This window comes from Silurus meridionalis, chromosome 4 (assembly GCF_014805685.1).
Source record: "Silurus meridionalis isolate SWU-2019-XX chromosome 4, ASM1480568v1, whole genome shotgun sequence".
NCBI classification, from domain to species: domain Eukaryota; kingdom Metazoa; phylum Chordata; class Actinopteri; order Siluriformes; family Siluridae; genus Silurus; species Silurus meridionalis.
The window spans coordinates 17,966,855-18,027,802 of record NC_060887.1 but is presented as its reverse complement, the minus strand read 5'-3'; the positions used below and the strand labels follow the sequence as shown (position 1 = coordinate 18,027,802).

At 39.1% G+C, this 60,948-nt stretch overlaps 2 protein-coding genes across 6 annotated transcripts; both read right to left on the bottom strand.

Annotated features, from left to right (window-relative positions):
• Nucleotides 1-226: 226 nt before the first annotated feature.
• LOC124384308 (DENN domain-containing protein 4B-like) lies at nucleotides 227-31,799 on the bottom strand. Of its 3 annotated transcripts, none has more exons than XM_046847044.1 (29): nucleotides 31,262-31,798; nucleotides 14,805-15,109; nucleotides 14,371-14,623; nucleotides 14,042-14,111; nucleotides 13,617-13,786; nucleotides 13,187-13,428; nucleotides 12,821-12,887; nucleotides 12,245-12,303; nucleotides 11,984-12,128; nucleotides 11,653-11,828; nucleotides 11,348-11,448; nucleotides 11,043-11,258; nucleotides 10,660-10,805; nucleotides 10,332-10,465; nucleotides 10,115-10,229; nucleotides 9,597-9,803; nucleotides 9,122-9,250; nucleotides 8,828-8,972; nucleotides 8,606-8,740; nucleotides 6,914-7,133; nucleotides 6,450-6,726; nucleotides 6,212-6,316; nucleotides 5,753-5,928; nucleotides 5,114-5,276; nucleotides 4,789-5,028; nucleotides 4,603-4,702; nucleotides 3,671-3,836; nucleotides 3,338-3,396; nucleotides 227-3,246 (listed from the first exon to the last, which is right to left on the bottom strand). In XM_046847044.1, exons 2-29 carry the CDS (start codon nucleotides 15,098-15,100, stop codon nucleotides 3,101-3,103), a joined length of 4,458 nt encoding a protein of 1,485 aa, XP_046703000.1. In that variant the 5' UTR covers nucleotides 15,101-15,109; nucleotides 31,262-31,798; the 3' UTR covers nucleotides 227-3,100. The 3 variants fall into 3 exon arrangements, with proteins under 3 accessions (XP_046703000.1, XP_046703001.1, XP_046703002.1); XM_046847045.1 differs by having other exon boundaries at nucleotides 5,114-5,273; XM_046847046.1 differs by lacking the exon at nucleotides 8,606-8,740 and having other exon boundaries at nucleotides 31,262-31,799.
• A 4,497-nt stretch (nucleotides 31,800-36,296) lies between these two features.
• On the bottom strand, nucleotides 36,297-58,127 carry LOC124384437 (CREB-regulated transcription coactivator 2-like). 3 transcript variants are annotated; one of them, XM_046847280.1, is made up of 15 exons: nucleotides 56,928-58,127; nucleotides 47,472-47,573; nucleotides 46,660-46,773; nucleotides 45,701-45,762; nucleotides 44,624-44,692; nucleotides 43,924-44,024; nucleotides 43,789-43,815; nucleotides 43,596-43,675; nucleotides 43,461-43,510; nucleotides 43,118-43,350; nucleotides 42,137-42,597; nucleotides 41,141-41,635; nucleotides 40,114-40,200; nucleotides 37,887-38,091; nucleotides 36,297-37,040 (listed from the first exon to the last, which is right to left on the bottom strand). In XM_046847280.1, exons 1-15 carry the CDS (start codon nucleotides 57,099-57,101, stop codon nucleotides 36,838-36,840), a joined length of 2,463 nt encoding a protein of 820 aa, XP_046703236.1. In that variant the 5' UTR covers nucleotides 57,102-58,127; the 3' UTR covers nucleotides 36,297-36,837. The 3 variants fall into 3 exon arrangements, with proteins under 3 accessions (XP_046703236.1, XP_046703237.1, XP_046703238.1); XM_046847281.1 differs by having other exon boundaries at nucleotides 37,926-38,091; XM_046847282.1 differs by lacking the exon at nucleotides 44,624-44,692.
• Nucleotides 58,128-60,948: the final 2,821 nt, after the last annotated feature.

Here is a 60,948-nt window from a genome sequence, read left to right as displayed (position 1 = left end):
ATCCTGTGTGTTGGAGAAGTTAAAATATTCAGTGTCTGTACCCCAGAAAAGGTAAATGATATTTTATAGAAAAGAAACAAACCAAAATTTCAGATGGTCTCTTGCAAAAAATTTCCTTGAAATATTAAAATAAGCTTCAGTCTGCAGTTCATATTCACTGATGGTGAATTTTTCCCGATATTGCTTTAGCTGTGAAGATAAATCTAATCAGTGTTAAACATAAATGTTTACAGTCATTTCCGAGGGACTTTAATGTTGTCAGGTCACATTTTGGATGCTGTTACACCATGGCCAAACCAATCCACCATTTCCACAATCAAATCAAACGAAACACACCCACAAGGTGTTTTCTTTTTAAACATAGAAAAACAATTCACAACAGAACTCACATCTATATAAATTACTACAGCAAACACAAAACATCTTAAATATAGCTCTGCAAATATTTCTTTTTCACGTCATTTTTAAAAAATAAAAACTGTCCTAACTCTGATTTCCTCATGTTGCAGTCAGATGCATTAAAATACAGTGAAATCACTGCAGACCTTATTTTCTCCCTTTGGCATGCTGTCCCCTGCTGGTCATCATTATACAACACAGCACAACAAATGGGCAAGAAAGAGGACTTCATTCCTAACCAGGAACATACTGTTAACTTGTTTACACCCCCCCCCCCCCCTTTTTGTTTTTTTTACCTGTAGCTAATTTCAAACAGTAATGTCAGTGTTAGATTTCTGTCCTATGACTAACATTACATAACATATTGCTACTATCATGACCTTTTCATACTGAAATGATTATAGTTCTATTAATCACAGCTTTCCACCTTTGTAATGACTCGTTCACAAACTATATCGCTCATTATAAGGTGACTTGCCTCACACAGGAACATATATGTGCTTCACTGCTTGAAACGTACAAGACACATAAGAGTTGAATTATAAACGATACCACAGACAGCTTGAGGGACAAAAAACAAAAAAATACAGAACAGACACAAAACAAAAGCAAGTAATTAAAAGAGGAGGTAAAAGACACCGTGAAGGACATTTTAAAGGCCATTGTCACATTATAAGGCTGAACTTTGTAGCACAGATTGAGGAAGAAAAAAATATATTATCTACAGATGTTCCTATTAACCCTATTGCTAAATAGACAGAAGCCACAGTGATGGAGAATTCAGACAACCTTGGCACTCATGTACTACCAGGTACCTAAGCACTTTGTTCGTTTGAAACATTACATCGACCAGCTGCTTTTAGATCAGCAGTAGAGATGAATGTTTATATGTGGAAAGAAGCACTGGCACCATGACAGCCCTCCAAAAAGTGTGAAAGAAGCTATAATAAGGCCATCAGGGAGGAGGATTCGCGCTCATTCAAATCCAGTTCAAAAGTGTCACTGTTCAGAGTGATCATGGAGTCAGTTTAACACTTCTGCTGATATTAAATGATCTGTAGTTCAGTCTGTCTGTGTTGAATGGATTTAACAATAATGTTTGTATCTCTGGGTATTACTGAGTGGTTGTGCGAGTACGATAGATAGAATTGACAGTCCTACACAGTGCTGGGGAGCGAACTGGGTGTGTATGTGCCTCTTGGAGCATTTCACAAAAAGGCAGAAACAGCTGAAGAAGCACAAACACACAGACACACAAAAACAAACAGACACACACAAAGCTGTTCAGTTATCCAGTAAAAGTAAAGCTTTAAGCAAAAGCGTGTGGTGTAGCAGCACTCTGTAGCCAGGTGATTTAGAACTTTGTGGGTGAATTACCGTACCGGTGTAATCACTAGCGTATACCACCATTCTACTAACACCCCAAGGTCAGGCAAGATCCGGCTTCAGGAGGTGGAGACATCTCACTGTTTCAAGCTGGAGAACCGTGTTCTTAATTGGTGCATTTCTGCACGTGCTGCCCATCGTCTCATGGGTTAGGGTTTAACAGGAGGTAAGGGTCCATTTAAACAAGGGAAAAATGCAAATCTAAGGCTTTTTTTTTTTGCTCTAAACATCTGGATGACTGAAAGCTGCCCACACACATTAGCAAAACTCATACACACCACACACGTGTTTAAAACAAATAAATCAGACTGCAAACAAGTAAAAAATACCAAAATAGAACAAATAATAGAAGCAAATTCCATTTAGTCTTTTTTTTTTTTTTTTTTACGAGTCTGTAGCAGGGCACCGTCCATAACCTTTGTATACTCTGCTTCATTGCACTGTACCCAAGCATTCAGTCTTCAGTGCTTTTTTTTTTTTTTGGGTTGCCAGTTATAACCATCACCTCTGTGCTCCTATTTTTAGCTGAATGCCCTCGGCATCCCAGACTCAGTCCGTACCGGTTCCTCCTCTTTAGTGGCCGTCAGCCTTCATTTTTACCCCCAGTGTTGTAGAGGACCGCGAGTTCCTCTCTCACAGCCTAATCGCTAGAGGCACAGTTAAACACGAGTAGCGAGTAAGTCGGCAAGACCTAACATAGAGAGAGGCTATAAGAGAGAGCAACATAAATGGTTTTTAAACAGAGGCTGTCTGATACGATACAATTACAAACACAAACTCACATACACGTCACAGAGGCAGGATTACAGAATGTTTACACTTAAGGACTAATGGGATGACGGGCGTTGTCTGTGAAACTAATGGTACATACTGTGATGCTGGTATGACGATGATCTGCTCAATGCATAGATCAGAATGTCACTAAACCATGACTGCGGTGCCTCGTTTGTTACTTGGCGAAAGAGAAGACTCAGCTCAGCGGTGAATGTCTAGATTTCTGCTTTACTACAAATAGAAAGATCTGCTCAGGAAAAAAAAATAACTGAGGCAAATAAAAACAAGATAATCTATTCTTGAGAAAGAGAATAGCTATCTCCTCTCCCAGTGAGTTCTACAGGAAGTACCATGTGCATAAGCTGCAGTGCGTCAGGAGAAAAAGGGCTTCAGAACATTGATCCGCTGACTGTTTTATGGAGACGTGTGAAACTTGAGGCCAACTTAGGACTGACTTTGAAGGGATAATTGCAGGAGGCAGTCACTGAAAGAGAGAGGAGTGTCCCAGCTGTGGAGCAGCTGTGTGAGTGTGTTTCGACCCTCAGCAGTCCAGGGGCACTAGGAAACAGCGCCTGCAGTCCACAGCTTTGGCGCTGGGTGGCTGAGCTCTCTTCCTCCTCAGCTCCTCTCGACCCATGGAGCTGCTCAGCTTGGCACAGGCAGCCTTGTACCTTTTGTCAAAAGCAGCTGGAGTGCAGGGGGGACACAATAAATATGACACAAGTAGATATTATATCGCTGTTCTCATGTTCTTATGTAATGTTTTGTGTCTACTTACCAACATGGTCTTTGCCCATAGCAGCTAATGTAAGAAACAGAAATTCCCTGTACAAGCTCCTATTAAAGGCAAGATAGAAAAAGTGGGTTACATGTTTCAATTTGCCCCCAGCAACTTTCAAGTCTGTATCTGAAAGTTTTAACGATTTCATTCCCTTCAAGTAAATTATAAATATTTTATCTGGGCTATGGTGACTGTTCAGCATAGTGTGTTTGTTGACCAGCAATTTTCTCTGATGATTATTGAAAGATTACTGATATATAGGTTTTAGCTGTTTAATCACACAGCATACTCTTATCCCTATATTTGCTCACATCAAACTGTTTTCCTCACCTCTGTGTCCGAGGAGTGCCTGGCTGCTTGCCAATGGTGTCCAGGAAGAACGTGATGGCCTTGTGTACCTCATTCATACCGACACAGCGCAGGACTTCCTCCAGAAAGCTCAGTGAGAAGGGGTGGTTGTGTCTGCGCCAACCATAGTTACGCATAGGGACTCCACCTGACAAAACAGAGGCAGCAAAACAGTTTGACATTATCGCTTTACGGAGAGGGACAATCTTTTATCTTGCATGCCGACCGATTCTCAAAGAGTCCTTATTTTTTCAGCTCGAAATCCTGTTCACTTTTCTGTCTACTCAAGCACTCTTGAGCACAGACACAACGGCAAAATGCAATCTTCCTGAGTTCAAGTGCGGGATTATAAATCCTGCCCCATTTTATATTACCCAGTTTTGTGGCAGCATGCTATTTATGATGCCAAGTGTCAATACAAATGGGCTACTTTGCCCAAATACTTTGCTTTAAATGCAACATAATGAACTGCTTTCAGTTCAGTTTTAACAACAACAAAAAAGGAACTGGATTTTTGCTAATACATGAGGATATTGGCCAATACAAACACTATGTGTCCCAGAGTGAGCGAATGCAATCAAGGGCATGATGTAACATGTTGAAAAATGCAGCTGTGCCAGTCAGCCAGTTCCTTCTATCACTATAGACATAACAACTTCTATATCATTACCAAAATGTGTCCAAATGAGCTTGTGATGTAAAGATGAAAAAAACATAACAGCAGATGTAACAAGGCACACACATCAGCATACACAATTATACCTCCTAATAATGAATAAATGTGTTTTTAACCCTATCACTAACAACTTCATCTTGGAGCTAAAAAGATAAAATTGTGTTTAAAAATCTATTTAAAAATTGAAGGAGTTGAAGTTCGGTGTGTTTTTTCTTTGCATGAATGCAATTCTTCTTACTGTGCATTCTCCAGATCATATAGAGTGGAGGCCAGTAATCCGTATCAGGCGTCAGGATATCCCACAGTAACCTCACCCTTACTGAAGTGCTCTCGAGGCTCTGGAACACAAGACATCAACGTTACACAATTTGATCTACTTTGTACCTTTGTAATAGCCAGTGTTGAATATGTGTTTCACTGGTACCTGTGAAATCTGTGACGCTAGCGGAGAGGCCCGCACCAGTTGCAGCAGATTGCTGGGGAGACCAAGGCGAGTGAAGTACCACACCAGATTCCAGAAAAGGATGGAGTGGCTGTCCAGTAACTGCACCTGAGAGAGAACGCTCTCTCCTTCGTTCTCCAAAAGACTTTCCAGCTCCTTACGCAAGACCAGAGGGCTCAGGTATGCCACTGTTACCTGAGGCGTACCACCCAAAGATGAGCTCTGAAAACACATGGTATCAATTAACTGCAATTCACTAGCTGAAACTGACATTTTTTAAAAGCAGATGAAGTTACAGAATTCTTACTAGAGTATTACTGCTGTTCTCAGAGTATGTGCTGGTCTCTGAACTAGAGTCATGCTCGGTCACACCGTTATACAGATGTTGCAGAAAGCCATCTTGACCACTAGGGGGCCTCGCCGCACTTTCCACCTCATCCCCTATGTTCCAGTTACAGTGATACTGACTGCTTTCAAGTTTAAATGATCACATAGATGTATAGAAAGAAATAGATAAGAAAAGCTTTAGTGAACAATTATAATGAAACCGTAATCCTGCATACATCCTCATTTTCTTGAAATCTATTTTTCAGATTTATGGCAAATGTTGTGAAACAGTTAAAAAGTGATTAAATCAGCACAAAACATTTTTCAAAATGTGCTAGCAGTGTGGAGAACGTTCCCATTATTAAGCATTTCCATAAATCACTTGGTGGATGCACGACAGATTTTGTCCTCAATACAATTACGATGGCGTACAAATAAAACGAATAAAAAGTCAAAGATTAGTCTGATAACCATAATGCTTTTTTCATAATGACTGGGGGAAAAAATGCTGGTTTATTTTATGACGTTTCTGTTTCCATGGATACAGTCATCACATTCAGAATTCAGAAGTGACACAATTTCCAGAACAAAGCTGGCATGTTCAGGAAGTGTTTGTTACCTGCTGACAGTCCCGACGTCACAGATCTCTGCGTTAAGCAGTGGTACGAATGATGCCAAACAAAATGGGCAGCTGGAGTTCAGATTGGAGTCATCTGATGTCCAGCCTGCCATGATCTCTTCATCATAAACCAGTGAGTTACAGCTCCGGCACAGCGTACAGCTCGACATAGACACCTGGGCAAAAAGATAAGGTGAAAACCACCACGGTATTAAGAAGAATATTGATTATTAATCATTTATTTTGAATTTTGAATTGTATCAGTATAACATATCTTTATTTTAAATAATGTATTTTTAGTAAAGTGTTTTTGCATGAACATGCTGACAGTTACTTAACTGGTGGTTTTGTGCGTTCAGGATATGAGTCAGATGTTTCACAAGGAAACCAAGTATAAAATAAACGGAGAAAAATAGAGAAGTGCAAGAAACCTAGGGGTTTTCTCCTTTGTGAAATTACCTCAAGCCCTACCCCTTCCTGTGTAGGATCCCATGACTTCCTGAGTGAAAAACCAGAATTTGGAGGGTCTGACAGGTCAATGTCACTGCCTACAGACAATGAGCTCTGGGGGGGAAAAAAAAGCAAATGACAGTCAGTACTCCCACCTGCTTATGTTACAAAGTCTACCAGCCAGAATGCTTTATATACTTGTATTATACGGTTTATGGTGATTTGACTGATGTAGTCTAATTCTGACCTCAGAGGTGGCATTGTAGAGTCGCTCTTTGGCTTTCAGCAGTGTCTCGGCCACCTGTGATTTGCGAGACTGCCTCTGTTCAGATGATTTGCGTGACGGACCGTTAGTGGCAGGCCGTCGCTCGTCTACACTGGCTGCACGGCGTGATGAGTTTCTATTACGTGTGGGTGTGAGAAGCTGCTGCAGTTTGCCTGCCAGGCCACGACTCGGGGACAGCACGTTATTATAGTTCTCATCTACTGCCTTGCGATTCAGTGTTTCCCGCTGCTCTGTGGATCTGGTGGATGAAAAAAACAAAAAAACAATCTACACCATGGTCTACATTATAATGTAAAAGAATAAATCACAGAGAAATCACAGAGATCAAACGTTATTTGAACAAATGACACAATTAGGAATTATTCGGATGTAAAACTAATATTTTAATAGTGAATAATTAAGATTATCTCCTGATCTGCACATACCTGCCATCTCTCTCTGGCTCGCACCTGCAGTCCGTATCTGTCTCTGCCCACTCTTTGTAAAAGGTGGACAAGCAGACCTCACTGCGCCGCACTCTAACACGATCATCAGGAGGAACTGGGGAGGGTGTAGCCATATCCCGAGGACTGATGGGGGGTTTGCGGGAGGCCGGGTCATCAGTGCTTTTATTTTGTAGCATTGCTTTTCTAGCTAGCTTAGATTCTGTGGGGGAGGGAATATAATCACATTGGTTTAATTAGATCGCAGTCCAACAGCTTCGCTCAAATATACATTTTATTCATCCTCTTTTTGAAATGTTGCACACGTAAAAGGTTTTGCACGTCTTGTTTTAACGTAACACACACATAACGTTTATCAAAAGCATCAGAAATTCATTCTTAATTTACACAGTAAAATTATTTGTTAGGGGCATACTGCAACCCACAGCACAACACACAGCACAGCAAAATCCTATTTCAAACTGTTGCAGCCATGTTTGTCACATCTGTGGCAGGAAAAGCTAGTTTTATATATATGGTTGTAATGATTTTGACAGACTCTGAAATGGTATAAATTTGCAACCCTATTCCGAAAACGTTGGGATGTGGTGTAAAAATGTAAATAAAAACAGAATAGTACCGTAATTTCCGGACTATAAGGACCCATATATAAGCCGCACCCACTTAATTTGACAAAGATTTTTATTTTTAACATAAATAAGCCACACCTGTCTATACTAAAACTAATGAACTTTACACAGGCTTTAATGAAAGACAGTGTCTGTTACATGGTATAACGGGTGAAATATGTTGTGGCTCCTTTAAGAGCAGAGCGGCATTTTGGGAACAGCCTGCCGCAGCATTTTTCCAGTATTACTGCATGTGTGCAAGGCCGAGGAATATGTCCTTATTATTTTCTGATGCTTATTTCTAAGTTTCTTTGACTAACCCGTAACGTTGTTGCCAAGAAAAATAAAAAAGCACGAGTTTTGGAAACCTGTCTGTGCTTATATGATTTCTGTTGTAACTGGAGTTAGCGAGCTATCCCTTCACCCAGACTCAACGTGCTACAACGGCTTGTATCTAAACAGTAGCCTACAAAGAAAGTCATTGTTCGCCGTCTTCCTCCTTCCTTTCACAACTATTTCTCTCAGGAGTTTATCTTTTGGCATCGTCGTGCGTTTAAAAATCACCACCGGTGGAAGTTTTTTCTCCCGATGCCGTGCAGCTCAGAACACAGGTGAAGTGTGTTTTTTCATTTCCGCTCGGAAATTTCATTTGTCTAATGTTATGTCGCTCAGTTTTTTGGCTTGAAGTTTGTGAAACCGAGAAAAACCCAGGAAAAATCCATAAATTAGCCGCTTCGTTGTTTAAGCCGCGGGGTTCAAAACATGGGAAAAAAGTAGCGGCTTATAGTCCGAAAAATACGGTATATGGATTTCTGAGATTTGCAAATCATTGAAATATTGATTTTATTTAAATTTTTCACCATGTCCCAACTTTTTCTTTCGGAATTGGGGTTGTTTTGCCCATGTGCATGATCAGAATGTGCATCCAGGGTGCTCTTAATTGTTTCTATTCCATATCTTAAATTCAACTAAATTCATAGCAATCTGTATATTCTTGTGAAACAGAACAGAAAAATACCATTTTATATAGATTTTCATATTTTATACCATTTTGCCTGTCACTTACTATCAGGACGCATACTGCTTAGACTGTTGCTCTTAGTGATGGGACCAGTCAAGGATTCATGGCTTGAACTTTCACTCAAACCGCTCCAGCTGGTCTGGCGTATAAGAGTGGAGTGCGGGTGAAGAGTACAGTTACCTACAACGTAAAAATATAATTGGAAGCTCAGGCAAGACCCCTGCTACTCTACATTTAGTGGAGCTATGCTATTCAATGTAAACAAACCTTGATTTGGGCTGAAGAAGTCGCTCTTTTGTCTCTGTTTGATTGGTTGCCTGAAATGTGCCACAGCCAAAAGGACGTTGCGAAGCTTGGCCCATCGAAGGCGACCTCCCTGATTGGTGGATGGCCACTTGCTCTCCAGCACAGCCTGTAAACACAAGAAAGGAAAGAAAGATGAAGAACTGTGAGAGAATACGGGAGAGAGCAAAGTACCAACCTATTTAACGATCAATCCAATCATAAAGATTGAAGGTTGCAGGCATGTCAGTGGTATTTTTGCCTTTTTGAAAGACTTACCTTATTGTAGTAGCCATATGTGATGGTGTTAGGAATGATTCCTGCTTTCTTCATCTCCAGCAGGACCCGGACAGCAAGCACAGGCTGCCCGTACTGCCCACAAAGCTGCATTAAGATCCTGTAGCACACCTGCAACACACACAGAACATTGCACAAGGTCAGAAAAAATGAACACAACTTACCACACGCTATATTTCCACATTGAATTAGTTTTACAGACTACTATTATAATTCCTTTGAATACAACTGCAAAGTAAACTCTGTTTTGGGCTGTAAATATATTCCATTATCTGGAAAAAATATTAAATACCCAAATATGACATAAACACCTAAATATATCATCATTGATTAATTAGGTTCCTAAAAAATATTTTCTTGAAAAGGAAAGACTGTGTATTCCTGCTTGATTTCGGAGTCATGTAAAAGAACTTTGTCACACTTGTGTTATGTGTCAGTGGTTGGTATGAGGTCTCACCTCGTCAGGAAGCACTACCTTCCGTGTCTCCATGTGTTTGAGCACCTCGTAGGCAGTGTGCAGTGCCCGCACCTTGGTGCTCTCAGCCCGGACAAAGGTGGGCAGGTATATGAACCACAGACCATAACAGTGACCCAGCAGACACTTAGACCACATGTCTGGTACTGCAGAGTATTTCTGCGCACATTTCTGTGCCAGCTTGATCTCCTGTAGAACAGAACACAATACAGAAATAGATTGCACCATCATATTATTATACTCCACAGAAAAGATACTAAGGTGCAAAAAAATTGTGAACAATTGCCAAAATATAATAAGTGTAAATGAAACTGAACTTCAAGCATCAAAGGATCTTTTAATTATTAACATTGTACTAAATACATAAAAAAAAAATCACTAAGATTCTGAGTGGGTCCGTAATGCTTAATTAAGCATTAAGTATTAGCAGAAAGGAAGGATAATAAACCATTGTAAACATCTTTAGACATTATTTCCACATTTCATTTGGTAATGTGTACCTGTTTGGTTCGGCGAGGGGCGGGGCTGTTGGGGGCACTTCCCTTTGCCGTGATACGGAGCTGATCCAGAGGCCGGTCAAAGAACTCGGGATGCAACAAAGGAAACGTCTCGTAGCTATAATCAACGCATGGGCACAATTAAAGTAACAGAAATTACTATGACTATATTTTTAAAGCTAGAAATGAAGTGTGTGAGGAACAACGTGTCAGGTGTAACCTGTAGAGTGCAGGGCATTCAGAGCCGTCAGCTTCTTGTGGCTCCTCTGGCGGCATAATAAACACTGTGTGCTCTCCGCTGTGAGTCTCATCAAGATCTATCAGCCTCACCTCCTCAGGCTTCTCCACATCCACCTAAACAGGGAAGAGAATGTGAGAGAGGAGAGAAAAATGATGTGAGAGTGAGATTATATTTTTCCATGAAAAGAACAAAATATAAGACTTTGATAAAAATGTAGTTAGTGCAAGACTGCAGTAATGGTGTACTTTCTTTTACTTTCTTTTATTAAATAATAATAAAATAAAAATGTAAAAAGTATTCCACAGACCTTTTGAACACACTCGTCAAAGAATTCAAGGCATGCATGTCGGTCACTGACAAAGGAGCACTCCTCTATAAACTGTGTGAACATCTGAGTCTTGGTGAGGAGCGAATAAAACTTCTGCTGTGTCCGATCTCGAGACTTTAAAAAACCTGCATACAAATTTCCGATTATTGTGCCAGACTCTACTCTGGAGCTTCTCATCCTAGCCTGGAGAAACAATATTCCATAGTGAAGAATTTATCCCACATAAATTATTTACTGAATCAACATTCATTTAAAATCGAGGTATCAGACCCGATTCTATGGCACGACAAAACAACAGACCAGATCTTACATTATTAACAGATTATAAAGTTGCATTAGGGTTGAGTAGGTCAGAAGCGCACCTTGCAAATTGAAAAGGGAGCTGCAGTCAGTGGTTCTATCCGAGGGGGCCTGGGTAATGGGCAGGAGGTAGGAGCGGTAGCCTTTTAGAAGGCAGCTCATAAAGCGCAAAAAGGCCTCCTGGATCTCCAGCTCGAGCTGCTTTTGCCGTCCATAGATCAGATCGTAATCTGTCAGCAAGAACTCCAGAGTGGCCTCCTCTTGACCAGGGGTACAGACTACAGAGAAAGCAATCCATTTACACTCCTGTATATTTTATATTGACATGTATGACAGATTTATTTTTGTGTTGAATCTTTATACTTACTTTTCTCCAACGTTTTGTGCAGGTGGGTGAGTGAGTTGAGTAGGATTTTTGCATGTTTCCTGGGTAAAGATTTCCACGAAAAGGGTTTCTTGTCTTCTGATCTGAAAGATATGTCATTCGGTTTTTCTCTGTTGTCCACAGTAATAAACATGAACTGCTGATTTATTATTAATTTGTGCTTTCAGAATAATGATAGTAGTGTTCTTTCTGTTTCATTGTGCTACACTAAGAGCCATACATTTGCAGCATGAGCACACTGGACTGTTGTGTCTTTGGTTGCCAGGACAACAAGCAAAATGACTCACTGGAAAATAGTGTTGGTGTCAAGGTCCACACACACCACATCTGAAGGAGGGTCGTACAGGTCAAAATAGCTGGAGTGAACACCCACGATGAAGGGCATTGGGGCACATAGCACATCTGCACACCGTAGCGGGCATAATGGGATGTAAGGACAGGGCCAACGCAAAGGAAATGTCATCTAAAATAGGGATTACATTGCTAATTTTAAAAATCAAACACAAATGCACTGCAGAAACATATCCAAAATATAATCATTGAAATCTTATTTTAGCACATAATATTAAACCGAGCACACAGAGGTACAGAAAGTGTGAATAAAATGGCGGTCCTGACCGACACCAGGGCTTCACTGACGGAGGTCAACACATCTGGCCGGAGGGAATGTAGCAGCAGCTTGTGCTCAATGAGAACAGCCAACAGCAGGGTACATGCGTTCTCCGGCCCCAGATTCTGTAGAAGTTTTACAAAGCTGGCACCGCTGCAGGCACACGGCACATATTTAGGATTGTTAGACTGACTAACATTTCTCAAACATGAACGCAGATCAAAAATGAACATGTGCAAAATGAACTAAACCAAGAGGACCAGGTTTACCTCAGTGGTAAGGGTGAGGACACTGGCTGGCACAGTAGGAGGTTATCATATGGAGACAGCTTTAAAAACACAAAACCAAAAACAATATAATTATACACATGTAACATGACTGCATTGCATCACTGTTGACTTCATCTGCTGCTCCATCAACACAATGTCATCTTCACCCATGCTTCACCCAAATTATTCCCTGCTCATCAATTGTAGAATCAAGCATTTTATGTAAACTGAATGCAAATCCACAAATGATTCTGATTGCATTAGGATTTGTATTTGCTGGGATCAGAAAAATAATTGAGCTAAATCTCTACTGATTATACTGAGGCATCATAGAACCCTCCGTTACCCTGTAGCTCGTCTGTGCGGTCTTTAAGCAGTGATACCTTCAAACTCCTGTGGAGGTAGTGAGGTGGTTAGTGATATATGCACCACACTCAACTCCAGAAAAATAGGAAAAGCATTGACAGTCTAATTCACGTCTTATTTGTCATCATGTTGATGTATATTGGAGTTCTGAATGTGTACCGGTCGTAGTTCTACTGTAACCCCCCCGTTAATGCAGTGTTTTAGTCTCACCTGTACTAGAATGCGCGGTCGCTGCGGTGAAGGGAAGGGCACGTTGTGCATGAAACTGGAGATATGCCTGTAAAAAGAGACCAATGCCCACTTTAATCAGAGCTCGCCTGGGCATAAACCCCCCCAAAAAATTAAACCCAGATCAGAATTCCTGTATTCTTATTACCAACAATTAGATGACATGCACAAAATGGCTTGTAACTCTATACATTATAGACGCACTATTCGAAATGAAAAATGAAATGGAATCAGTCTGGGCAATAAACTGGACAAACACACTCCCAAAAAATTAGAAGCCAGTGGATTAGAAATCATATCATTTCTAAAGGAAAAAGATTATGCTTTTATGTATACTCTTACACTCACTTCTCAATGGGCAGTACATGAGGTCCAGAGATGGAATAGCGATAGATGAAAGTGAGAAACTTCTGGAAGACGGTGAAGAACGGCCAGTGCGAAAGCACACACACGCTCTTCTTCACCTGCACCATGCGGTTGGTGATGGGTCGACGGTCTACTACACTGACCAGCCCAAGCCGCACCTGCTGCCTTTCAGACAGAGCCTCCCGTGGGTACGCCTCATAGAACTGGATAGCAGCTCCATAAACCTGATAGAGAAAAGAGACAGTAAATCAGAACAATAGACAGAAGTAGAGATTAGATTTTAATTATTAGATTAGAAAAAACTGGTCCTAAGATATTAGCAGCATAAATTACAAAAATGTTTTGCACATCTAAACATTAATAGATAGGGGAAGAGGTGAGAGAACCTTCAGGCAGAGGTAGAGTAGCTAACCTTATCTCCAGACGCAGCGGTGAGAACAAAGGTGGAGAAGACAGGGAGTTGGTACTTAGTATTAAGTGGCCAGCTCTCTACAGTGACGCCCATGGGCAGACAGAAGACAGGGACTGAGTCCGGCAATGCAAACGACTCAAGATCCTGCTCGGGGTAACGACTGATCAGCCCTGAAAGTCACACACACATATGCATCATCACACAATGTAGTGTTTAAAGAGAACTAGCTACTGCTGTCACCAAAAAGAGGTCAACTGACCTAAGTGAGAAGTCCACTGAAACAACAATTCCAGGGAAAGGCTCTAGTATAGTCTTAATTTCTGCTATTTCACTTCTCTTTACCTGTACCTGACCTCAAACCCCAGAGCTTGCGAATGGTTTGGTTATAACCACTTGAAACAGAGACAAAAAAAAATCTCACTCACCTGCCTCATACACAAGGGCGTTGGCTTTTGCGACAGCCCGCTTATAGCACAGGTACAGAGCCGGGCCCCACTGAAGCACAAAAAAACAAACACATCACATACACACACACGTGCGCACAGAGCCAAAAAACCCTTTTTATTCAAAAACAGATATTCAAAAACAGGAAAGCCTAAACCACAGAAGTCAAAAATACAGAAAAAGAAGCTACACAAAGAATATGCTAAAATAAACAAATATATGAGCAATAAAAAGAGAAAAAAAAAAGAATATTTTTATAACAATATCTCAATCAAAAATACGCTGAATGTTGGACAGGGGAAAACTGTACCATTCCAGTGTTCAGGTTCTTGTCAACTTTGCAGAAGGTGTGTGGTGCCACTTCTCCCTTACTGGGCATGAGTATCGAGATATCAGTCACCCCCAGTGTGTTTAAGGCCTGCGAGTCAGGGGCACGCCGGTACATGAGGAACGTCTTATGGGTGGCAGGGCCTCCTGAGCTCAGACTGGCACAGCGGCTGTACGGGGTTGTCTCAATCACATACCAACCCTGCTTCACTGCCTCTTTCCCTTCAAACAGCACACTGGGACATGAGAGAAAATAAGAGAACTATTGATTAAGATTCAGAGCTTTTCAGAAATGATGCCAATCCACAATTTCCACAGGCACAATGTCTGTGTTATTTGATGGATCAAGAAGGATAAGTTTATAATACAGATTAAAAATGCTTCAGCAAAATATAAGTGTGTGTGTGTGTGTCCTACCCAAGCTCCACAATAGGAGGTTTGTCATGGCTGCGTCTGTAGCAGAGGAACATGTGTGGGTTGTTGATGAAGCTGGCGCTGAGCTCAGCTGGATGGCCCCCCAGTGTCTTCTCGATGCATGTGAAACCTTCAGGCACCTCTTCTCCAAGGCCACGGGCGATCACAGCCAGATCGCTGATGGGCTCTACACCACGGCCGCCTCTCTGCTGGCATTCATCGTCTGGTGGAGCCGATTCACCCGCCAGCCCCGCCACCACAAAATAATCCACCAACTGAGGACATTTCTCCTCAGTCATACCGCCTATCTATCCACCAGAGAAAGATAGAGAGAGAGAGAGAGAGAGAGAGAGAGAGAGAGAGTATTAATCCCTGTTAAAACATGCAATGTTATGTAAGAATTTAATGGAATTCAATAAATCAACAAATCTCCTAAATGAAGCTGAACACATTTGATATAGATGAAAGATTTCCAACAAAAGGAAACAAAACATAAAATCAGCATGAACAGGGGATACTTTAAAATAAAGGAGTCCTTGGAAAGCAAAAGATGTGATTAATCAGCAAAATATTAAATATAGTCAGTTATAAGCGGCACAATATAACGGCATAAAGAGTTGATGCAGGAGTTAAACCAACCCTACATTCACCGAAATGTTGAAATCCCACTAAATCCATTATTGTAGCTGTATTCTATTACAATTATTGTGTAATATAGTCAATTACTGTATGAACACTGCAACACAAGTCACATCAGTTGTTCAGGGTTCGAACAGGTTCAGTGTTATTTCAATATAATGCATCGGTTCCTAGACAGGTTAGGGTTTGTTCCTGGGTAGAGTTTGTTCTTTACACAGAAAGCACATATCCACAGTGAAGCATGGTGCTGGTAGCACCATGGTATAACAGAGACCGGAAAACTAGTGGGGGTGAGAACAAGATGGGTGGATCAGGAAATTCAGTCTCTTACATTACGCAAAAACTTGAGACTGGGCAAGAGATTTACCTTCCGACAGGACAATGATGTTAAGGTACTGCTAAAGCCCAGAATGCAGTTTAATTGAAAATCTGTGGCAAGAAATGCCATTCAACAAATACCACGTTCCAAGATGACAGACCTTGAGCAATTTAGAGCAAAAATATCAGACTTCAGTATCAACAAAACTGATAGAGACATCCTATAAGTCCCAGGAGCTCAGTATTTATGCATTCAGTGTGTTCTACTATTAGATATTAGACATACTGTGTTAGTCATACACTGACCAGACATAACATTATGATCACCTGTTTACTTTGTTGCCAAAACAGTCCTGACCTGTTGAGCATTAGCAGCATTAACTTCAGCAATTTGAGCTAAAGCAGCTCGTCTGTTGGATCGGACCACAAGGACCAGCCTTTGCTCTCACTGTGCATCAATAACCCTCAGCCACCCATGACCCTGTCACTGGTTCATCACTGTTCCTTCCTTGAAACACTTTTGATAGATACTGAGCACTGCAGACCAGGAACAGCCCACAAAAGCTGCAGTTTTGGAGATGCTCTGACCCAGTCGTCTAGACATCACAATTCGCCCCTGGTCAAACTCGCACAAATCCTTACGCTTGCCCATTTTTCCTGCTTCTAACACATCAATTTTGAAGACAAAATGTTCATTTGCTGCTTAATATTTCTGCTTTATATTATCTGCTATATATGTGCTGACTAACTAACAGGTGCCATGATGAATGGATAATCAGTGTTGTTCACTCACAGCTCGCAATGTTATAAAGTTATGTCTGGCCGGTGTATAATAAATATACAAAATAAGTCCAGCTCAATTCCAGGTTGTAACACTACAAAAGGAAGAAAAGTCTGAAAAGAAGTACATTTGCACACACAGTAGAAGAAATGTTTCTTTTCAAGGTGCTGTAGACAAAACACGTTTTTGGCCTTAGCACAGAATCTCAGAAGCAACTTGCTCCTCCTGGTCCTCTATGCATGCTACAGCAAAGCAGAGTAACAGATGCTCCATACATCTCATGCAGCCTGCAAACGGAGTTTAAAGTGCCCCAGCTGCTGTAAAAGTGCAATGTGCGTAACAGGCAGAATAAAAAGTGTTACAGTTATCAGTGTAACATTAAAAACTCCATTTTTGTAATATGTGTTGAGTTTGTCTACTCATGGATTCATTGTCAGCTTTTTTTTTTATCCTTGTTCCACTGTCTTTCTGACAGATGGCTGGCCCAAAGTTCACCCTGCACTCTTCCTCCACTCCATTCATATATCCTGTTATGTATCCACATAGCCCCTATTTGCCCTCCATTTTACATCATTTATACAAAAGCACTCAGCCATTACAACTTACCAGCACAAAGTTGAGGTCTGTGGATTTAAGCGTAACTCGTAGTATTTCAATAAAACTGTTCTGTTCACTGAGTACAGAGATACTAAGAGACAAAGGATCACTACAGTATACTTTTACAAAGCCGACCACAAGGCACAACATGCAAGGTTTAATTCGCACAGGAAGTGAATACGCTAACCTGCTTCCTAGAGACACACACTCTCTAAAAAAAATTATAATAACACACACATTCAAACTCGCACAGATATATGATATCCACACAGCACAAGAAATATTGATAGATTATAATCTAACAAGCCCAATTTAAAGATTATTATATGATAATTGAGCGGATGCGAAGTCCACGTGAGAGAAGTGGTAGAAAACCATGTGGCTGTGGAGACACACCTGTTGTGGCTAGATGATGACAGTGAGACTCGGCGTGAGTCACGCAAACATCCTCCTTCCTTGGTGTGAAAAGATCAGTTAAATTACAGACATGGTGTTTCATCCTAGGCCTGACACGCTACCAAGATATATGCGAAGAAAAAGCTGCCTGTTTCAGAAAAACAGTGTACCCAAGTGAGTACAGGTGTAATGTGGCTGCTACTTCCTGTTAAAGAGAACAGAACTAGTCCATCCACAGAATACACAGGAACTACACAAACACTACCTGTGAAAATGTAAGCATTGACTGGCACACATTACACATTTTTTGTTAGTACCGTTTATTAGAAACAATTTGACACTTCAGTGATTCACATTTGGGATCTGTTTCATGCTTTGTCCTGTCTGAAGTGACCATAATTGATGTTTTGGTCCTATGTTACAGTTGTTATGTAAACGCAGTGGGACTGTATGCTGAACACTGCAACCACAATACATTTTTTTTACATAAAACAGAATCTGACGTAGAGGACATGCCGCTCGAGATCTCTTCTGGATCACGGTCAGTTTGTGCCGTGCCACTGCACTTCAGTTGACGTTCTATGTTTATACTCACCTTAAACTAATGCCAAATGACGTCCCTTATCCCTCACCCCTGAACATTAGTCTTATTAAAGTCTCTTGAAATTCCAGTAGCTAGAATAAAATTCATATGCCACATTGCTATCGGCTCGACACCTGCTTCACTCTGGCCAACTTCCCCTCTCATTAGGGCAGAATGGTTGCCTGGCAACAAGCTGAGAACCAGAGCAGTCATACACTAGGCTGTGTGAATAAGCACACATGCGAGTGAGATGACATAATTAGAGAACTGCAGTGTGACGTTTCGACAAAAGAAGCGCGAAGCGATCGTGCAATGAAGACTAAAACAGAAAAGCAGTCGCAAAGGTTACAGTGAAAAAAACTGCTTCAGAAGCTCTCGCTATTTGTTTAAGTTGATCTTAGCAAAGTTTCGCTTTTTTAAGGTTCACACGTGCAAATGCTATTCCACAGATAAACGCCGGCAAATATGCGGGCAGTGTTCGCAGTCTAGTTATGTATCGTTCACATATTTGGAAGGCCAGGCTTCAATACAACTGACAGCATTATATCTAACAACTAACCATGTATACCAGGTTTATTAAAATCATCCACTTTTAAACAAGACAATTTAAGGCTTTAAGTCAGCTATTAGCAGCACCTAGTTATAGTAGCTTTAAGGATGCTATTAGCAGCACCTAGTTATAGTAGCTATAAGTCAGCTATTAGCAGCACCTAGTTATAGAAGCTTTAAGGATGCTATTAGCAGCACCTAGTTATAGTAGCTTTAAGGATGCTATTAGCAGCACCTAGTTATAGTAGCTTTAAGAATGCTATTAGCAGCACCTAGTTATAGTAGCTTTAAGGCAGCTATACGCAGCACCTAGTTATAGTAGCTTTAAGGCTGCTATTAGCAGGAACAAACCAATAAAAATGATAATATCGATAATGAAATTCGTTGTCAACGAACGCGATTATCGATTAGTTTGTATTGTTTTTAATGACAATTGCAGATGGCAAGTTGCTTAAAAATGTTAAGCAATGCCATGTTTATAAAAATCTATATAAAATGTAATACAACATTGATTTGACAATTTTTGGTGAAAAAATTTCTATGCAGTTGTGAAGATATAAGCATGTAGAATATATAATTTATTTGATTTTTTTTAATAATAATTAAATAATATATGCATAAATTAAATATAAAAACATTGAAAACAAGTATTTGAACATAGTAAAGCTGCAGTAAGTCCTGTTTGAAAACAGATAATAACTGTTGTCTTAGACAAACGCTATAAAAAGGAAATGGAATGAAACTCAGCAAGTTAACATACTTGATTTATAAAAAGGGGAAAATATGCATTAGTGTACAAATGCTTAAACCTTCACTAAAAACCACAACAGTGAATTAAAATGTAATCGTTTACTGAAAGTTCTTCTTTTTTGTTGCCTTTTATGACCTGGGACGCACACTTTTTCCAGCTGCTGGTTGACTCTGTACTCGCCACCATTTTGCAAGCAGCTGTGATATCTTGCCATCACACGAAACCACTAACTTGAGCAGCCCAACTAATCGATTACGGCATTTGTTGACAACGAATTTCATTATCGGTTATTATCAACTTTATCGATTAGTTGTTGCAGCCCTACATGGGAGCATTTAATATTAAACGCAACAAAGAAGACTGTAACCTGCAAAGCGGAGCTTGTGTGGCATGAAAGTACCACAGTGGTGCACAAGCACATGAAAAGAAAACACAGTGGTGTCACGGATGAAGGTGAAACATCAGCATGTTAAGCAGAAACTGTATAATCCTCATCATGGGAAAATGGTGTAGTTTAATGAAGTGCTATTGTGTGAAGTGTTTGTTTGTAACTTCGGGACGGTCACGTTGGATCTGTTCTGCCGTGACTCGCGATCATCGACATGGTGATGGATTCAATTAAAACGGTGCAACAGTTTTATTATCTGCTTTACTGCATTTCGAATGATTGTTTTGAATGTTTATATATTAAATTTATGCATATATCATTCAATCATTATATAAAATTAATTAAATATTTTAGATGCTTGTTTTAAACAGAAATTGTCAAAACAATGTTGCATTATATTTTATATTGCTAATTTTAATCCTGGTTGTCAACTTGCCATCTGCAATTATCATTAAAAACAATACAAATGTTGATTTTGAAGAAATTTCCCCACTGTGGGACGAATAAAGGTTTATCTTATCTTATTTACACAAATTGCTTCACCTTGCCTACTCAATGCTGTTTTTTTGTTTTAGTTTTTTTTTTTTTTACAGAAAAAATCCAGCATGAGTAAATTTGTTCAATGTAGAAATCCCCCATACGCTCCTCACCAAGCAGCCACTACAAGCTTTATAAAATGTCACAATGAAAGATAGTAAAACTTAATATGTAGCTTTTGCATTTTTTAAGTACACTTTTATACACAAATAACCTGAATTAGGGTTCTATATAGAAAAGTATCTGCGAGTAAAAGGGAAAGTTTATAGGACTGTGGTGAGACCTGTGATGTTTTATGGATTAGAGACAGTGGCATTAAGTAAAAGACAGGAGGTGGAGCTGGAGGTAGCAGAGCTGAAGATGTTGAGGTTTTTGTTGGGAGTGACGAGGATGGAGAGGAAATGAGTTTATTAGAGGGACAGCACATGTGGGACATTTTGGAGACAAGGTGAGGGAGGTGAGATTGAGATGGTTTGGACATGTGCAGAGGGGGGCATGGGGTATATAGCAGTAGGAAAATGCTGAGGATAATAAATAAGTCTAAAGATGCGCAAGCGGTGATGTGCTACTCCCTGAAGTGCATTATTTATGTATAATAACACGGCCTGTCGTGTGTTTTTCCACTTCTGCTTTTGTGGATCTCTAAACGCTACGTTACTTGGGTTTTTCTAAACATGGTTTAACATCATTCACTCATCAACTTCTCTCTGTCTCTCTAAAAAAAAAAATGCAATATCCTGAAGACTTTTCTGAGCTGGGAAACTGTATAACTAAGGCTACTTCCGTAAATGTTGACTACATGTTTCCTTTGCAAAATGTCACCACATCAGCAATTATATATTAAACAAACATTTTATAAATTTGTTTATTATACTGGGAATCCACCATACAAGACCCAACATATTAACTGTTTCTATAGAAACTGTGTTACAACAATCATGAACCTATGTTTTTGTTATAGTCAGATCATGCTTCCTGAGCCACGCTGTTCTGCAAAAATAACACAATGTCTAACCATCAGATTTAAGCGTTCAATCCTGCTGTGAAATAAGCACACAAAGAGAGTCGAGATAACAACACAGTGTACAATATCAATGCCTATTATGGTTACTGCATAGGGCCACAAAACCATCAAAGCTGCATAATGCATGCGTTTCTTCACCTTCCAAAGGCATAAAAAAAAAAAAAAAGATAAACGATAAAGTTCTTAACCCTGAAGCCGAAACGTCAACAATTCAGTTGAGTAAACCCGCCAAACAGAAGCTCTTGCTTTTTGAATGCTTTTTATTGATGCATCTTATCGCTGCAGGTATGTGTTGTCATAGACAGTATTTCTAGCTTTCTTTTTTATTGAATCAAACTATCGGTGTTTTATGCCTCAGACACACACCCGATATCTGACACACGTACACTGTAAATGGGCCAGTACAGGCAATCTTTCTTTAACCACAGACTAATGGCTTGAAAGTCTGAAATGTGTCACAAATATAGTTTTAACGGAAAAAAAAAAAAAGCAAAAACAAGATCAAAGACACTGACACACAGCCACACAGGAAACCTGTATGACATTTAAAGGTGAATGCATATGTGAACCCAAAATCATCCAAGTGTGCTGTAGAGTTTTAAAATGAATGTGTGTGTGTGTGTGTGTGTGTGTGTGTGTGTGTGTGTGTGTGTGTGCGCGTGCATGCATGCGTGAGCGTGCGTGTGCAAGATGAATTCCCCTGCCTGTTGCTGAAGGTGGAAGCGGCTGATAACAGCTAAAACACCTACCAGTCACAACAAACTCATAAAAACACACACAGACTGTAATACATTCTTATAAATGGTTCGGCATATTATTGAGCAAAGCACAACTAGACATTTAACTAAACAGGAAAACTGAATCAAAAGCTCTTCTTGAATAAATGATGTGAGATACTTTGGGTCGACCCAGAATGTGTGCTGACAGAGGAAGTGAAGAAGGGTGACAGAGAAGCCATTCAGAGAGTGCGTGCATGTTTAAACAGAACAGGAGGTGTCAGGAACTGTGTGTGTGTGTGTGTGTGTGTGTGTGTGTGTGTGTGTGTGTGTGTGTGTGTGTGTGTGTGTGTGTGTAAGAGAGGGGGTTGGGTAGGCCCAAGCTGACATAGTGACACCCACATTATTACTGCTGCATCACAAACAAATAGCAGTCTTTCCCTCACAGGCACATAACCACAATACTGTACTGTACTACAGACTGATCAGTCTTGGTGGACCTAGCCATCTCTTCAAGCCTTTGGTACCATAACACAAAGAGTGCTTCAGGGTGAGGCCTGACGAACATCACATCATTAGCAGCATCTTCTCCCCAGTGTCATCACTTAACAAGCAATACTGCAAACATAGCTTGATCTGCTGTAATTAATCACTGAGCTGCTCCTGCTCCTACACATACAGCAAACCAGGAGATTTGCATCATTGCCGGAATGCTGCAGGATGTAACAAGACATTTGCATGAAAAAAAAAAGATCTTGAAACTTTTATTCGGACGCAAGCAAAAGATCAGATAGGAAGCTCGTCGGACAAACAAAAGCAACATTATTCAACATGGCATGCCTTTCGGTTCATTCATTCTTAGTAAATACCCGGTCAGGGTCAGCATTTTAATCAGGCTTCTAATCTGTGAGCATATTTTAAGAAATAAAGCAAACAATGTAAACATAATAACGAGTCACACACATCTGGAAATGCCCTGTGACTAAATGAGGTTTCAGAGCCAGAATAATTAAGCAATTACAGAACAACACTTCCACTTTAATTTGTACTGATTGACTGCATTCATCTCTATTTAAAGCCACTTTCAGAATTAAACTGCTCAGCCATATTGATAATTTCAAGGAAGTAAACAATAACAAACGCGTTGTGATGATACTGCGCATGTCATAAAGCATTTTGTGGCGAATCTGTCAAAACAAATTGACACGTACTTTTTAAATGTAGCTAAAACAAAACAGGGAGGATATTTATAAAAGTAAAAAAAATAGACGGACGGAAATGCCGGACCCTTTAATCAATTTTTACTCAGAACATTGGGTTTACACGAGAAGCGGTAAAGAGTCGGGATGCCTACAATTACTTACTTAGCGGACAATGTGGAAAGTGTTCATCTTGTGTGTTGGTGAGGGTTGGAGTTGGAGGGTCCACTGTGGTTTAAAAACGTCCCGGTTGGTTCGTTGCTATGGTAACCGGGGAGGTTATTAGTGCGCGTTGCACTTGCATGTCCTTTATGTCTATGCTAATAAAAATCTATGCTAATAATTAATTACTTTGCTAAACTAAATTCTATTTAAATTGTAATAGATAATGTAAATAATGTACTACAGATTTAAACATTTAAATTAAAAAAGATCTGGAGATAATAGCGCGAGAACAGTGATTGAGAATCGAGGGAAAGACGAGTCTGTGCATGAGTTGAGAGAGAGAGAGATTAGATTATCTGTTTAATCCGCTGTGGTTAATTAATGAGTTTCACCTCCCGATGTTTAATAAACTAAGTGCTGCGATCTTCCCAAACCCCCTGTCCGAACTGCAGTGGTGAGAAACCGATGGGCGGAGCAAAGCCAAGAACCCACGAACGCACGCGCTCGGGGAAAGAACAGTGAAGTGTAGAACACCACGCAAAATTACACAACCAATTGTTGTGTTCCACCATAAGTTATTGCACGCATAATGATTTCAAACGTTTTGAAATGTTTGTGGTTAGATTAGTTGAAGTGCGGTGGAAAGTGTGTGTGAGAGGGTTTAAATGCTTCATCTGAGCCCTGTGTGTAATACAATGTTGGCTAAACGTGTCTTTTTTTTTTAATCTTTCATATTCAATTCTCATTCAGTACGTGTTGTTTGTTTTAGGTAAAAGTAGTCCAAGGACCAAAGACGTCATTTCCTTACAAGAATGAACGGCCGATGAAATGGTCTACAGGAGACATCAGAGAGTGCAGGACACTTTTCCCAGAATACACAACAGAAGATTAAGGACAGGCTGTTTTTTTTTTTTGTTTGTTTTTTAATCGATTATGCTTTGCTTGCTGAAAGACTTCAAGGTAGACCCTAATAAAAATGTCAATACACAAATTCCCCTAAATAGAAACGTGTTTTATAATTAATATACGTGTTCGGTAGTGTAGGTGGTGGCTTCAGTCTGATCCTCAATTCGAGTTCCTCTCTTTCCATGTCCATGTGCTTCCTGTGACTCTGGACTGGAATGAATTCTCACCTCACACTCGGTGTCACTGGGATAACAGCTGGATCCCTCACGACTGTGACCGAGATAAAGCGTTTACGGGAAATATGGACTCACTGTTCAAAAGTTATCAACAAAAAGCACTGTAGTACGTTCTGATCTGATCTACACTAAAGTCGCCCTCTACCTTAAAAATTACACCTGTTCATACATGCACATCACAATGTGCAACAATCCATGCGATCATACAAATCACAATAACCTTCAGTTGATGTTCACATCAAACCTCAGAATGGGGAGAAATGTGAGCTTTGTGATCATGGGATGGACGCACTAGATTTTAGTACTTTAGAAACTTCTGGGGGAAAAAAAAAAACACTGAGTGACCAAAGGTTCTGTGGGGTGAAGCCTATTGGTGATGAGAAACGTCAGAAGAAAATGGGCACATTGGTTTGAGCTGGCAGAGAGGATTTAATAATTTGTGTTATTGCTAAGAAAAATATCCCAGCATGCACAAAATATCAAACCTTAAGGTGGGTGAGCTACAACAGCAGAAGACCATATTAGGATACGCTGTTTTCATGAACATGAACTCCAGCTCTTGACTCACATATCACATCATTTTACCCAGTGTATGTCAAATTCAAGCACCAGGACGATCCCTACACAAGCCATGAACTTTGGCACGACTACTCTTACATACAATTTGATGTTGTTTATGTAGCACTATTGTTCTGGAGAACGTTGTCTCATTTTGCTGTCTACTGTGTCATCTATATATGGATGAAATGACAATAAAAAGCTCTTGACTCGACTTGACAAGTGGCGGAGCCTGTTTCTGATCTGGCAAAAGTGTTATGCAGCGGATTGAAGAGCAAACAGGAAGAAGCACACTAGAACCGTGTCCTCAAAGCCATGTTTTCAACACAGACTTGCGAATGCGCGTCAAATTCGGTGGTAAATATTTGGCACTATTGACTATCGATAGATTACAGGTCTCTATGTGGAACCAGAGTCTCTCTGAAGGATCAGAATTTCATTGGGTAATGTTTATTGTGCTCTTTAATTAAAGATGTGTAACCTTTCACATTTGCACTGATAAATACCCTGTAGGATTTTCCCTTTTATACTTCCCATAATGTGACATTCAACCTCTGCAAACATACATATAGCCAATAGCAAAAAAACTTTTCTACTAGCAGCAATACTCAGTCTTTCTGTACTGAGTTTCTGTAATTTATCTTGTTAAAAAATAAGATAAGATATACTTTTATTTGTCCCACAGTGGGGAAATTTCAATGTCAGTATAGCTGGATGAAATAGGGTTTTTTGTGCACTGTAATCCAATCTGGCAACGACTGCAAACGGATTTTCCTCTCAGTATAATCTCAGTATAATCTCAGTATAATCTCGGATTTTTTTTTTTTTGTTATGACTGAATTTATTACATTGTATTTAACATAGAAGTGATTTGTGTGAACTGCAAAGTGGGAAAAAAAAAAAAGCATTCCAAAGCTTTTTTTAATAAAATCAGCTGAATATTAGTATTAAATGGCACTCAATGTATTTTCTTCCTTCATCCTCGAATTAAGTACTGCTAAAGAACTTGTATCAATCAATCACAGCTGAAAGACACTGCTGTTCTGGAGAACCACAGCTGGCCTCGATTAGGAAGCAAAAGGGATGAGTGTAACAAAAAAGAAAGTGAGAGTGTGAAAGCAGAAAAAAAGAAAAAAAAACAAGAAGTGTGGGTTTATTTTAAGTCATCTACAGGATTGATTTTGTGCTGAACTAGTCCGATTTGCTACGGCGAGCTGTGTAACTGGAAGTGACATATTTTAGTGAATATCATCCACATTCACACAACCGTATCATGTTAAACTAAACACAACTTATGACCTGCCAAAGGCTAGTGCTGCTCACACACACCACTTCACTTGCAGAAAGAAAGAGACACTTTTCATTCTGCAAATCGTTGCCTCGGTATAATGGATGTTAGAGATGATAGTGTGGATAATATGTACAGAAGGAACTACGTTTGTCTGTCTGAGAAAGTTTGCAATTGCAGTGTTACTGTATGTGTACCTGAATGCGCGGATGCTGTAGCTCTAGCTATAGTTAGAATGACACAAGACAACCGACATCACACTTTACATTTTGTGCATGGTGTAATGAAGTGTGAGAATGCATATAGCACATTTATACCACGGTGCTGTTGACTCTTTCAGCTGTCACTGTTGCCCTAACAACAATGAACAGATAAAAAAAAAAGCAGCTGTTCAAGACATGAAGACATAACTTTTCAAATTGCACTCTACATCTGCCTCTTTCAAACCAACTACCTGCATGTCTTTCCTCACCACATCCATTAACCTCCTCCATGGCCTTCCTCTTTTTCTCCTTCCTGGTGGCTCGATCATCAGCATTCTCCTACCGATATACCCCATGTCCCTCCTCTGCACATGTCCAAACCATCTCAGTCTCGCCTCCCTCACCTTGTCTCCAAAACGTCCTACATGCGCTGTCCCACTGTACCAATCTGTCAAAATGTAAGTGATAACAGGAACCAACTAACTGAAAACTAATAGGAAACTAATTGGACACTACACGGCTATACGAAGTGCGATAACAGCTGTCGCTGGATAAATGCTGCGATGGGAAAATGAACAGCATGGAAAACATTTATCATTCTAACAATCTGTTGTCAATCATATTATATACAAATATTTTATTATTTATTTTATGCTGTAAAAAAATGTTTTACATTGAGGAAATGAAAACGTTTTCGAATTTCGAATGTTTGTTGGAGTGACCAATTACAGAGCTCTGACCTCAACCCTGTTGGACACCTTTGGAATAAATTGGAACGCTGACTGCACCCCAGGTCTCATCACCTACATCAGTACCTGACATTACGAATGCCCTTGTAGCTGAATGAGCACAAATCTCCACAGACACTCGCCAAAATCTAGTGGAACATTAGTGCAGAACAGAATTGATAAGAATATATATTAGAACGTTTTTTATTAAAAATATAAATAAATAAATATAAAAGAGGCTAAATTAAAACCTTCATTCTTCTTTACTCAGATATACAGTGGTCCCCACGGGGGGTTACGCGAGTTCCAAAAATCCACAAATGTTGGACGCACCCACAGCCCCAATGGTACTTTAATGAATTAATCTAGACATTATGTCACTTTAAAAAAACGGAAAGTGTGTACAGTATTTGACCAAATACATCGTTTAGAATGTTATTTCTAACGTTCCTGAACATTCGGTCCGGCTGCGGATTCCCACAAATTTTAAGATCAACCCCCAACTAGCTGTTAATTAGATTCCGAATGAGAACCCGCAAATTTCCTGAACCGCGAATTAACTGTATATATAAAAACTATTTTTTTTTTAGAATTATCAATCAGTAAACATTTGTTTGGATGCGTCTTAATGTCTTAAATCAAGCACCAAAATTCGCCATTATGCACACATCTGGCAATAAAAACCGTCTGTATGGAAACAGCAAAAGTTCCATTTGGTGTCCTGATGATTTACATTAAAACACCATAATTAATCGCGTTTAAATCGATTGGCAGCTCTAATATATATATATTTTGAGTAAATGAGAAAAGTTTCCATTCTGAAGTCCAGCTGGTGCCGCTCTGATGTGTTGGATAATAAAAAAGTGTCGTCGTGCCAAGACTCACAAAAGATCCCCTGAAGGAACCAATTTTTTTTTATTTCAAATAGACAATTTAACTCAGAGCAATGCAGAGGGCCGTACTGCTGCCTCACAGTTCCAGTGTCTATGGTTCGATTCTGAGTTTGGGTTACTATCTAATCAAAATCTCTGTGGGGTTCCAGTTTCCTCCAAAAAAACAAATAAACAAAAAAAAAAGCAGTCCCAGTGTGTGAATGTGAATGTGCGTGCGAGTGATGCTGTAAAATGGACTGGTGTCCCATTAAGGTTGTATTCTAGGCTCGTGTCCAGTGTTCCCGAAACAAGACACTATTTCCACTCCAAGTTACATTCTTTGCATCATAGTGTGTAGTTGCTTAATATATTAATGTTATTACCTGTACTATAACCATTACTGTTGAACTATTATTAGGATGATAACAAATGATTTATTGTATACAAACTATCGAATTGCAGACAAACATTTAAATATCTGTACATATCTTCAAAGAGTAAAACAGTTACTTACACTTGCTAAAGCTCAATACTATCACTATATGTTGCTATTTTTCCAGATTTGCTTATGATGGTAGAACATCAAACACGGATCAGGAACTTGCTTACATGCAACTGAATGTTCTCCAAAATGGTTTAGTCTTGTTAGAGTTCAATTATAGAACCCATGACATTATGGGTATACTGTACATACATGACACTGCACCTGAAGACTGCGGGTTTGTGTGTGGTGTTTATTTAAAGATGTCACCATTCATCTTTCACCTCCGTTTGTGTCAAGCGGCACAAGTTCCTCATCCAAAACTTTTTGGGTGAATGTGTTATTTCCTCTAGCACTCATTTTTAGATCCATCTAAGCACTTTCAAAAGTTCAGTTCCTCAAACGACATCAGCTGTGCAACAGATGACTTTTCCTGTGCAATGAGCATGCAGCTCAATCTGCAGCTGTATCTGTGCGAGATGGGTTGAAGAAGTGGCAGATACTGTTCGCTCCAGCTGTGGCGCTTGTGTTGGCTTTAGACTTGCATATGGAAGTTATTTATGGTAAATTAGGGGTCACAGTAACGTGGGATAATTTTACACAAACACCAGTGCACTAACGAAATCAGACACGGACACGTTACATCTGTCCAACTTGCGTAAAGCAGCTCAGAACATTTCATTTTTTGCATCAATTTTCCTCGTGATAAAACACCTAGGAAACTGGAGTGGAGTTGAGGGATTGTTTGTTGTATCTGTGAAACCTAATATGTCATTTTCGAACAATTTCCGAGTTACTTTCTAGCAACCAAACCCACAGAATACGGCATCAAGCTGTTTCAGCTCGGTTGGGTTGTTCCTGTCAAATTTATATTTTTGCTCACTACGCCTTCGTCCAACCCGGAGCTCAAAACTTTTGACATATTAGTTTACACTGGTGAGGGTGTAGATGTGCTGATTAACAACATATCACGTCGTGATGATAAACATCTTCACCATATCTAGATAGTTCCCTGGTGGTCTAGTAGTTAGGATGCGGCGCTCTCACCGCTGCTTCCCGGATTCGATCCCCAGTCAGGGAACCGACCCCAGCCACTCTTAGTGCTGATCCCAAGCCCGGATAAATGGGAGGGGTTGCGTTAGGAAGGGCATCCAGCGTAAAAACCTGTGCCAAATCAAACATGCGGATGATCTGCAGTGGCGACCCCTAACGGGAGAAGCCGAAAGAAAGTTGTATATTTTCGTATAGATATATTTACTACTAGTAATGGAGAATCTGAAGCCTGACCTAGAAACACTTTAGGCACGAATACACCCTGGATGGGACGCCAGTCCATCACAAGTGACCACCTGCAAGCACACATTTGTACACACTTGCACCTAAGGGCAATTTCACACAGGCAATCTGCTGACAGCAATTGTTTAGGGATGTTTGAAGAGGAACTCCAAAAAAAAAAAAGAAACCTACACAAAATCAAGGAGAACATGAGAAACTTTGTACAGAGACCACAACCCGAGCTGAGGATCAGCATCTACACTTTGATAGATTTTTACTTCGCTCTAGCAAACGTACAGAGATAAAATAAGCAATCGATTAAGCACAAAAATGTATTGGACGACACAATCGATGGACTTATAAAAGCAGGAACGCTGAATACTCGCTCGAATACTTCAAAATAAAAAGATATCGATGTGTGACACACGTTAAAGCCTGTCTATCGGATGAAAACGAGACCGCGTGGATTAACTACAAACACTCTCAACGCACTCGAAACCTATTCTACTGGAGCACTGTCTTCCTGTTAACCCACGCCACAGCCCACGTCCACGTGACTTACATGCGTGTATCTGAGAGTGTGTAGCTTACTGTAGTTTAGATGCAGATCCCAGAGCCAATACTCTACAGGTCTTTATACAGAAATCCGATCACACTATTCAGGATGTTGCCTGTAGTCTGGACTAAAGTTCAGCATTTCATAAAGCATCAGCAGCTGCTATGGTTTTGAAGCGTAGACACTGGGAGGAATTGAGCTTCAAGGACTGGAATGGAAACAGTTGCAAGACCAGAGCGAGAGGTAATTTCAGTAAAATTGGTATATGGTATTGTCCTGTAATATTGAATCCAAAAGGGATATGTCATAACACTCTTATAAACATTTCATAAGTCAATAATAGACTGAACATAGATGAAGGAGCGAGGTGTTGGAGAGAAGTGATGCTGAGTGCTGCAGAAACACTGAGTAAACCAAAACCTCGTCTGATCCAATCTAAGCGTGTTTTTCTTTCTTATTTATTCGTTTGATTGGGTTTGTTTATTTATTAATAGATATGTTGCTGCTCTCGTGTCCACACAGTGACAAATACGTGCTCACAGGTTCTTTCTGTCATTCTGCCCCCCAGCAGAGCAACATCTCCGTAACGCACTCAATATAATCACCAGCTCCAGCTCGGGGAAAAGGAAAAAAGGAAACCAAAAAGACACTGAAAAAAGAAGAAAAACCCGACACTCTGTTTTAATTCCGTGTTGAATAAATACATTTACTTACCACTTGACCTGTGCTGGGAGCAGACACAGCGCGGTGTTAAGTGACATCTCCGGAGAGAAGACGCTTAGGTCATATTAAAGCCTGGCTCGTCCATTCGGCCGCTCAGAACACCGATCAACAACACACACACACACACACACACACACACACACACACACACACACACACACACCACAACACAATACAGGCTGATCTCCGCTCAGCTGCGAGGACGAGCCGCTCACCGACACATTCACTTTCCTTCAGCCAACGAGCTTTTAGAGCTAGAAATAAATCCGCTGTGGTTTCTTTGTCGTTGATTTCCGCTTGAGCTCTGAGTCCGCACAGCTCCTACAGCCCTCTGCCATCAGCCATCAGCAACTTCATACACACACAATACAGAAATATATTAAAAGGCAAATACGACAGAGCGCTGCTGCTCTCTAGCCGTAGGAGGCGCCGCTGAAACGACACAGCGACACTTGCAGGCCAGGAGGAGAACTCCATCCACACACTGTACACACGAGAGGCCTGGACTTTTCCTATAAAGAGTAAAAAAACCGTTTCCTCTTAAGCAGTGAGCGGAAAAGAAATGTTACATAATAATTAAAGCAAACTTTATATTCACATTAAAGTACACAAGTTATATCTCGTTCATTATTTTAAAATATTTCAAAATAAACAAACAGAAAACATGACTCTAAAATAATATAATAACACTATGATAAAACATTAATACTAAATAAATACCAATACTAAAGTAAATAAACACTAATACTAAACTAATATTATGCTAAATTAATACATACGAATATAATAAACTAATACATACTAATATTATACTAAATTAATACATACTAATATTATTATAAACTACTACATACTGATATTATAATAAATTAATACATACTAATATAATAAACTAATACATACTAATATTATTATATACTACATACTAATATTATAATAAATTAATACATACTAATATAATAAACTAATACATACTAAGACCAACCTAAACTAATAAATACTATTAGACTAAACTATTAACTACTAAACTAAACTAATAAATAAACTAGTAAACTAATACAGCTTTATTTCTAAAGTTCCAGTTCAGTTAAACTTAATAGTTCAATGAGAAACAGTCCAGTTTATTGTACAAATAAAATTCAATGCCTAAAACTGTTCAGTGACAACTAAAAAAAGACATGACGCTGCCCTTGTTTTTTCAAATACCATTTTTTCCCTTTTTTTCTTGTTTTCATATGGCATCACAGGCAAAATCAAAGTTCATAACGGGATATCTTTTGCCCTAGAGCCCTAGTCTGGGCATGTCTTGTATATACTATCATGATTAGCATGGGCAGAAACACTAAACAATATTGTTTTTACATTTAATTTAATAATGCATACAAAAATGTAATAATTTTTGGTTAGAGGATAAGCAAGTTTAATGGTAATCTGACAGTTCTTTTTTTTAATTAAAATAAATAACCACTATTTGGTATAGTATGTGATTTCAAGCAGAAGCTGAGAGGAAAATGATCAGTGAAGAAAGTAGTGTATTCTGTGCATAAGGGTTCATCAGTGAATGATTTCAGAAAGCCCTTGTTTCACATTCAATTAAATTCTTTATTTTTTGTAAAATATCACGAGGATACAGTCTTAAAAATATTCCGTTAGAAGCACCTATATTTTTATTTATTATTTACAACAAATATGGATTCCCTGGTTATCAAAATAATGTAAAGCAAATGTAACGTTTGCAAAGGCATGACATAAAGCAAATGTTTCATACATATATATATATATATATATATATATATATATATATATATATATATATATATATATATATATATATATATATATATATATATATATATATATATATATATATATATATATATATATATATATATATATATATATATATATATATATATATATATACACACACATATACACACACACACACACATTCCACTTTAATATAAACAGAGACTGGAAACACGACGAAACAGAAAAAAAACGGAATAAAGAACATAACATTTTTAATTCTGTCAAAAAAAAAACAAAGAAAAAAAAAAAAAAAAACCCACCACAATCAGTTTGTGTTCAGCTCTGACCCGCTGTTCCACTGCGCTCCCTGCTGGCGGAGAACAGCACTGCGCCTTACTGAAGCGGGCAGTGCCTTTAATAGACCGAGGACAGAAAGTCCAAAGCGCATTTCTACAGTGCAATTAAAGTCATGAGCGTGCATAACCGCCTGGCATGCAGTTGTAACATATAAAAATAGGTTTGTTTTTCTCATCTTTTTTTTCTAAAATTCTTTGCACACATTCTATTAAAATATCTTCCACAGTCATGACTGAAAATTATTTCCATATATTGTGTAGAAATGATCAAAATACTCCGTTCGGACTCAGTAACAAAGCCTTGGTTTGCTAAATATCTGATAAATTTCTAATCACAGTCTTGGTGTCCTTTTTTTTTTTTTTTTTCTTAGAAAAAAGCCCTCAATTTTATTCATCCTACAGCTCTGTGAAAAAGTTGCGAGAGAAATATAACTGGTGGGTACCACAGCTGTAAACAATAGTCAACCGCTCTACTGTTATAGAATGTGGAAAATGCTGCAAACCGAATGATCGTCTACACAGAATGCGACCTGCACTGGTTTTAACATATATTTCATGCATCGTGAGCAGACCAAGATTGTCTAAATTTAGTTTTCAAGATGATCCCAGATGATGATGTGGCACAGAGGGGATACTGATCTATTGATCGTCACAAAAGCACAAGCAAGTAATGTCGCACTCACATTCGCCACTCATCACGTACACAAATGTCCATAATAAATGTTTCAAACCCCCTCCCTCCCACACACCCTGACATTCACACAAACAGCAGATCATTTGAGTGCATTAGAACAATTAATTGATTGATTTTTTTTTTTTACGTTTGCGATATGGCAGCTCCACAGGAATGGCTTGAAAACCTCAACTTTGTTTTCAAGTGCAGTCTTTGTATAAATCTAAATTAGTGCAGGAATAAGGCTACTTTATGTAAAGACACACTGCATATGTAAGAGGGCATTACGGACTTTTGTTTAAGACCGCAGGAACAAGAGGTGGTGTTGAATAGGGTCTACAAATATCCACTGTATTAAGCATGCATGTCTACTAGTTTTTACCTTTTTATAAATATATAAAAGTATAACTGCGTCTAGAGTCAAAGGAACCTTAACTTTTGTGGTTGGACAAAATTATTGATCACCGGAACCCTGCACACGTTAAAGTGCAATAGACATACATTAGGCCTTTAGTAGAACTACCTAGAAAGTGACCAACACATTCTGCATCCATCTGAGGGATCAGAACTCCCAATTATGACACCACCATCCCTTCATTTCACAGCGCTTAGCAACCAAATGGTACTCAGCAAATCATTTGAAAATCAGAAAAATGCATTTCTGTGCAAATACCAGAGAGCACAGCTTGAAAAGCTCTGTAATCTAGCACCTTTCTCCATTACAGAACGGACCTGACAGAATACACTTCGAATCATCCTAATGGGTCTTAATGAATATTTATGAAACTCAAACAGAAGCGGAACGTGAATTCAGCCTTTTCATCCTAAACTCAGCTTTCTTTCTTTCTTTCTTCTTTCTGATTCTTTTTTCCTTCCATCATATTCACTGAATTGTATTATGTATTATGTTATGTTCTTAGTCTTAAAAATAAACCTTTTACCAATTTAACAAGTGGATGCATTTAAAAATGTCTTGATAATTATGCACAATTTGAGAGGAATTAGAAATGTATAAATAGTGCTAGATAAAGAGTTTGTTTTTTGTTTATGAAGAGGTGCAGCAATTAATAGCATAAGCAGGTGAGATATCAGGCAAACCATTAAGGTACGAAGCAGCTGTTAGGCTCAAGCATTATAATAAAATAAAAAATAAAAAGTTTTGTTAAGTTATGGACTTGCGCGTATACTTAAACAACGGTTCTGAATTATCGTTACAGTAGAAAGAAAAGCTTTTCTGCAGTGGACATTCCTGCATTTGAGATATGCCTACGCTTCAATTTCACATGCAGTGCAGGGAAAGTAAACACTGCAACTGTACATTTTTTTTTTAAAGAATTATCAAAGGTAATTATTTAAACATGATAATAATAATGAAAAAAAAGACATAAAAAAACAATACAACACTGACATAAACGGCAAAAAAAACAAGTATCCTGTGGCTTAAAACGGTAAAAATCTGCTTAACGATGATGCTTTGGTGCATTCTATTCAGAAATAGGCTTCTCTTCCTTAATTTAAAAATTTATATTATTATAGGAATACATTTATATACACTTACATCTAGACTTGCTCTGTTAAAAAATAAAAATCATAGTACATACTATTTGTTACATAAAATACATGGTCCTTTGAATATGGCCTTGTTCAGGAGTGGGGTATGTGCAAAGGCAGGTAGAGGGAGCAGTTAGAGGTGCGTATCACAGTGACCGAAGTTTGGACTGCATTCTTGAGCTCCAAAGCACACGTACTCGTGCACAAACACACACACACACAAACACCTGTCGGCACAATCCGCCAGGGACAAGCAAACCACAAAAAGAACAGCCGCTTGAGCGCAAATGCTGAAGTTACATTAGCAGGGCTGCAGCTTTTAGTTCACATGAACCAAGCTCCAGTGTACCAGTTCAGCCTGACAAAAAAAGACATCAGAATACACACGCCGCCTTTAAACACGGCCACTATCACGTCACGTCACATCAGGTCCGAAAGACGCAGGCTCGCTTCAGCTGAAGCACAAAAAATATATAATCTACTTAGAGGCATACTTATTTTGGTCGGTTTGAAAATCAATTTGTGGAGAGAGTTTTTGATCTTTTTTCCCCCCTGACGCTTTGGTGGAAAAAGAGGCTGCTGATAAATCAGAGCCACTTTACTGCAGACTAAAGTCAATTGCAGACTGAAAGAAAAAATTGGTTCTATGACAGGGCTTTAAAAAATAGTAAATCAGTGTCACTATATCACTAGCTTGGAATGAATAAATACTCATTTAGTGGAGGGGCATTCCCTCAATGCAAAGTATACAATCGGTGACATACAGCGACACAGTAAAGTTGGTCATTTTGGCAGATGCTTGAGCTGGACACTTGGTTTGTTTTTTCGAAAGTCAACACTGAGGGGGACAATAAATAGAAAACATTTTTTAACGGTTTCGGCGAGTTGGCGTCGCATGCTTGACGTTACATAATCTGAAGTGCACATGTCAACATGCAAAGGATTTAGACAAGCTAATGCCTATATTAATGGTTAAATCTGAAGAGAACTCTCAGCAAGTGCATGGGGCTTAGAGCAAAAAGAGCTGAACTAACACTTTTAAAAAAAAAAATAATAATAAAATAAAAATGAAAAAACATAGTTGGTCCCTTTCAGGAATCTCTTCAGCAGATTTCAAGCCTAAGTGGAGAGTGAGGAGAAATCCCAATGGAATGCCTTATAGACTTCATTCTTCTTACTCGCAGATTGCATGGATGTCTCCCGACTCCTTAACGTTCCAACCACCCTTCTCTTGTTCATTTGAGTCGGTCAGAGCGAAAGGAGTCCTCCACGGCCGGGTCGGCCAGCATCAAGTCTCCATCGGTGAGCATGCTGAGGCCATCAAGAGCCAGGGGCTCCATCCTGAGAGCATCGTCTGAAGAGAATGGGTCCACCTCAAAGCCTGGCACTCCAGACAAAGCACTGGTGATCTCTTTAGACAAACCAGGAGGAGAGTCTCCTGTGAAACAAAAACCAGAAGATTACGGCAAACTTTTCTATTCATGGCTATTCAGTATTTAAGATTTATGAACATATACAATAAATGACAGGCTAAATTAACATGGCAACACCAGGAAATGCAGAATAAAATGTAAATGCTACCACGTCAGACATCCTATCCAACTGTGGTAGGGGTCAAAAAAAGAACCCCATACTGCTCAAAAAGTCAGTTGTCCCAATACTTTTGTATATGTAGTTCACTAATCTAGAATGTGCAGGTGTTAATCAACTTGCAAATATTACTGGACACTGATTGGAAAGTCCCACCCCTTTTCTTTCTTTCACACATACACTCCCGACTGATGTTCTAAATCTAACACTTTATTATTAATGCTAATAAGAATAATAATTTTTATTTTGCAAAGCAAACATTAGACACACGTTTATAAAAGAATAATAGTGAAAATCTGCTGCAAAATCACTTAATAACCCACCAAACAGCTCATTTTATTCAGTGTCACTGCTGACAAGCATCTGCTGTCTGGTAATATTACGCCCTTTCACATTCTTCTCTAACTTATAATTGGTGGAAATGCCCATTTTCCTGTCTTTTTTTATTTTGGTTAGTTTCCGAATGAGATCATATTTAATCACAATTTCTTTTTATGGTAAATCATGAGAATGCTGCTCATGAGAACTGAACAATGTTAATGCACTCCTGTGCCCCTACTTTACAAGGAATACATTGTGGTACATAATAAAAAGGTTTAAAATGTGGATTTAAGTTCACATATAATGTCTTTAGAATAGACTAAAACTGAGTTAAAACACACACACACACACACACACGCACGCACGCACGCACCAGTCAGTATGATGTTTGGGACAAGGTGGCGCCCAGTACCATAATTCTGGATCTGACTGGGGTTGAGGAACTGCTGATCTGAGGAGTCCATCAATTCTAGCACCCCTTGGTGGCTGGTGTAGGAGCCGTCCTGCCCTTTACTATGGGTGCCACAGTCCAGATTGTGGTTAAAGGACAAACCCTCTCCATGAGAATCAATGGTGTACTACAAAATAAAAACACAAGTAGATACCTGTAAGAACGATAAAGAACCCAAATAATAAAATCTAGCATCAAAATTTAACACCAAATCGCTAAGAATTCGTAAATAGTTCCAGACATGAGTGTAGCAGAAGACACCGACATGTAGTAGTATGAAAAATATAATAAATATAATAAGAATGAATATGAATCATTTTACATTTTTAAACAATGCAGGAATATACACACACTAACACTTTAAGAACACCTATACACCTGCACAACTCATGAAATTATCTAATCAGCCAATGATGTGGCAGCAGTGAAACCCATCAAACCATATAGATGTGGGCCAGCAGCTATGGGTAAGGCTCACATAAACCATCAGAATGTGGGGAAAAATGTGATCTCCATTTTTTTTAACCATGGGATATTTCTGTAACTGCTGATCATCTGGGATTTTCATACATCACAATCTCTAGAGTGTACACAAAATGGTGCAAAAAAAAAAACACCCAGTGGCAAGCAGTCCTGTGGACAGAAATCCTTTGAGGAGAGAGCTCAACAAAGAATATCCAGACTGGTTTCAGCTGACAGAGAAGGCAACAGGAAATCACATAAGCAGTCTGAACATTTCTTGCAACTACAAATGCATTTTAGACTGCACAACACCCTGAAACTTTAAGTGTACAGGCTACAACAGCATAAAAACCTGCCAAGTTCCACTTCTGTCAGCCAAGAACAGAAAGCTGAAGCTGGGGTGGGCACAGACTCAGAAACACTGAACAGCTGAAACATAGACTTAAGGAACTTTGATTTCTAAGGCAAAAAGTGTTACATTTGGTGCCAACAACATGAATCCATGGACCCAACCAGTCTTCTGCCAACAGTCCAGACTGGTGGAGGTGGTGTAATCGTGTGGGGAATGTTTTTCTTGCACATTTAAGCATTTAATAATAATCCATATTGCAATTGTTTATTTGAGTATTGTTGCTGACCATGTGCATCTCCTCATTGGCACAAGTGACGATCTTCCTATGGCTTCTTACAGGATGATAATCCACCATGACACAAAGCAAAAGTCATCTCAAACTGGTTTCCTGAACACAACAATGAGTTCAATGTTCCTCCCCGTAACCAGATCGTATATATAGAACACTTTTTCCAAATTTTCCCCCAAGATAAAGGGAGTGCTCAGTTAGAATACTCAGTCCTAAATTTAGAGAAGCAAAAAGCTACTTCCACTGCTTTTAAAGCACCCCATATGCTGATGAGAGCAATTTTCTGGTCCATAGTTCATCAGCGTCCCTTGTTTTTTTCTGTAATTAATTAATTACTTTAATTGATAACAACAAGCCTTTCTGCACTCACTCAGTCTTTTTTTTTTATCAGGAAAACCTGTATGCCTGCTCATTCAAGTAATTATCCAATCAGTAAATCAAGCCACTGCAGTGCAATGCAGAAAACGTTCATTAGTGCCAGATCTGCTGGTTTGACTATTCCAAAAACTGCTGATCTCCTGGGATTTTAACACACAATCTCTACAATTTACACAGCATGATGCAAAAAAAACCAGACAAAAAAAAACACCCACTGACTGTCATCTCTGTGGGTGAAAAGGTCTTGTTGATGAGAGAGGTCAGAAAAGAGGTCAGACCGAGTCGAGCTGACAGAAAAAGTCAGGAAACTCTACGTCAAATTAACTGCACGTCTGTGGAAAACCACCTTAAAATGCACAACACGAGAACTGTGATATGGGTGGTCCGTAACAACGCAAAGACGGCCACAAAACAGGTCTTTGCAGTTACAGTGGGCACAGGCTCACAATGTTGATGTTTGATGTGAACATTAACTGAAGCAATTGACCTGTACAGGTTTAAAAGTTATCCACTGCATAGCTGCCACATGATGCATAAACAAGCAGATCTAAAGGTTTCCAAATGGATGGTAAAATGAAGTCACTATTTTAAGGCAACACTACCTTTATAAATAGATAAATAATAAAATAATAAAAGTCAGTTGTTGCTGCAATATATTTGCCTCTTACCTGCTGAGAATGGTTCTGGTTTTGCCTACCCGTGAGATGTAGGCCCAAGTATGGATCATCCAGAAGGGAGTTCAGAAATAAGGTATCCTAAAACAAAACAAACAAAAAGAATGATCAGATATAGAAAAGTGCACACGTTACACAAACACATGCTGCACACTGGGCTGAGCGACACACACTCTGCTTGAGAAACTCTATGTTATAAAATTAGAAATGTAGGATTGCTGTCTGACACCTGCTGAGAGTGCCTGTATTACTCTGATCCTGATATTGGAGACCTTTAGAACAAAAGAAAACCAGGAAGCAGGGCCTAGGGCAGGCCTAGAAATAGATAAAGCTACAAAGTGCTACTCTTAAATTCATGTGCCCATTCAATAGACCATGTTTACTGTCTAAATTTCAGATAAAACCAGCATATCCAGGTCACAGTTTTAAATTCAATACGACTTAACTGCAGCACTATTAACACAAGACAGCTTGGAGGTGCAACCTTAGTTTAGGCCTCTCTGAATCTAACCACATCCTTTTTTCTGAATCTGTGGGTTGAAAACTGTAAACACAACTGTCTTCCTTCTCAGACAAACACAGACCAAGCAGGAATAGAGGTGTTTGACCTGAAAACGGAATATTTGCATCACTGCAATGATACAGAGCAGTAATTCACAATTCATTAAGAGAAGCAGATTACCTCATCCACAGTGACTGGATGAACACGATCAAGTAAAATGCTCTATAACTGGCATGGATACAGCACTGCGTGGTTATGTCCTGTTTACTGTTAACATAGTCAGTTCAGTTGAGTCACTTACACCAAGTGCTGCAACTTGACGCTAACATTACAACATAAGGAAAATCCCTATTGGCTATTAGACTGCAAACATATAAACTTCTAAGACTGCATTTTTAAAGAAACCTATGTGCCATAGAAAAGCAATACTTATTGCGTTTCTTTCAGAATATACCATAAATGTAAAACACAACAGAGCATGGTGCAGAGTCAGGAATCGCAGAATGAGAAGCTACTTGCATTGTAAAGACCAAGTTCACTGGCGAGAGACTGGCTGATCTGTTGAAGTTGAGGAAGATTCTGGTTCTGTTCTTGCTGTACAGGCTGTGTCTGCGTCTGCGTCTGTACATCAGGTTTCTGCGAGCTCTGCGAGTTCACTGGCCCTGGCGCGTCTCCTGTGCTGCGGTTTTGATTCGGCTGCGGCTGGAGATGGGAGCCCTGTTGTCGTTGGACGTGTTCAAATGGAAAGTTCTGCGTTTTACACAGGTTGTGCATGTTTTGCATGTGCAGCTGCATGGGTTGTGGGTGTTGTGTATGTGGGTGGGAGTGGCACAGGGGAGGCTGAGCAGTCTGCTGATGTTGCTGTAATTGTTGGTGCTGGACCGGTGGCTGGCCAGACTGTGGTGAGGAACAGCCTTTCTGAGCATCATTGCTCTGGCCTGGCTGAGACTGTGCGAAAGGATATGGTGGTAACCTCTGGTCCGTCGGAAGCTTGCTGGTATCTAGAGGAACGCCCTGGACAAAGTGAAGCAAGAGCTTTCAGAACTCGGACATATGGATTAATCGATAAACAATTTTAAGCGGAACAACGTGAGCAGATTGTTATGCCACAATGCCGCTGAATACTTTAATCTGATTGGTCAGATGGTGTTGAGCTATTTTTTGCATCAGCGCTGCTGCGACAGTAGTTCCATTATTATCATCATCATTTCCATTGTAACACTCGTGACTTAAACTAGGGCTAATAAACAGATAATAAAAGTGTATAATTTGAAATATAGTGAAGCTTTCATGAGAGTTTCAGAGCTTTGCAACTGCTCTGTGATTTCAGGAATTGAAATTAAACACTAACCACTTTGTTTAACTGTTTTCCAAACCTAGTAACTAGTCAGCATTTTCACTGGTCAGAGCCGCAACCAGGAATGTTGCTGTCTGCTGGTGTGTTAAGAGACATTCTACAAGTAGATGTTAGAACTGTGCGGGAATCTCTTTAGTGACTGTGGGAGTCGTTTTTACCTGTGTGATTGAAGTCAACGTGGTTGAGATGGTGGGTGAGAACTGTTTGGGGTGGTGCCTGCGGGAATCTGGGCCCAGGGGCAGGTTAAGCGGTGAAAGCTGGCCCCGCCTGCGGGGGGAGGAGCTTAACTGTTGCTGCACCTGGCTGGGTAACAACGTAGGATAGGAACTCAAACACTGGCCTGATCCCATGCCACTATTCACTGATGGGAGGGACTGAGCACTTAGAGAAGAGTTACTCAGTGAGGAATGAAGGGATTGATTGCTAAGGGACGACTGCAAAGAAGGGGAGGAGCTAAGGGATGACTGCAAGGAAGGATTGCTTAGTGATGACTGCAGTGAGGCAGAGCTAAGGGAGTTGGGGAAAGAATGGTTGTTTAAAGATGACTGGATGTTAGGGTTGCTAAGTGAAGACTGGAGAGTAGGGTTACTGAATGTGCCCTGCAGAGAGGCCATCAGACCTGCAAAAGTGAAAAATACAGCTTGAATGTCAAAATGGCCTCGGTGTTTCATTTAATTGCACGGCATACAAAAGTTCAACATGCAAGACTTTGACAAACGCTTTTTGCATTGCTTTTTGAATTACACAGCCCATAATAATCTGGCAAGAGGAAAATAATAGTCTACTAGATGTTAAAGGGAATCTCCAGCGCGCGTTTGTGCAAACCACACTGAAAGGGTGCAGCGAGGAGGCAGCATCCTGTGCGGTGATCAAAATCCACCCAGAGTTGATAAAACTAGCTGCTACTTCCGATTACATGTACACCAACTACCTCCTTCACTGTCAGATAAACACTCCGGTGGGCCGTGCGTTTCAACTCAATAAACCGTCACTAAACTGCTTTTTGGTTCATCAATCTAAACAAGCCTAATACAAATACATATAAATAAATTTATAAAATCTTCCCCATTGTAACATCAAAATAATCAGTGACCTAATTAAATAGTCGGCAACTTTTTTTTTGTCATGAGGACACTCACCTGGAGAGTTGAAGGCATTTGTGGTATTGATGCCGAGCTGAGTGAGGGTGGATGCTAGGTTGCCAGTGCTGTTGCCCCCGCTGAGGGAGGGGTAGCCCGGCTCGTCTGGGTCGAGCGGCGTTGGCAGCGGTGAAGGGAAATGCAGACTGGAAAGATCAGGCAGTGAACCTCCAGTATTCAAAGCCGATTGGACATGAGAGGCATTGGACTGCTGATCCGGCGAAGGAAATATACTAATAACAAAAAAAAAGTGAAAAGTATTAGAGTAAGCTTTTTTATAAAACTAATTATCCCAAAATTATTTTACTGCCTTCAAACATGTTGGGGAGAAAATCATTCTTACTTGATTCCAGGGACTTCACAAGACTTTGGTCGTGAGGACAGCATGGGTAACTGGAGCAGAGTAAGGCAAATGAATCAACCATGTCAAATGATACTGAGAACACAATTATTTTAAGAAGATAATAGCCCAGAATACCTTCTTTGAGTCCCATGGTTTTAGAAGCTTGCCTTCATCTAATACATTCTCCTCTATGGGAGGGACTGGGTATGGAAACACTAAAAATAGAATAGATAGGTAATCAAGATCTCGGTAACCGTTTTATTTTTATTTTACAGCTTGTTCTACTGGTATGATAATTCGATCACATGTTTGATGGCCACTGACTTACTTCTCCTCCCTTCACTCTCAGTCACACCTACAAGTTTGGACAGAAGAAGAGAAACACAAATGTAAAAAAAAAAATATTCGCAGCACCGCAGGCGATCAGCTACGAGAGAAAGTAACGTGTTAATGCAGAACCTACCGCCGTGTCTCCCGTGTGGGTTTAGGGTGTGTCCTGCATTGAATGGATCTCCTGTGGGAGGGTTCATCACACTGGTGTGCAGAGCGGAGTCCGAGTTCGTTCTAGAAAGCAGAAGAGAACAGAGTGAAAATGAAGTGAAGATGGTGTAAAATCGTATGAGAAGGTAGCAGGTCTCAGGAGAGGAGGCACTGAAAAGACAAAAGCCGCAAATGATTTCTTTTATTGCTCCTTCCTGCAAGTGGGGAAAGCAGTTTCAATGACATAGTAATAAAATCCCATTCAAATCACAGTAATTTGTGAGATAAATCCACAACAGATTCTCCACAGTAATGATCTCTAACCTGGCATGCAGAACTGACTTAATTATAATAATAGAATAACCGTCAATTTATGCAAAAGAAGTACAAAACTTCTCACACCTGCTCTCCAAGCCTTTTACACACTTACCCCCCTACTCCTAGTGTCATTAGAACACCTCATCATAGAAGGTCAGAAAAAAAACTCAAGAGCAGAAAGAAAAGAAAAGAAGAGGGGGAAAACACATTCTGTCACAGGGTCAAAACAGTAATGGAAAGGAATGAAATGCAAACGGGATGTAGATAAGAAGGAGACACACACACACACACACACACACACACACACACACAAAGATAAATAATGAGAAAGAGAGAAAGGGAGCATCAGAGAGAGGCGAATTCACCTGTTGAGTGCTGTGGTGGGAAGACGGAACAATGGGTTCTTGTCCATGGAGAAATTACTGGACCAGTTCCTTTGTGATTGACAGAAAAATGCCCATTATTTCCAGCACCAAGAGGAAAAAATGGAGCTGCCGTATGAAAGTACCGAAAGCAGCCAAAGAGAAGATCAGAAAGAGGGACACTGACAATCTATACAGTGCATAGAGCTGTTCTCTCACCCTATGACCCAATGCCGGTACTGACCAAGATATGTAATGGAAATTACAGCAGGACATTAAATCACCTTAAGAGCCAATCCATTTATGGCTTTACAGAAAAGCCACCGTTTGTCTCTATACTTACTTCACCAGTTTCCACTGTGGGTGTGTGGGTAGGCTGCTAATCGAAGTGCGATGATTTCACTGACACGACGGAAAATGCTAACACGTTTACCGATTCCTCCGGTTTTAAAATTGGTCGATCCATCACCATCAAGATATTTTCAGAAAATATCAACAGAAATGAGCAGTCCAACAAACCAGTGGTGCAAAAGAAACGAGGACGTACTTGATCGTTTCTATCGGTAATGAATGATTCGTTTGAAAAGTCAGTATCCCACTCACTGAGACGAAGTCTATTCCATTGAATGAAGACAGAAATGAAAAGAGATGAACAATAGAAATAAAAAATATATCCCAAGTCAGACAAATATTTCTATATATATATATATATATATATATATATATATATATATATATATATATATATATATATATATATATATATATATATATATATATATATATATATATATATATAAAAGGTTAGAAAAGTTGTTAAAGTCAAAGCAAAAGATGAAAGTAGATGGAGAAAATCTGTCCAAAATGCCCAAAAAGCAACTGAAGACAAAGCTGTGGAAGAGCTCTACGTTAGTTCTGTCAGTGCAGGTGTTAGTGTTGATGCATAACAAGCAATAAATCTTCACACACAGACCAGCATTTAACTTTCAACCAGAAAGCAAAATGCACAGTCAAGTTAACACATGCACCACAAAGAGGTCTTGACTTAGATCACAGTTAGATCTAATTAGTAAGCATTACCTTCTCCAGCTCGGGTCAGGGGGCGGAGACAGGTATGCAGAGTTGCAGTAAGAGTTGTCCATCTGAGGTCTAAGGTCAAGGACACAGCAGCACACATAAACCCCTATCTAATAAGTAAACAACCCATTCAAATGTGATTATCGATAGATGCCTTTATTGAAATGTCCAGTTAAGGCACATGAGTAAAGCTACAGCTATCGATTATTTTAGTGACCGAGCATTCTACCGATTAGTCCATCGATTAATCAAATAATCGGATAAGAAGTACTTTTCCTTCATTGAAGAGGAACAGGAAATATACAGGAGAGAATAAGACGGGTCTCTTAAAATGAACGTCATTTTTTTTCTTTTTAGAAAAATGTACATTTGCACACAAAACTATCTGTGAAAACTGAACCCATTTATTGCATTTAATTGCCATATTATATCAAAATGCAAAAACAAATATATCAATAAATAAAAAAAGACTGAAATATATAAAAATCTATTGCAAATTACTTTTAAAAAAAAAAAAAAAAAAAAAAAAAAAAAATGGTGTATGGTGTTTTCTTTATGTTTTGGTTTGGAACTTGGAACTTTGGAAACTGTTTGTTTTGTTCTTTGGCCTGAATCTCAGTCCCTCGCTGTTTTCTCTCCGTTCCTCCATTTATCATTCTGCAGCGTCTACTGTGTTTTCCCATCCAGGGGACTTATTTATAAACGTGAAAATACAGAACGCGAGAAGGGGAACTGGTGACACTGCTGAAATAATTAAATAATTATTCAATTATTTGCGGATTAATTGAGTTACTCTAGGAATCGTTTCAGCCCGACACACGAACAAAGAAAGAAAACAGGTTTCGCTGCTCTAACTGCACACTGCATATCCTGAAGATATTACTACACATAGATAGATAGATATGCATGGCCACAGATACATATTCATTAAACTAATGTAACTGTCCTGAATGAAAGGATACGTGTCTCCTGTACGGTCGGCTGGGGGAGGCGAAGCGTCGGTCTCTGGGGACTCTCTCCACCAGGCCATGGTGTCGTGTGGATCGGTTGGATTCCAAGGTCGAGTGAAACGAGCCCTAGAGGAACGCACACGAGCACATAGAAAAGCACAAACATTACACCTTGAACAAAACGTGCAAAAGCTCATACACAAAAACCAAAAAACAAGCCTTTGTGGAGGTTTCTTTCTTTTACAGAAAGAAGTCAGTTTTGTTCCATTCAATGTTCAATGGCTTCAAATAGCTGAAAAAATGCTGTGAACCCAGACATGTTAAATTTGCCATTGAACATCTTTATCATTATCATGATTTAAACCTTTGTGTACTAAAAGACTATATAAAAGAATGTACTTGTTTCTAGGTTCTCAACTGCACTAATAGAAAACAAGGACACTGTGGCACAGGAGTGCATTTGTTTAGAAAGTTGTGGTTTAGACAGTTCAAAGTTTAATATTTGCCATTTTGGGCTTGGCCTATTTTTTTAAGCGATGTAATCTACTGTACCGGCCACAAAGGCAGGATCAGCAGAACTCTAGCTCAAGTTGACTGCTGATCCGCTATGCTGCCCATAATTCTAATGGACTGAATTGAAAGGTATGGACTTTGCCAAGATCATTAAACTTGCAGGTGGACCAGAATACCAAAAATACCAGCCAGCAAATCTGGCCTTTGTGAATCTAAAAGGTCATCAATATACTGTTCTATATACTGTTACTATCTAATGCAATATTAACTTCCTCCTCATAACTCCAATATTTGGAGACGCAGTGACATACCTGGAGGTCGGCCATGTTCCTGCCTATCTGATTGACATTTGGCAAAGAGCCTCCATAGTAAGGACCCTGTGTTCTTGCCAGTCGCACTTTCTGAGCCTGAATCTGGGAGAGAAAAAAAAGCAAAATTTTTTTTTTTAAATCAATCATTTGCAAGAAAAAATTGATAAATAAATAAAACACAACTAGCAAATGGTCATTACATTATATCAATCGTTATGAGCACTTTAATGACGCCTTTGTTTTTGTTTGTTATTAAGTTTATGTAATTCGTCCACCATGTCACTACAAAATAGTGACATTAATTATTAATAGTGAATAATGAAATGAAACATTATAAAAAAAAAAAACACTTTAAAGATTCAGGCCTATTTTGTGAAGAAATTAAAGCAGATGATTAGGAGACATGCTTTGTTGCTGTATTTGATATCAAACCCACAGTGAAAGAGAATAAGATGAAATCCACCAATACAATAGAACGCTGTCATAACTTTGTGAGTGTTGCAAACCGAGTGTGCGTTTATTTCTGGTGCAATCGTCTGCTGTCATTTGCATGAGCTGAAACGAGTGTTATTGTGTTCGTGCTCGTCCTCCGCCTCACTGTTCTAACCCGCTCCAAACAGTACAATCAAGCTTTTGTTTCTGTCCACGTGGACCGACAGCAATTCACATTTTGCCTCTTTCAAAGGCTTCAAAATCAGGACGTAAATGACAGCCATGCCATTGTTTTGTGCTAGAGCCAGCATTGCACTTCACCGAAACACTGATGAAAGTGCCATCCATGGGCAAGGCCATACGTGATACAAGGTCATATCAAGGACACCCCAATTAGACAAATGCGTCTAATCGATTGTGTATATTTCATGATTTACACAACGCAATGAATAAAATACTGTGCAATGGCCTGGTGAATAAGCTTCACAATTATTTAGAGACTAAACAAATCAGAACGATCCAAGTCGCCCTTTTGTTGGAAGGATTTTGAGACACCGTGTTCAACAATTTTTAAAGCAGCAGAAGGTTTGAGTGTGTATTGGTTCCAAGCAAAATTCCAAACATGCTGACTAATATTGTATCCGTTGATTTACACACTTCAAAAACAGTGGGGTTACTTTATTCAAAATATTGAGCAAGCTTTCATTATTCCCCAAGAAAAAGAAAAAAAAGACATGCCTGGAATAACCACAGTGTCTCACCGCCTTTCAAAAACACCCCCAGGTCTCCTTGCTCAGATCCTGCCATGAGTAAAATGGATACTAGTTAAATAAAGTTGCAAGTTAGCTTCTTAATAATTTATATCAGAAAGAACAGGGAGGACATCATTTATGTGCAATTAACAGAATGATGCAACCTGGATGAATCCTTTTTATTCAAAACGTCAGCCCAACACCACTAACCACATCCTCGACCACAAAAAAAAATCCTTTTAATATCAAGAGCTCGGAGAAGCCAAAGCCATGAGCATTTGAACATTTAGTGACAGCTACATGACTTGAAGCAGAATGTCGGAGGTTTTATGCCACAGAGCATACCATGGAGCAACCATCCCTGCTCTAGGGGTGTAATGATGTGGGTGACTCTGTGCTCTGATCACAGCATCCTAACAACCTGGGACATGTGAGAAAAAGCATTTCACTGTGCTCAACATATGTGTGACAAATAAAGGCTGTCTTTATATAAGCAGTTGACCTACAGCCAAATTGGAAAAAATAAACACAAACATACAAATCCACATTTAGGTGAAAAAGTCATTTCATATCCATCCCATTTTTTTTATAGCATAATGCATTAATTAGTGGTACAATTTTCATTATAAACAAATTTGAGTCATAAATATAGCTCTTAACCTGCGCAAAACCTTTTTTTGAAAAAGAGATTTGAGAATCTTAATAACAGCAAATTGTGCATCATTAAGCTTTAGTAAGCGCTTTATCCTGGTCTAAGTGAACACTGTAGCAGAGTCTATCCTAGGAACTGTAGACAAAAGATGGGATGCCAATTCATTACAGGGAACCATTCACACACATTCACAACAAGGGGCAACTAATCCGTCTAAATGTTTAAAGTCATTCAGTTGGAGAAACCGCCCCACACGGCAGAGGGAGAAGATGCGAAGCTCAGAGTGAAACCTTGGATCTCATGCGTTCATTAAAATAGCAACTCGAAACACGTTCAGCTCAGTAGACAATGGCATTGTGAAAAATCACATCGTGTTACATTATGCTGTGTGAATCACAAGGAACTGGATGTCAGTCGGTTCGATTATTATTTGATTTATTTCTCAACAATCAATTCGAACTCCTGTTCCTTGTTAAGCAGTTTTCAGAACGTTAGCAAACAAAAATGCTCTTTCAGAGATATGACGTGATACATAATGACCGTAAGCGTCCGAGGTCCGAGTCTATGCAAACCTTTTCCGAACCTAAGCCATCGAATAATTACATTCTCCTCCTCATCCAGCATTTCTAATGAGATACTTCACGATTAAAAGATCGAACCGTAGCTGTTCTTCATTGCGAATCTGAAAATAACATCACGTATAACGCATGCATCGACTTAAATATCTTATTATCTGAATTAGTTTTGTAATTATCTTCAACCTCTTTTGGCCTGCGACTGCTCGGCCTATAGGACGGTTTAAAACAATTGTTTTAACAAGTGTAAGTTCAGCAAAATGAAAAATTCCAACAAAGTCAGCAAACTAAGAGCACACGCAGATGTTTAGGTGAAAGAACATGGTGTGGTTATTGAGACAAATTTTACTTCATAATATTTAAATTGTGACTTACATTATGCATAATTTTTACCATGTTCTTTATACCCCTTATTTTCTATAAACGTTATGCAAATCTATAGAAACAGGTGCTTACTAAACCTCAATCACTCGTGTCCCTTGAGAACGTGGGTGTAATTTATGGTACACCTGATGTACAAGTTTTTCTTGTAAACAATGTTCTGTCCATACACTGGTGTGAAAAAGTGTTTGCCCCTTCCTGATTTCTTATTTTTTGCATGTTTGTCACACATTAATGTTTCAGATCATCAAACTAATTGAAATATTAGTAAAAGATAACATGCAGTTTTTAAATGAAGATTTTATTATTGAGGGAAAACAAAATCCAAAACTACATGGCCCTGTGTGAAAAAGTGTTTGCCCCCTGGTAAAACTTTGTTTTATCACACCTGAGTTAAATTTCTCTCGCCACACCCAGGCCTGATTACTGAAACACCTGTTCACAATCAAGAAATCTCTTAAATAGGACCTGCCTGACAAAGTGAATTAGACCAAAAGATCCTCAAAAGCTAAACACCATGCTGAGATCCAAAGAAATTCAGAAACAAATGAGTAAGAAAGTAATTGAGATCTATCAGTCTGGAAAAGGTTATAAAGCCATTTCTAAAGCTTTGGGACTCCAGTGAACCACAGTGAGAGCCATTATTCACAAATGGCAAAAACATGAACAGTGGAGAACCTTCCCAGGAGTGGCCGGCCGACCAAAATTACCCCAAGAGCACAGCGACAACTCATCCAAGAGCTCACAAAAGACCCCACAACAACATCCAAAGAACTGCAGGCCTCACTTGCCTCAGTTAAGGTCAGTGTTCATGACTCCACCATAAGAAAGAGACTGGGCAAAATGATCTGCATGGCAGAGTTCCAAGACGAAAACCGCTGCTGCGCAAAAAGAACATAAAGGCTCGTCTCAGTTTTGCCAGAAAACATCTTGATGATCCCCAAGACTTTTGGGAAAATACTCTGTGGACTGACAGGACAAAAACTTTTTGGAAGATGTGTGTCCCATTATGTCTGGTGTAAAAAAAAACACCTCATTTCAAAAAAGAAAATCATAGCAACAGTAAAATATGGTGGTGGTAGTGTGAAGGTCTGGGGCTGTTTTGCTGCTTCAGGAAGACTTGCTTTGATAAATGAAACCATGAATTCTGTAGTTTACCATAAATCCTGAAGGAGACTGTCCGGCCACCTGTTCGTGACCTCAAGCTGAACCGAACTTGGGTTCTGCAGCAGGACAATGATCCAAAACACACCAGCAAGTCCACCTCTGAATGGCTGAAGAAAAAATGAAGACTTTGGAGTGGCCTAGTCAAAGTCCTGACCTGAATCCTTTTGAGATGCTGTGGCATGACCTTAAAAAGGGGGTTCATGCTCAAAATTCCTACAATGGGGCTAAATTACAACAATTCTGCATGGATGAGTGAACCAAAATTCCTCCACAGCGCTGTAACGGATTCATTGCAAGTTATCACAAACGCTTTATTGCAGTTGTTGCTGCTAAGGGCGGCCCAACCAGTTATTAGGTTTAGGGGCAAACACTTACACACAGGTCCATGTAATTTTGGATTAAGTTTTTCCTCAGTAATAAAAACCTTCATTTAAAAACTCCATGTTGTGTTCACTTGTGTTATCTTTTACTAATATTTAATTTAGTTTGATGATCTGAAACATTAAAGTGTGACAAACATGCAAAAAAATAAGAAATCAGGAAGGGGACAAACACTGTACTTTATCTGGTATTCACATTCATTCTCTCCCCTGCCAATCACAGTGACATTTGCCAATCAAAGGCTTCTGTGAGCTCATGTATATCCGAGAGGGTAGATGACGCTTTCCTCAGAGTGTTACGCAGCCATGTGAAGCAGCAGTTTAAAAAAAAGTGGGAGAGGTGAGTTTTGCATGTCTTGGAGGAGGAATGTGTGGATCTTCATCCTTCCTCTTTGGTGGCTGCTGTATGATAGGAGAGAGCTGGCTGGTGGTCGGGAATTGGCGAATTAAAAGAGAAAACTGAGACAAACTGCATACTACAACTGCAAAAAAAAAAAAAAAAAGAAATTTATCATCTGGTAGATGAATTCGTCGTCAGCTACAATTTTGCGATCTTGACATTTGCACTCCAAGAAAGCATTCATCATTCAGCTCTGCTTATTATTAAACAATAAGATCAATGCCAGATCAGCATCCAACCACACAGCAGAACAGACTATTACTTGTCCCAAACAACGCTGAAATCCAACACAGTACAAAGCCATTACCCGTACTGTTCAATATTACGTTCCACATGCTCCACTGGCACGTAAACCGTAACAGCCAAACGATAACCATGTCAACTAAACACAGGCGACAGCTAGAAGTTAAACCAGCTGGAATTACAAGACAGTGCCGTATAAATGTAACATAATTCAGAGAAAATTAAACTAGCTATCTTTGTTCCTGGTTATTCATAAGCATCTCTACTATACAAGTTGCACAATCTGGGCATCATTGTACTTTAGGATTGTTATTAAAAAAAAAAATCTACAAAAAATGTAAGTTTTAAACAGTTTACACTTCGCTCATCTGTGAGTAAAACAAGACGAAGTGCAAAACACTGCACTAAAGTGCCTCTGACAGCCGGTGTGAACTGTAATGCTTGTTAAAAAGAAGTGTAACTGCACTTCAGAAACTTGCCAGACCTCAGCGCTGAGACAAACATCTGAAATATAAATGCTACAACTCAAATGCTCATGTGTAGATCATTCTAAGTCTCATTCTGAATCTCGTTCTGAATCTCATTCCAAGTCTCATTCTAAATTCCGTTCTGAATCTCATTCTAAGTCTAATTCTAAGTCTCATTCTAAATCTCATTCAATTTCTCATTCTAAGTCTTATTCTAAATCTCATTCTAAGTCTGAGAATCCTGCTCAGGAAACAGCATGTAACTTTTAAGGTTATTACATCACAAGCCATATTCCAGTAAGCCCACACGATTCTGATGAATTTCATGTTTTAATTGTACGAGAATCTTGAAAGTGACGGTGAAATTTCGCAGAGCATTCAAAACTGTTCCATACCACGATACCACCATTCAATACCACAATGAACAGATGAACCAGATAAATATTCACATTTAGCCCTGCTGATTTGCACGTTTTGGCACCAGACCAGAACCAGATTGTGTAATTCGAATGCCGTTTCACTGGTTTTTGAATTCTCAAATTTGAGAATTCAAAAACCAGTGAAACGGCATTCGAATTACACAATCTGGTTCTGGTCTGGTGCCAAAACGTGCATTCAGAAGCCTACAATTGGGTATAGGTGCTGTAGTATTATGCCGCTGCAAAGCACGAGACACAGACAGACTCCAGCCCTGAAATTATCCTTGACTGTTAACCTTAGACAGACATTTGGCAGGTTTAATGATGAACAATAAAACAGTGGTCAGATGAACACTTCTGCAGTGTATTAGGATTTCGGTGGCAAGCAGGAGGTTTCAGGTTAAGAGGTTTAGTGGAAGATAACTGTAATAACTACCAGAGGCACCAGCAGTCTCCTGTACATTCTACCCTTTGGATATAATGTCTCGGTATGTGTACATTTACTGTACATTCGCTGAAATATTTTTCCAAACAGTAAACTAAAACTAATTACAGGTAGGGACTACGGTTACAGGACTGGTCAGAGGAATATTTTGACGCTTTCATTTGTCGCTGTTTTGTATCATACCACATAATGAATATTAATATTATTATTATTATTATTATTATTATTATTATTATTATTGCAGATTATCTTAGAAAGACAAAAATTCAGGCCTCGATCACTACATGATCCTAAGGCTAAAAATGCTGAAGATGTGAAAACTTGGAAATGTTGAAATCATTAAGATGCAATATACAACAGACGGATGTCAGAATCTAAACACAAGCACATGGTTTACTTCCACTTGAAGACAAGTACAGAGAAATACACAGTAACTAATCCACAAAATGAAAAACAGATTAATTCAGTGTTCGAGTTATGGTGAGGAATCTTATATACGCGTTCATCTATTTACTTTATACTTTTTATGTTTTTTTTGTTGTTTTTTTTAAAGTGACACCCTGAAGTGTAACCAGCTGATGAGATGAGACAGAGTCATCTCAGCATCTTCTTAACCAAACCTGAAGAGCTGATTCTATATGTTGATGTTTTTCCTACTGAAACAGGATGTCAGCGTGACATCTGCGTCACGCTCGAGGAACGCCACAACCATCACTGAATCGATGCAAACCTGCTAGTGCATAAGTTAAAGATTTTCTCTCCAGCGCATTCAACAGCATTTTCAATCAACTTTATATATATATATATATATATATATATATATATATATATATATATATATATATATATATATATATACACACACACACACACACACACACACACACACACAGACACACACATGTATGTATGAATTAAGAGTTAACTTAACAGTTAGTATTATACTGTAAGTGTGTATTTATGTAAGACCTGAACTCAACATTGTGTTTCAGGTGTTTTATTATTATTATTATTTTAATTATTATTATTGTTGTTCAATTATTATATTATTATTATTATTATTATTATTATTATTATTATTATTATTATTATTATTATTATTATTATTATTGCAGATTATCTTAGAAAGACAAAATTCAGGCCTCGATCACTACATGATCCTAAGGCTAAAAATGCTGAAGATGTGAAAACTTGGAAATGTTGAAATCATTAAGATGCAATATACAACAGACGGATGTCAGAATCTAAACACAAGCACATGGTTTACTTCCACTTGAAGACAAGTACAGAGAAATACACAGTAACTAATCCACAAAATGAAAAACAGATTAATTCAGTGTTCGAGTTATGGTGAGGAATCTTATATACGCGTTCATCTATTTACTTTATACTTTTATGTTTTTTGTTGTTTTTTTTAAAGTGACACCCTGAAGTGTAACCAGCCGATGAGATGAGACAGAGTCATCTCAGCATCTTCTTAACCAAACCTGAAGAGCTGATTCTATATGTTGATGTTTTTCCTACTGAAACAGGATGTCAGCGTGACATCTGCGTCACGCTCGAGGAACGCCACAACCATCACTGAATCGATGCAAACCTGCTAGTGCATAAGTTAAAGATTTTCTCTCCCGCGCATTCAACAGCATTTTCAATCAACTTTTAATAGCACAAAATCCTGGAGTGGGTTTTTTTTTTAGAAACACTGTATGATATATAGGGGCAACTAATATACAACTATATACATATCACACACCTCCTTAAAATTGTAAACATCTGTTGCAATTAGTATTCATTTAAGGTACATTTCGACATGAAGAACAGACTGCGATTAATCGCGAGTTAACTCATGACAATCATATATATATATATATATATATATATATATATATATATATATATATATATATATATATACACACACACACACACACACACACACACAGACACACACACATGTATGTATGAATTAAGAGTTAACTTAACAGTTAGTATTATACTGTAAGTGTGTATTTATGTAAGACCTGAACTCAACATTGTGTTTCAGGTGTTTTATTATTATTATTATTTTAATTATTATTATTGTTGTTCAATTATTATATTATTATTATTGAATTGCATACCAGTGCCATAAAAATGAGACATGATACAACAGGGTATTGGATTAACAAACTAGCCATCTTTGTTCCTGGTTATTAATAAGCATCTCTGTGTGGCCACATGGACATAATACATGTTTCAAACCGAATGTGATTGGACGAATAGACGGCAAGTACAACATGAGTCACAGTGGGGGAGAGGATGTTCTCCTGAATATGATGGAAGTTTCTCTAAATAAATATATTGTCTCTTTGGTTACATATACTGTCATGTTAGTGTCTATAGGCTCAGAGGGAGGATTTCCGATCCAATTTTAATGTATAGGAGCATTGAAAGAATTAAAGCTGAATTAAAATCACAGCGCGCATCCACACACTGAGCTACTGCTCTTCTCTCTCACACACACTCAAACACACACACACACACACACACACACACACAGCTGCTATCATGGTTATTAGCCTGTTGTGTTGTTGTATCATCTCCCCTCTTGCTTTCATTGTAAATACACCTCCGTTTATACGCATTTCCCCTCTCTCAGGTGCGTCACCGAGCAGCCCAGCTAGCAATCTCCTGCTGTTAGCCTACATGCTACACGCTAACATTAGCTTCCTGCTTCACGCGATTGAGCTCGTACACTATAACGCGACAAGACTTATCGGTTCTGCTTTGTATTATTCAAAACGATTTGAATAATTACCCCAGTTTTATGTTATAACCATTTTAGGCTTTAAGGGGGAACGTCATGCTAATCTTGATACCCCGATCGGCCACATCACAACATTCTTAATGACTAGCTAGCTGTTAGCTGTGTCGTTAGCATACCCGTGTGTGTGTGTGTGTGTGTGCGCGCGTGCTTTTCTAGTGCGAGTTTCTTGTAGTAAACACGATCGCACTTCCACGCGGATCGCCGATGTTTTGAGAATCGTGATACTGGCATGAGGAACACACGTGTAGAGAGTACGCGGTTTGTATACGCGGTTCCTCGGCAGGCCTTAGCTACGAGCTTCATCCTGTGGATCCCCTGCGCTCCTGCTGCTGCTTACCCGGGTGGAGGTGATGTCCATCATGACCTCCTGGAAGGCGGCGGTCTCCTCGGCCTGGCGCTGAGTGTGTAGGGCGATTTTCTCACTGAACTTCCGAGGGTTGGAGACTCCGGATACGTGAGCGCTACCGGCTCCAGGTCCGGGTCCGCAAGCTCCAGCACCCGCGGCGGACATCTTCTACAAGCCGCTGTTTTCAGCCCACATCCAGGCCGAGCGTTCAGCCTACTGAGGGAAGAGGAGGGCTCTCGGAAGGGAGTGGGGAGTGACGAAGAGCCGCCGTGGGCGCGATCACACAACACACACGCGCACACACGCAAACACACGCTTTACTTGAGGATGCTCATAAATACTCAACATACTTGTCTTTAGATCGTCGTGCGTAAGAAGCGACTGTCTACAATACAGGGAGTGTCTTAGACCGACCACACACACACACACACACACACACCCGAAATATAAAGTTTACACTCAGGACTGGGCAATATGACAAGAACATATCGGTATCGTGATAAACGATCTCACAATACACTTTTCTGAGATATCGTGACATTTCTCTTCTCTGTCTTTATTATTATTATTATTATTATTATTATTATTATTATTAATGCAAACTGACTGAAAGCAGTGAGAAACATTGTTTATTATACAAACCGACTCATTCTTCGTTTATTTCAATATAATTATTTTATTTTAATACCAATTATTTGATATTGATAAAATAGATAATATAGTCTAACTAAAATACTGTTTCTCTGGCTGTTTGTGTATAAACCTATATGTGGGTAATACGCTTAATGTCTTTTGGACGCATTATAAAATTTCGCCCCTATCACCCACCCCTAATGATGCATTAATAGTTAATATTTTCATCTACTAGAACATATTTTCATTGATATATTCTCAGAAAATTAATGTTTTAAAAGAAATTTGTTCTTTAAAAAAAAAAAATGTTTATTTGTGTAAGTAACTGCTGCTCAGGCTTATGGTACATCTGGAGAATCCCAGGAATACACCCTGAATGAGATACCAGTTCATCACTTTGCACAATGCAGACATATTCTCAAATCGAAAAGCTAATCTATTGACTGACATGATGGACTGTGTGGGAGGAAACTGGAGAAACTGGATGAACTGTAAAACTGGAGCTGAGGCAACAATGCTACCAGATGTGCCACCCCTTTTGTGAATAAACCTATATTTTAAAACATTTCTCACTAACCGTTTTCTGTTTCACTGCGCTCAGACATACACTATTATACCAAAAAATAAACGTGGAGAGTCTTCCTAATGCCTGAGTTCAGGTATTACTAAGAGCTGGATAAAATTCAGCACACAGTTTTTATACACACTCTTTGGCAGTAAAATGAGTTATAGGAGCCCAAATCATTTCAGGAACATTTTGCCCTGTGAGATCTGTCTGGTCAGCTGTCAGTGTATGGAAGCATCTTGGAGGAACAACAGCTTAGCTAGAAGCAGTAGACCACACACACATACAGAGTGAGGTTGCTGTCTTCTGTTGTATCACTTTCTCCAGATGTCTTAACTGCCTCTAGAAGCACAAGAAAGATCAGCACAAGAAATGTGCACCAGGAGATTTGTGAAATTAGTTTTCTTGGCTGAGTAGCAACACATAAGCCTTAGATCTCTATGCAAAATAACAATTGTCGGTCAATTAGTGCATAAGGAATACAAAGATATTTTAGACAATTGTGTCCTTCAAACATTCTGGCAAAACTTTGGAAAAAAATACCTTTTCCTGTTCCGGCATGACTACATTTTTGTACACAAAGCAAGGTTCATAAAGACACGGTTTGATGAGAGTGATGTGGAGAAACTGCAGAATCCTGCACAGAGCTCTGATCTAAACTCCAATAAACACCATAGAAATTAATTGTAATGCTCAGTACAAGTCAGGCATTCTTATGGAACAGTGACCTAACAAATGCACTTTTGATTGAATGGATACAAATTCTTACAGACACACCCCAAAGTCTCGTAAAAGAAAATATTACACCAACACGAGAGACGAATCAGTAACACAATCTGAGTTACACAGGAAATACTATGTGCACATTTGAATCCCACAGCAAATTACATTTTTTATTTGCATATAACAAAATACAGTCATGGAGAAAAAGAAAATACACTCTGCTTTTTACAGTCAGGACCTAAATAATGAACCATTACATTTTTTTTTAACAAATAACAATTTTAATATGTAGTCATTTCCCCTCAAGATAGAAACAATTATTCAGAAACCTGATGCAAACATGCAATTAGTCAAACTGACTAATAACTACAACACAATGATAAATGATAATTTAATGATGGTGGGTGGTGAAGTAGAGGAGAAGAAGAAACTCAGAGACCTCTGTCTATTCACTGTATTGAAATATTTATATACTAAATACTTATTTACTATTTAAACGTGCAACATGTCCAGTTTTATGGAGTAGAAATTAATAAACTTATGAGTGTATGTCATTATTGTGCTTACAAATTAATACATTTGTGCTGTAATACAAGTATTATTTAAATACTTGTACTCTTACTCAAATGCATTTACAAGAGAGAGAAAACACTTTCAAAGTATTCATAGAAATGTTTCAGGTTTCTGGTGAAGCTTTACAGCTGATTGCTTACTGCAGAAACAGTAGGGTAATCATCTGCAAAGTATATTCATAAACAAAGAAATTAAAAACAAACGAATGAATACATGCGTAAATACCTGGTACATTGGCAGCATGCAATTTTTTCAAGAATGTGGGAGGAGTCTGTTTTCAATATATTTTTTTAAGTGTATAGAATGCCTCCTGGTGGGTGTTATTTTATTGTGTGTGTTTTGCACTGTCATTAATATAAAAAAAATAATAATAATAATAACAATAATAATAATAATAATACTTATTATTATTGTTGTTGTTATTATTATTATTATTATTATTATTATTATTATTATTATTATTATTGCATACAGTAATTTTGGATTACGTAGACTTTGGTCACTAGATGGCGACATACTGCCTTTGTGGTGGTGTTTTTGTGGCCTTGTTGGACTCCATTATTATTTTCACCTGCCCCTGATTTGGTAGATTATTTGTATACTTCCCTTTTCTTGCTTCATTACTCAATCTTCCTGTCCCTCATGTAAGAATTTAGTCACTGTCATTGTGATAAACCTTTTAATGGTTTGCTTTCTGCTTTTTATTTTTTATGAATGTATGTTTCATAGAAGAGCCTGGAGAAGGTGGAGGTACACGCTGGAGAGAAGGGGAATGAAAGTCAGTAGAAGTAAGACAGAGTACATGTGTGTAAATGTGAGGGAGGGTAGTGAAGTGGTGTGGTTGCAGGGAGAAGAGGTGGTGAAGGTGGAGGAGTTCAGGTACCTGGGGTCAACAGTGCAAAGTAATGGAGAGTGTGTTAGAGAAGTGAAGAAAAGAGTGCAGGCAGGGTGGAGTGGGTGGAGAAGAGTGATAGCAGGAGTGATTTGCGATAGAAGAGTGTCTGTGAGAGTGAAAGGGAAAGTTTATAAGACTTCGTCACTTTCGTTGGAGTGACGAGGATGGACAGGTTCAGAAACAAGTTTATTAGAATGATCGCGCATGTAGGACATTTTCGAGACAAGGCCAATTAGGTTAGATTGAGATGATTTGGACATGTGCAGAGGAGGGACATGGGGTATATCAGTACGAGAATGCTGAGGATGGAGCCGCCAGGAAGGAGGAAAAGAGGAAGACCAAGGAGGAGGTTTATGGATGTGGTGAGGGAAGACATGCAGGTAGTTGGTTTGAAAGAGGCAGATGCAGAGGACAGGGTAGCGTGGAGACAGATGATACGCTGTGGTGACCCCTAATGGGAGCAGCCGAAAGCAGAAAAAGAGGAAAAAGATGAAGAATTAATGTTTAATTTTTGGCCACTTTGGATTTTTGGATTCAGATCTTATTTTAGCTCTGCTTGTTGAAATTTCTGAAGTAATTTTTTCTGTTATATTCCTGTTTTTTGTTTGTTTTGGTCTTGGTCC

Excerpts from the sequence above, each read along its gene's own strand:
- LOC124384308 (XM_046847044.1), bottom strand. The coding sequence starts at position 15,100 with ATGACTGAGGAGAAATGTCCTCAGTTGGTGGATTATTTTGTGGTGGCG. Across the intron at positions 14,624-14,804 it reads CCTCCTATTGTGGAGCTTGG|TGTGCTGTTTGAAGGGAAAG; the intron begins GTAGGACACACA and ends CTCATGTCCCAG. Across the intron at positions 4,703-4,788 it reads TAGCGTCACAGATTTCACAG|AGCCTCGAGAGCACTTCAGT; the intron begins GTACCAGTGAAA and ends CTTGTGTTCCAG.
- LOC124384437 (XM_046847280.1), bottom strand. The coding sequence starts at position 57,101 with ATGTCCGCCGCGGGTGCTGGAGCTTGCGGACCCGGACCTGGAGCCGGT. Across the intron at positions 42,598-43,117 it reads AAATGCCTTCAACTCTCCAG|GTCTGATGGCCTCTCTGCAG; the intron begins GTGAGTGTCCTC and ends TCACTTTTGCAG. Across the intron at positions 37,041-37,886 it reads CCCAAACATCATACTGACTG|GAGACTCTCCTCCTGGTTTG; the intron begins GTGCGTGCGTGC and ends TTTGTTTCACAG.